We start from the raw sequence: 65,213 nt of genomic DNA, 5'->3' as shown, positions 1-65,213 counted from the left end.
TGAAAACTGATCTTTTCCAGTCCTGTGGCCACTCCCGAGTTTTCCATATTTGCTGGCATATTGAGTGCAGCACTTTCACAGCATCATCTTTTAGGATTTGAAATAGCTCAACTGGCATTCCATCACTTCCACTAGCTTTGTTCGTAGTGATGTTTCCTAAGGCCCATTAGACTTTACATTCCAGGATGTCTGGCTCTAGGTGAGTGATCACACCATCGTGATTATCTGGGTCATGAAGATCTTTTTTGTACAGTTCTTCTATGTATTCTTGCCACGTCTTCTTAATATCTTCTGCTTCTCTTAGGTCCCTACCATTTCTGCCCTTTATTGAGCCCATCTCTGCATGAAATGTTCCCTTGGTATCTCTAATTTTCTTGAAGAGATCTCTAGTCTTTCCCATTCTGCTGTTTTCCTCTATTTCTTTGCATTGATCACTGAGGAAGGCTTTCTTATCTCTCCTTGCTATTCTTTGGAACTCTGCATTCAAATGGGTATATCTTTCCTTTTCTCCTCTGCCTTTCGCTTCTCTTCTTTTCTCAGCAATTTGTAAGGCTTTCTCAGACAGCTGTTTTGCCATTTTGCATTTCGTTTTCTTTTTTAAGTGCTACCAGTTTATTGCTTCCAACTCATCTCCCTCCACCCTCATGCATGCATGCTCAGTCATGTAACCCCATGAACTGTAGCCCACCAGGCTCCTCTGTCCATGGGATTCTCCAGGCAAGAATACTGGAGTGGGTTGCCATTTTCTTCTCCATGCATTTCTTTCTCCTGGGGATGGTTTTGATCACTGCCTCCTGTATAATGTCGCAAACCTCCGTCCATAGCTCTTCAGGCACTCTATCAGATCTAATCCCTTGAATCCATTTGTCACTTCCCCTGTATAATCATAAGGGATTTGATTTAGGTTTACCTGAATGGTCTAGTGGTTTTCCCTATTTTCTTCAATTTAATTCTGAATTTTGCAATAAGGAGCTCATGATTTGAGCCATAGTCATATTCAGGTCCTGTTTTTGCTGACTGCATAGAGCTTCTCCATCTTTGGCTGCAAAGAATATAATCAATCTGATTTTGGTATTGACCATCTGGTGATGCCCATGTGTAGAGTCGTCTCTTGTGTTGTAGGAAGAAGGTGTTTTCTATGACCAGTACATTCTCTTAGCAAAACTCTGTTAACTTTTGCCCTGCTTCATTTTGTACTCCAAGGCCAAACTTGCCTGTTACTCCAGGGATCTCTTAACTTCCTACTTTTGCATTCTAACCCCCTGTGATGGAAAGGACATCTCTTTTTTGGTGTGTGTTCTAGAAGGTCTTGTAGGTCTTCACAGAACTGTTCAACTTCAGCTTCTTTGGCATTAGTGGTTGGGGCATAGACTTGGATTACTGTGATATTGAATGGTTAGCGTGGAAACGAACAGATATTATTCTGTCGTTTTTGAGACTGCACCCAAGTACTGCATTTTGGACTCTTTTGTTGACTGTGAGGGCTACTCCATTTCTTCTAAGGGATTCTTGCCCACAGTAGTAGATATGGTCATCTGAATTAAATTCACCCATTCCTGTCCATTTTAGGTCACCGACTCCTAAACTGTCGACCATCACTCTTGCCATCTCCTGTTTGACCTTTTCCAATTTACCTTGATTCATGGACCTAACATTTACAGGTTCCTATGCAACATTTTCCTTTATAGCATCAGACTTTACTTCCATCATCAATCACATCCACAACTGGGTGTTGTTTTTGCTTTGGCTCCATCTCTTTATTCTTTCTGGAGTTATTTCTCCACTCTTCTCCAGGAGCATATTGGGCACCTACCGACCTGGGGAGTTCATCTTTCAGTGTCCTATCTTTTTGCCTTTTCATAATGTTCATGGGGTTCTCAAGGCAAGAATGCTGAAGTGGTTTGCCATTCCCTTCTCCAGTGGACCACGTTTTGTTAGAAGTCTGCATGACCCGTCCATCTTGGGTGGCCCTACTCGGCACTGGCTCATAGTTTCTTTGAGTTGGACAAGGCTGTGAGCCATGTGGTCAGTTTGATTAGTTTTCTGCGATTATGGTTTTCGTTCTGTCTGCCCTCTGATGGATGAGTTTAAGAGGCTTGTGGAAGCTTTCTGGTGGGAGGGACTGGCTGTGGGGGAATCTGGGTCTTGCTCTGATGGGTGGGGCCATGCTCAGCACATCTTTAATCTAATTTTCTGCTGATGGGTGGGGCTGTGTTCTCTTCCTGTAGTTTGGCCTGAGGCCAGACTATGGTAGGGCTAATGGCAGTAATGACCACCTCCCTCAAAAGGACTTATGCCAGAATGCGGGGCCTCCCAGGACTGTTGTAGTTAGTGCCCCTGACGCTTGGCAGGCCACCGTCGACCCACACCTCCACCAGAGACTCCTGGACACTCACAGGCAAGTCTGGCTCAGTCTCCTGTGGGGTCGCTGCTCCTTTCTCCTGGGTCCTGGTGCACATAAGGTTTTGTTGTGCCCTCCAAGAGTCTTGTTTCCCTGTGGGTTCTCAGCCCTTTGGCTGGATCCCCAGTTTGGGAAATCTGTTGCGGGCCTTAGAACTTTTGCAACAGTGTGAGAACTTCTTTGGTGTAATTGTCCTCCAGTTTGTGGGTCATCTGCTCGGTGGCTCTACGGTGGGGCTAATGGTGACTTCCTCCAAGAGGACTTAGGCCACATGCCACGACGCCCGGGTCTGCTACAGCCAGAGCCCCTGTCCTTGTGGCAGACCACTGCTGACACTTGCCTCCGCAGGAGACACTCAAACACTCAAAGGCAGGTCTGGCCCAGTCTCCTGTGGGGGTCACTGCTCCTTTCCCTGGGTCCTGGTGTGCACAAGGTTTTATTTGCGCCCTCTGAGCGTCTCTGGTGGGTCTGAGATTTGATTTGAAATGCGATTGCACCTCTCCTACCATCTTGTTGGGGCTTCTCCTTTGCCCTTGGACACTGTATCTTTTTTTGGTGGGATCCAACATACTCTTGTCAATAGCTGTTCAGCAGCTAGCTGTAATTTTGGTGTTCATGCCGAAGATGAACTTTTGTTCCTGACACCCTGCTTTTGCTCCCCGGTCTTCAGAAGTGGCTGTTGGGTTTTTTTGGGTTTTTTTTTTTTTTTGGTCTTTTTGTACCTTGTTGTCCACAGTTTGCAGTTTTTGTTTTTAATATTTATTTTTGTTTATCTATTTGGCTGTGCCAGGTCCTAGCTGTGGCATGCCGGATCTTTAATTGTGGCTTGTGGGATCTAGTTCCTTGATCAGGGATTGAACCCAGGCCCCCTGCCTTGGGAGTGCGGACCACCAGGACACCTTGGGAGTGTGGACCACCACAGAAGACCCATATGCATTAATGTTTAGTCCCTGATCTCCCTATGAGGGAGCTCAGTTGTTAAAGAATCCGCCTGTAATGAAGGAGAGCTGGGTTAGATCCCTGAGTTGGGAAGATCCCTTGGAGAAGGAAATGGCAACCCACTCCAGTATTCTTGCCTGGAGAATCCCATGGACAGAGGAGCCTGGTGGGCTACAGTCCACAGGGTTGCAAGAGTCGGACGCAACTTAGTGACTAAACCACCATGAAAGCAAAAGTTGCTCAGTCGTGTCTCACTCTTTGCGACCCCATGGACTAGATAGTCCGTGGAATTCTCTAGGCCAGAATACTGAGTGGGTAGCCTTTCCTTCTCCCAGACCACCATAGTTTCTTTGTATTTTGCTCCTCAAGGAGACATCTGTCCAGGTACAAGCGCTGCAGCAAAGGGTTCCAGGTCACAGGTCCCAGTCTCAGAGACAGCTCATGGGACCCTGAGAAATAGTTGATTACCCTTGTATGAAAGCACTCAGTAGAACACCAGACCTTGAGGACATTTTCTCGATCTGGGGAAACATGAGAGACTCTGAAAGAAACTCAGTACTGGTTTTAAATAGTACAAAAGAAAACCCACAAGATCCCCATTCTCAAGAGTCTACTTTGCCTTGTCAAGACCTTTGTCACCTGGCCCATACCTGATGGGACCCCATTAGGCTTTGCTGGTGGCTCTGTGGTTAAGAATCTGCCTGCCAATCCAGGAGGCGTGCCAATCCCTGTGTCAGGAGGACCCCCTGGAGAAGGAAGTGGCAACCCAGTCCATTATTCTTGCCTGGAAAAATCCCATGGACAGAGGAGCCTGGTGGGCTATGGTCCATGGGGTCGAAGAAGAATCGGATACGACTTCATTCTGATAGGGATAGAGTAAGATAGTTACACGGTTAGAAATCCCACTTGGGGATGATAGGTAGAGAAGGACTTCAGGAGATCATTATAAACTAGACACTGATCAGGAAATGCCCAGACCTTCTGGTGACTAAGCAACAATTGGAACATTTTGAAATTAAACAAACTTACTTAGGCCAGTATCACAGAAAAAGATACAAGACCCACTCTTGGCCTTGAGAGGTCTGTAAGATAAAGAACCCTGAAAAACTGCATTCCTGCACGTAGCGTGCACAAGAATATGGGGGAAAGGTGAAAGAAACTGGGGGAAAGGTGAAAGAAACTGGGGGAAAGGTGAAAGAAACTAGGGGAAAGGTGATGTCATACTGAAACCTGAGATGAATTACCATATTTTCGTCTATGTTACAGACTTTTTGCTAATATCCATATGATTCTAGGTAGCTCATAAGAGTCCCAGTTAGACCATATAGAGTTAAAAGAGGAGCTAATGATGTAAGTCTTGACATCTACCCAAGAATGAGGAAGAAAGTGGCATTCTTTCCTCCCCACTTTTTCTTCTTAAAGATGTATCTGTTTGCTCCTTTATTTTTGGTTGTGCTGGGTCTCCGCTGCTGCTTGTGGGATGTCTCGCATTGCGGGGAGAGGGCACTGCCTTTCGTTGTGATGTACGGGCTTCTCATTGTGGTGACTTCTCTTGCTGCAGAGCACAGGCTCTGGGAGCTCATGCTTCGGTCGCTGTGGCGCCCGGGCTTAGCTGCTCCAAGTCCTGTGGGTTCTTCCTGGACTAGGGAGCGAACCTGTGTGCCTTGTTTTGGCAGGTGTATCCTTAACCACTGGCCCGCCAGGGAAGGGCTTCCCTTGTGGCTCAGATGGTAAAGAATCCACCTGCAATGCAGGAGACCTGGGTTCAACCCCCCTGCTTTGTTCTCAGTGTGGCAGAGTGCTCGTGCCTGCCTGCTTTTATCCTTCACAAGCATCCTATACTATTAAATCCACTTCTTACCTATCACTTTGCCTCTTGTTGAATTCTTTCTGCACCAAGACAAAAGCATCTGAGCTTCAGTAAGCTCTGTGATCAGGTGTGATGTTTCAGCTGGGAGATTGTGGGTTTGAGTCCCATCTGAGGCATGTGGTTTCAATTCCGTTCAGAAACAATTTCCTGGTCAAATTTTCCTCAGTCTGCCAGAACCGTGGGAAGTCCCAACTTGTTGTGAATTCAAGATGTTACTGAGAGCAAAATGATCTCAACGATGGAGAATTTTTCTATGATGTTTATGAGGTGTGAAGGAAAATAAAAGCAAACCTCAGGAAAATGGTGTTGGGAGGCCAGAAGGGGGAGCTCTCACGTAGTACACTCAAGATCAATAATAGGAAGACCTGTCCTTTACAGCGGAGACGGCGATGGCACCCCACTCCAGTACTCTTGCCTGAAAAATCCCGTGGACCGAGGAGCCCAGTAGGCTGCAGTCCATGGGGTCGCAAAGAGTCGGACACGACTGAGTGACTGAACTGAACTGATTTATTTTGGCTGCACTGGGTGCTTGTTGCATCATGGGCTTAGTTGTGTGTGGAATCTTAGTTCCCCAACCAGGGACTGAACCCAGCCCCTGGGTGTGTGTATTGAGAGTACAGAGTCTTATCCACAGGACCACCAAGAAGTCCCCTTGTCTGGTGTTGTTTTTTTTTCTTTTTTAATCATTGGACTTGCCTATGGTTTATGCTGTAGCTTGCGTGTCCTGAATTGCAATTCCACGCTATTCCCCTATAAGCCCATCTTTGCTGGTAAAATAACGGTTTTATTTTTAAGGTCAACAGAGGTGCTGGGCTTGTGTTCTCAGAACAGCCCTATGAGGCCTGCGTGGTTTACTCCATTTTACAGTGAAGCATAGAACCTGGGAGCAGTCACTCAGCCAATGATATCTGTCAGACCGCACAGCCCATCCCAGCTTGACCGAACCATTCAGCTATCTGAGAATTTCCAAACTGTAGCACCTTGAACATCACAGGACATTTGGCAGACTCCCTGGCCTGGACTCACTAGATATCATAAGACCCTCCACTCCCACCACACGATTCATTGTAACAATTAGCAATGCCTCCAGGGACTTCCCTGGCTGTCCGTGGCTGAGACTCTGAGCTCCCAGTTCAGGGAGCCCTCGTTTACCCCTGGTCAGAGAACTAGATCTCACATGCCACAACTAAGACCCAGCACAGCCATATAAATAAATAAATACATAAATAAATATTTTTTAAAATGTCTCTAGGTGTCAACAAATGTCCGGGGTGGGCAGGATGACCTCCTAGTTGAGAATCACTGGTCTAATGTGTTACCCTGCTGTTACTGGGCTGACTGGTTGCCCTTACAGAGACATGTGCAAGTCCTAACCCCCTAGAACCTGTGACTGTGACTTTTTTTTGGAAAAAGGGTCTTTGAAGATGCAATTAAATTAAAATTTCATGATGCGATCATCCTGGATTATCTAGGTAGGTCCTAAATCCAACAAGTGTCCTTGTAAGAGGCACAAGAGATACAGACACAGGGAAGCAATGTGAAGATGGAGGCAGAGATTGGACGAAGGTGGCCACAAGCCAAGGAATGCCTGGAACTGGAGGCAGGAGGGAGACGCCCCCCTACACCCAGAGTAAAGGGATCAGAGATTCATTCCCCATGGACTGAAACTCCAAGAAAAAAACAGCAGGACAATTAAAGGAGGAGGCTGGGCCCTGCCCAGACCACATATTTCTCATTCTTGAAGTCAGGAGAACTTCCCGACCACACATGTGCAGAAAGACTCTTTAGGAGTCAAAGGTGATGTGAAAGGATGCTCTATGCCTTTTCAGTAAATCCATCTTGGCTAAGAGATGCATAAGCACACATGGGAGGATCCTGAGATATACCAAACATGGACTGTGAACCAGGAAATCAAAGTGACTGGCCAAAGGAAACCCGGAAGAAATGCCCCCTAAAACTAATTCAACTACCACAAGGGCGCAACTTGGCGGCTCTTTCTCTGAGTCTGCCCATGTGCCTATCCACGTCGGTCAGATCAATCGCCCCATCGTGTCCGACTCTTTGTGACCCCGTGGACTGCAGCACGCCAGGCTTCCCTGTCCATCACCAACTCCCAGAGCTTGCTCAAACTCATGTCTATCGAGTTGGTGATGCCATCCAACCAGCTCATCCTCTGTCATCCCCTTCTCCTCCTGCCTTCAATCTTTCCCAGCATCAGGGTCTTCTCTAAGGAGTCAGTTCCTCACATCAGGTGACCAAAGTATTGGAGCTTCAGCTGCAGCATCAGTCCTTCCAATGAATACCCACATGTACTGTACTCTTTTTCCTCTTAATACTTTGTTTGACTACCTTCCATCTTTGCGGGAATTCTTTTCTGCAAAGCCAAAGGGCCAGGGCCTTGTCACTGACCACCAGTCCACTGGCTAAGATTTGGTGGTCTCCCACCAACCTGGCCTCAGTCTCCAGCTGGGAACCCAAGCCCTGCTTCAGGCTGTTCCTCGCTGAGGACGCCTGAGGTCAGAACCACCAGAAATGGAAAGAGGCAAGAAAGGACCTCTAGAAATTCCAGATGGAGGGAAGTTGCTGACACTTTGATTTCTGAGCCCGGCTTCAGGAAAAACTGTGAGACAATACACCCCTGTTATTTTAAGCTACTCAGTTTGTAGGATGTTGTTATGGCATCCCCACTCAACTAATACTTCTACTGTGGTGGGCACTTGAACTTGCCTGAGAGAAACCACCCCCTCCCCCACAGCGCTCATGTTCTATTTATAGCGCAATTCCCGAGCTGTGATGGTCCATTTATTTTAGTTCAACCTATGCTTCACTTCTCTCGTTCTTCCAGAAAGTTCTGATAATTCCCTCTGCTGAGGCCTGTGGTTACCTGGGGAAAGGAGACACCTGTCTTTCTGTGTCCCCCGCCTGTTCATTCCCCAGATGAGAAGCCTCCACAAAACTTTGTGCATGGTGCCCTGGGAGGTGATCAGCCAGAGGACAACCAATGTGCAGAGGTGAGAGGTGCCCCACCCAGGATCACCCCACTGGAGAGGCTCAGAGCCTGCTTGACCCTGAAGCTTGAGTTCTGCTCCCCTTGTCCAGGTCTCAGTTGCCCCTTCTGTGAAATGGGGACAGGACTGTTCCTTCACTGGTCATCTGGAACCCTGGAGAATTGCTATGTTTTTGGAACTGGGAATTATTCAGATCTTAGGACGGGAATGCTGCCCTGTGTTGTGTGATGTCCCTGGGGGTGTGTGGAAGCCCTTATGTAAAGAGACAACCAAAGGGCTTCCCAGGTGGCGCTAGTGGTAAAGAACCTGCTTGCCAATGCTGGAGACCTAAGAGAGGCGCAGGAAATGTAAGAGACGTGGGTTCGTTCCCTGGGTCCGATGCCTGGGTCGGGAAGATCCCCTGGAGGACAGCACAGCAATTCAGTCCAGTATTCTTGCCTGGACTATCCCATGGACAGAGGAGCCTGGCAGGCTACAGTCTGTAGTGTTGCAAAGAGTTGGACACAACTGAAGCGACTTAGCAGCAGCAGCAGGGGTAAAAAAAGAACACTGCTCACTGAAAACAGCTTGGGTCAGTGCTAGGGAAAGGGTCCCTCCACTGGAGGAGTACTGGCACCATCTCAAGAAAAAGGTGGGTCTCCAGAGCCGTTAGGACTTGGGGATTGCTGACTGAAGACCCAGAAGAGTGTCTCCAGTAGCCACGGGAGGAGTTAGAAGAGATTGTTATGTGGCATATGGGATCTTAAGTTGCTCCACCAGGGATGAACCCTGTGGAAGCACAGAATCTTAATAACCACTGGACCACCAGGGAAGTCCCATGTGTACTACTGGTATTTAGCCAGGGCTCAGTAAACTTGGAAAGATGGGGGGAGGAGGAGAGAGAAGGTGGAAGAAGTCGGGAGGAGGGAAGGCCACAGGATGGGAGGAGAAAGGGAAGAGGAGTGGGTGGAGGAGGAGAAGGTGCACAAAGCGGGAAGTGGAGGAAGGCTAAGGGAGGGGGCAGAAAACTTGAAGAAGGAAAGGAGAATGGGGGAGGGGGGTGGGGGGGGAATCAGGGCAAGATGGAGAAGAGGGAGAAGTTTAAGGAAGACTGAAAGGGGAGGAAGGGCAGCAAGCTCTCTGCCCACATTTGTGAAAGAATGAATCTCAACTCCAGCTAGTGCGACAGTGTCAAGCCTCAGTTTCTTTACCTGTAAAATGGGGTGATCACAATAGCGCTATCTGGAAGGAAAAGAGTAGCTGCTATAGTTTCTGGGCATTCCTGATCCCTAGCTGAGAAAGTCGGGGACCAGTGGCTGGCTCTGGGCCTGTGCTCCGGATCTGCCTCCTCGTCCCCATTTCACCCACCCTAGGCAGCCCGCAGGGCCCAATGGCAGCATGTGTGGGGGAGTGCCTGCCCAGTCCTGTCCTCTAAATGGTGTTGGAAGCAGACGCTGGCTGCCTCCCAAGGAGAGAGCTGAGAAGGTCGGCCAAGCAGGAAAGAAACAAGCAGGGGTGGGATAGGCAGGAGGGCAGAGGTAGGGGGAGCTTGGAGAGAGGGTTCCAAGGGAGAAGCCCACATGGGCATAATGCAATCACAGCAGGCCCCATGAGACGGCAGAACCAGAAGCCCCAAGGGGAGGTCCTCTGTCTTGGCCTCACTGTCGGTGTCCGCCTCCTGCCTGAGCTTCTGGGAGCCCACGACCGAGCAGCCAAAGCCTGAGGATCCGTGAGCGGCTCCAGGTCAGCCAGGGAACAAGGTGGTGAGCGGTGAGGACAGCACTAGCCCTCACCTGATCAGCTGGAGGGCTTCAGGGTCTCTAGGTGAGCATTTAGGGTTAGGGTTGCAAATAAAGGACTCTGTGGAGCTTCCTGTGGAAGGATGGGGACCTGGTGTGTGGATTTTTTCATCCTCCCTGGGCAGCTGGGGTGTTATTGAGACTAAACTCACAAGATTTGGAGATTCGGATTTGGGATTAGTCGGGTCCCTGGAATATACCTTTAAGACTGAGACGGGGGTTGGATTCCCTCACAGGTCAGTCCCAGTCGGTGAAGAATCTTTCTGCAGTGCAGGAGGCCTGGGTTCCATTCCTAGGTCGAGAAGATCCCCTGGAGAAGGAAATGGCAACCCACTCCAGTGTTCTTGCCTGGAGAATCCCATGGACAGAGGAGCTTGGTAGGCTACAGTCCATGGGGTCGCAAAGAGTCGGACACGACTGAGCGACTAAACCACCACCCAGGGGTTGGATATTCTGGGGCCCCTAGGCTGTGAGTTTAGGGCTCCTCAGGTTCCTGGAACGTGTGTTTAAAACCGAAGAGGCGTTAGGGATTGGATTTAGAACAAGCTGGGTCAAAACCCAGTACAGGTAGGCCCTGAGTATAAACTGGGACTTTTTAGTCCCCGGGCGGTTAGAATTCAGTTTGCCATCTAAGGCTTGGGCCGGGAGCGCCGGGGAGCCACGCCTCTTGGCTGAGTGACGCACAGTTTTCTAATTACCAGGCTGGGAGGGGAGCTGGGAGCCTAGCGAAATTTGGTCTTGGAGACAACAGCCGTCCTTGCCAGGGCGTTCTAGCCCCCGGGTCTCGTTGGCAGTGGTCTCTCTGGCCAGAAACCCCTCTCTATGGTCCTGGTCTCCGGTACGGGGTGGGCCTCGGCTGTGCCGCAGGGGTCTCTAAGTCAGGTCCGAAGAGAGCTTGTCTGGGAGGGCAGGTGGGGCGGGGCCTAGGGTGCTAGGTGAGCCCGGGGGGTGGTGACTGCCAAAGCCTGAGGGCGGGGTCGGTAGCCGGGGTGGAACTCAAGCCTGGGAACACCGGCTAAGCCCAGGATCGGGGGCGGGGCTTGAGCCCAAGGGCGGGGCCTGATTCAGAGTGGGGCGGGGCCATGGGACTAACCTAGGGGCCGAACCTGGTCTAGAGCGGGCGGGGCTCTGGAACAGTGCCTGGCGCTTACGGGCTGGGCCAGAGGCCCAACCTGGGGGCGGGGCCAAGTGAGTGGCGGAGGCAGGTGGAGGCGGGACCTAGGGGAAAGCCCGGGACCAGGGTGGTGGGGCCAAGGTGGAGCCTAGGCTTGTGGGTAAGTCGTTAAGGTGGAGCTTGGATTCTGGGTACCGCCGCTCAAACGAGGCATAGGGCGGGGCTCGCCAGTGACTGACGGAACAGAGACTGTGTCGGGGGCGTGGATATACACTAATGATTGGCAGAAAAGCCTGGGCCGGGCTTGAAGCAGGGAGGTCTGGGACGGGGCGGAGCCTGTCCGAGACACGTCCAATCCCAGACATCGGGGTGGGGCCTGGCTCGAAGCGGGAGCCGAGCTCGACCTGGGGGCGGGGTTGGGTCGGTCTTGAGGCGGGGCCCGGGCTGCCCGCGGCCTCAGAGCTCTCCGCCTCCCCAGGATGCGAGCTCCGGGTGCAGGTTCGGCTTCCGTGGCCTCTCTGGTGCTGTTATGGTTGCTCGGACTGCCGTGGACCTGGAGCACAGCGGCGGCGCTCGGCGTGTACGTGGGCGGCGGCGGCTGGCGTTTCCTGCGCATCGTCTGCAAAACCGCAAGGCGGGACCTCTTGTGAGTGCAGTCTGGGCCTGATCCAGGGGCTGGGGTCGGGGGCGGGCTGAGTGTCCATGGGGGGCGAAGAGAGGGGGTCTGCAAGGGCGGCGTGAAGACTTAGGGGAGAGAGAGAGGTTTTGGAGCCTCGGAGGCGGGGTTTGGGTGAGGGCGGGGCTAGGGCGGTGCTGGGACGGAAAATAGTGGACTGGGGACTCTGAGGGCACCTGCAGGGGACAACTTGAGGGTCTTTGGAGGGAGATGAGTAGGTTTCAATGCCCTTGAGACTGAGTGGGTGACTTCAGGGAGCTGGACGACAGCTTGGGGGTATTAGGAGTGCGAGTAGGACTTCCAGAGAGCTGAGACTGATGGAGGGGAAGCTGTGCGTTTTAGGGGGGCGAGGGTCTCTATGCGGCTTTGGTGACTGGAGGACTGGGGACTCTTCAGGGACTCTGGTAGGTTCCTAGGGGGCTGTCAGGGGAACTTTCTCGGGAAAGATGAAAGGGCTTCCTGGGGAATGTGTAAAGGGTTTTTAGGGTCTTTGGAGGGTGTTTGTCTCTTTAGGGCCATTTACAGGTTTCTCTGTAGTTAGAATGCTGTTTGAGAGTTTGAGATCTGTGCGTGATTTTGGGGGTTGTTCAAGGCCTGCCGAGAGGTTGCTTAGAGGTCTCTGGTGACTGACTATCTCTAGGGAGAGTTCGCAGGCATCCTTGGAAGGTCTCTGGGCTGTCTCTGAGGGCCTTGCTCAGAGAAGCTGTTGGGAGTCCTTCTGGGGTGACATAAATGTTTCTGGGCATTCCACCGGAGCAAGTCTTAGGAACAGCCTCGATGTGGAAGTCCGTGAACACTTGCTATGGGTCTGCCAGTCTTGGTGCCCATGAGAAGATGGGAGGACTAACCCACTGTAAAGATAAACTGAGTTTCTGTGAGCAACAGGGGTAGTGTGGAGTTGGGAAAAGTTCCTCTGCTAACTGACTGGTTCTGAACCTTTTAGAACCCACCCTTTCCTTTCTATACCCTGGTCCCTGCCCCTGGTTTTCTGACATGCAGCTCAGACTGTGCTCTCTGCTCACACATTTCCCACGACCTCTACCTGCTGCAGTAGAAAAGACTCAGTCCCCAGCTGTGTCCTTGGGGTTCTGCCATTCTGTTGCCTGCCCACTTGCCACTCCCCATGTCTCCATAGGGCCCCCAGATCAACTTGCCTTGTCAGGCTCAGGCTGCTTCCTCTGCCTGGAACATGTATGTGTGCGTGCTCTGTTGCTCGGTGGTGTCTGACTCTTTGCGACCCCCTGGGCTGTGGCCCACCAGGCTCCTCTGTCCATGGGAGTCTCCAGGCAAGAATACTGGAGTGGGTTGCCATTTCCTTCTCCAGGGAATCTTCCTGACCCAGGGATCAAGCCTGAGTCTCCTGTGTCTGGAGGATTCTTTAGCACTGAGCCACCTGGGAAGCCCATGGGCCCTCTTTTTTTTTTTGCCACCTGCTGATGCGTTATGATGTTGCCTCCCTCAGATGAACCTTTGCTGAATTTTCCTGGGCAGCACTCTCCCATGACTCCTTGTTGCTCTAAGAATCTAGACCACATGAGCTTTCTGACTTTGTCCCCAACCTCCTGTCCTTTTCTTTGTCGCTCTTCCCACTGTACTGGCCTCTATGCCATTCCTAAACACGCTCCTATTTCTTCAAGCCCCAAGGCCTTTGCACTTGCTGTTCCCTTTGCCCAGATCACGGTTCCCTTGCTCTTTATTTTCATCATGGGTTAAATGTCACCTCCTCAGACAGCCCTCCCTGACCCTGTGTCTCTGTAGACCCTCCTACGTTCTTGTTTTCTAGAATAGCAAAGATTGCCGCAGGGCTCCCTCTGTGTGAGGCACCCTGGGAATCATGACTTCTTCAAGTCCTCCCAGCCACCCTGGGAGGTCTGTACTGTCTTGTCCCATCTTACAGATGAGCAGATTGAGGCACAGCATGGTTTGGTCACTTGCCCAAGGTCACACAGCTGGCCGATACCAGGGGCAAGATTTGAACCCCGACAGTGTGGCTCCAGAACTTGACTTGTAACCACGAGCAGCATCAGTCACTTATAATTATCTTGTGTGTCTGCTTTCTTGCCTTTTAATTTTGGGGTCTCTTTTCCCCCTCGGACTAAACTGTGGGCCTGGTGGGGGCAGGTGGCACAGACTGTGCCACTGTGGCCCTGGCCTCTTCCCATCAGGGTGGCACCCAGGAAGTGCACAGGATATATTTTTTGGCTGATGGACCTTTCCCTGCCTCCTTCCTTGGACTTGCCTAGGCCCCAGCTCTGCTCCATGGGGCAGGGGCTATCCATGCCCAGGCCTTTCTTCCCTGGCACAGGGTAGGAGCTGAGTCCACTCTGAATCCCCGACACAGAGCTTGGCAAACTTTCTGTAAGGAGGCAGCCTGGAAGATGGCCTCACCTTCTGGTCTTCATACCTTTGTATGATCCCTTTGCTTTGAGTGTGGGCTGGACCTAGTGATTCACTTCTTTTTTTTTTTAGTTCACAAATGTTTATTACCAAATTGCTGAAAGCTTGTAAGAGAAAAGATAAGAGGATTTCCTTAAACCTGGAAAAACAAAACATAAAAGAACCAGCAATATTTTAAACAAAAAATCATAAAAAATTATAATCTTCATCAGTTCATTCAGTCCTATGCGATTAGTTTTTGATCTTCATCTTTTGTTAGCAGTTTTACGAATCTAGTTTTTCTTTAGAGTTCTATAAATCCTTACCCAGTAGATGTTATGATCTGAAAATTACCGTAAACTTGTATCCTAGAGTACTTGTCAGAATCCTTTTTAGAAATTTCTCTGAAGAAGGAACACTCTTGTAGTAACTCTTTAGGAAAAGCCTCAGAGTAAAGCAGTAACTGTCTGTAAATGTCAAAAGACTTAAAATGCCATGGCTAAAGATCTGATTAGAGTTCAATACAGTGTAGTTGACAGGGAAATTTGGTTATTTCTATGATACATAGCACTGTAAGACAATGACTGGAATTATGACTGATAATATTATCTATTATATTATTATTATAAATAGAATATCATTATATGTATTATAATGTTTTATCTCAACATTACCAGATACTAACGTATGTTATATTTCTAGGAACATCATATAATTTTAAAAATACTTACATACCTATATAAATACAATATAAAGAAAGCTTAGTATTTTTACTTCTTAATGCTTCTTCACATGTAATTTAACATATCAAGTAAGTCTAATTAGTTTAACATCTATATTTTTATGAGAAGAGAGAACAAATCTTTTGTAATATGCTGCTGCTGCTGCTGCTAAGTCGCTTCAGTCGTGTCCGACTCTGTGCGACCCCATAGACGGCAGCCCACCAGGTTCCCCGTCCCTGGGATTCTCCAGGCAAGAACACTGGAGTGGGTTGCCATTTCCTTCTCCAATACATGAAAGTGAAAAGTGAAAGTGAAGTCGCTCAGTCGTGTCCAACTCTTAGCTACCCCATGGACTGCGTGCAGCCTACAGGCTCCTCCATCCATGGGATTTTCCAGGCAAGAGTACTGGAGTGGGGTGCCATTGCCTTCTCCTTGTAATATGCTAGGGGCCCTCTAAAAAAATCCCAAAGTTAGTTTGAAGTCAAAAAGACTTCTTTGAGAATTTCATTTTGGGGAAGTTTGTAAAAAAATATTAAAAGGTTTAAAAACACTTGGTCACAGAGGGTCATAGGACACTGTGAAACAATACTTATGTATTTAACCAAAGTGGCAAAGACTTTACAGGCAAATATAGATTGCATGGCTAGTGATTCACTTCTGATGAACAGAATATAGCAGAAGCAATAGGATATTATTTCTGAGATTAGGTCATCAAAGACTGTGGCTTCCACCTGGGGTGCTCCTTCGTGGGTCCCTTACATGGCAGTCAGTAAGACAGCTCTCTGGAGAGTGAACTTGGAAGTGAATTCTTCCCCAGTGAAACCTTGAGATGACCACAGGCCCAGCCAACACCTTGATTTACAAGAGAGCCAGAGCCAGACCACCCAGCTAAGATGCTTCTGAGTTCCTGAAACTGTGAGATGATGAGTGTTTGTTATTTCCAGTTGGTAACTTTGGGTGTAATTTGTTACACAGCCATAGCTAACTAGTGCAGCTTGTCATAATACCCACCTCCCACGCCACACCAGTGTTCCAGTGTTCTCACAGCCTTGTAAGGAAGGAATGCTTACTAATCCCATTTGATTGTTGATGAACCAAAGCACAAATAGGGCAGGTCATTTGCCTAAAAATGCATAGCCAGGGAGGAGCAGGGCTCTAGAGTCTGTTCTTTGCTGTGTTGTGCTGGAGTAGTGGTGGAGGCTGGCTGCCTTTAGATCTGACGTTCAAAAATATTTCAGCACCCTGCCCCAGTTCTTCCAGCTCTCCTCTGTTTTCATCATGAAATCTGATCACATTCATCCTTGTTTATTTCTTCCTGCCCTGGTGCCCTGGAGCTCAGGGTGGAAAACAGGAGGGGGCAAAAGGAACAGAGGGACAAGAAGAAGTCTCAGGAAGGGTCCAAAGGCAGACAGTGGCCTCTTTGTCCCCAGAGTGGGGGTGGCTTGTGCTGCTGCCAGGCAGGGCGGCCCAGGCATGTGGCTGGAGCCCAGCGCTGAAGTTCACTGCCCATCCGTGGGTGTGCTCCAGAGAGGGCTGCGGATGTTCGGGTAACGTGAGCACGAGCCCCTGTGGCCTCAGTTCACATTTCTTCGCTGTGTTGTCTGTGGACAGGAAGCATCCTTGTGGGGGCTGTTTCCTATGGTTCCGACCCTTAGTGCTAACCCTCTCCCCATGGCTGTAACACTAGTATCCCTTCATGGGGTTTTTGGGGTACCCTATTGAATTCATCCATGGGAAGCTCTTAGAGGAGAGCTGGGCACAAAGTAGGTGCTCAGACTTGTTGGTACTGATTGCCTTCAGGCAGCAGTGGGTACCTCAGGGGTTAGGAGCTTGGTGGCTGGAGCCAGAGTAGCTAGCCCATGAAATATCACCCTCTGGGTCTCCGTTCCTTCGTCTGTAAGAGTACACTTTGTACAGCACCTCTCCTTCAAGAAAACGTGAGTTGAGCACCTGCTGTGTGCAGCACGGGCACTCGGCCTGCCACGTGGTACACTTGAATGTTGCCCTCAAGCTTCGGGGCAAGCTTGAGCAGGAGCAGAGGGACCGTGCCAGGGAGCCTGGGTCTGGGTTGTTCTGTCCTCTACTTGTTGTGTGACCTTGGGTATGTTAATTCACCTCCCTGAGCCCCCACCTCATCCACCATCTGACATGGGGATTTTAGAACCCTACTTTGAAGGGTGGCTGTAAGGTCAGCTCAATAAACATTGAAGACGCTCATCGGAGCAACTCTATTTATTAGTTGAATGGTCAAGATATCAGGATTTGACCGGGGAGTTGAGTGTATAAACAGCTAACTTTTGGCATTTTACATTTTCAGTTATTTTTTTGTAGCAATTAATACATAACAGGTACAAAATTCAGATGTTAGAGAGAGGTTTGCAGTGAATGTTGCCCTCTCTGGACTGCCTGCAGCTCTGCAGTTCCCCTCCTCAGAGGTGTCTTATGTCTCTTTGCCAAAATATAATTATATAGGGGCTTCCCTGGTGGTCAAGTGGCTAAGACTCCATGCTCCCAATGCAGGGGGCCTGGATTTGATCCGTGGTCAGGGAACTAGATCCTACATGCTTCAACTAAGAGTTCATAGGCCACAACTGAAGAACCTGCTTGCTGCAAACAAAATCTGGCGCAGCCAAATAAATACATACATATTTTGAAAAAGAAATATATGCAGACCTTTTGTTCTTTTTTAAAAATACTTGGCCATACCCCTCGACTTGTGGGACCTTTGTTCCTCAACCCAGGGTCAAACCCATGCCCCCTGCCTTGGAAGGCAGAGTCTTAATCACTGAACTGCTGGGGAAGTCTCAGACCTCTTGTTCTTGGTGCTTACGAGTGGCCACACATTCATCATCATTTTCTTCACCTCATGCTTTCTTTCTTCTCTCCACTTACACTTGAAATTTTTACGTTTATTAAAGTCATGCAGGGTTCAAGATGAAAGATTCTAAGCCGTCTACCTCAAGTGGCAGCTGCCCGCTCAACCTTGACCCACATTTTCTCTTCTCTATCAGGAGTGATTCTTACCTCTTGTTTGAATCTCCAAATGGCTTGCTGCTGCTGCTAAGTCGCTTCAGTCGTGTCCGACTCTGTGCGACCCCATAGATGGAAGCCCACCAGGCTCCGCCGTCCCTGGGATTCTCCAGGCAAGAATACTGGAGTGGGTTGCCACTTCCTTCTCCAGTGCATGAAAGAGAAAAGTGAAAGTGAAGCCGCTCAGTCGTGTCCAACTCTTAGCGACCCCATGGACTACAGCCTACCAGGCTCCTCTGTCCATGGATTTTCCAGGCAAGAGTACTGGAGTGGGGTGCCATTGCCTTCTCCGCCAAATGGCTTATGTGACAGTATGTGCATTTTTTCACTTTGAGAGCTCGTCTGTCCTCTCCCTCTATGGAAGATGAGGATTCAGCATCCCTTTATCCCCCGTCCTCATTTTCTTTCTGTTCCTGTGCATGTTGTACGCATATCCACCCCCCGTACATACCCAGACACACATGTTTTTCCATTCCTTCATTGTCCCAGTATTATCACAGTAGATTCTCATCATCTGTTCTACAGAATTGCTGCACACATTGAATTAGCAAATACTGAACCATTGTTCCTAGGGAAAATACAGGGTTAGGTTCCTGAGAGCCTCTGATCATGACATTTCCATCAACCAATCAGTATGTAATCTTGTTTTATGCGTGTTCTATTTAAAGACACCTCCTATATATTATTTATTACAACTTAACTCACTGCCAACAACATTATAACTCATGCCTGAATAAAACTTTTCTAATATGCACGTCTTCTCCAAAAGGCACATCACAGCCTTCTTGTGCTTAGGAACCCTAGACATCATTTCAGCATTATGTGTAGGACCCATTTTAAACAGAAAAATCACCAACAAAAAGCAAAAAGCTTACAAAAACTGTGGTGTATGTGGTGTTTCAGTTCAGTTCAGTCGCTCAGTCGTGTCCAACTCTTTGCGACCCCGTGAACCACCATACGCCAGGCCTCCCTGTCCATCACCAACTGCCAGAGTCCACCCAAACTCATGTCCATAGGGTTGGTGATGCCATCCAACCATCTCATCCTCTGTCGTCCCCTTCTCCTCCTGCCCTCAATCTTCCCCAGCATCAGGGTCTTTTCAAATGAGTCAGCTCTTTGCATCAGGTGGCCAAAGTATTGGGAGTTTCAGCTTCAACATCAGTCCCTCCATTGAACACCCAGCACTGATCTCCTTTAGGATGGACTGGTTGGATCTCCTTGCAGTCCAAGGGACTCTCAAGAGTCTTCTCCAACACCACAGTTCAAAAGCATCAGTTCTTATGCACTCAGCTTTCTTTATAGTCCAACTCTCACATCCATACATGACTACTGGAAAAACCATAGCCTTGACTAGATGGACTTTTGTTGGCAAAGTAATGTCTCTGCTTTTTAATATGCTTTCTAGGTTGGTCATAACTTTCCTTCCAAGGAGTAAGCGTCTTTTAATTTCATGGCTGCAGTCACCATATGCAGTGATTTTGGAGCCCAGAAAAATAAAGTCAGCCACTGTTTCCACTGTTTCCCCATCTATTTGCCATGAAGTGATGGGACCAGATGCCATGATCTTCGTTTTCTGAATGTTGGGCTTTAAGCCAACTTTTTCACTCTTCTCTTGCACTCTCATCAAGAGGCTTTTTAGTTCCTCTTCACTTTCTGCCATTAGAGTGGTGTCATCTGCGTATCTGAGGTTATTGATATTTCTCCCGGCAATCTTGATTTCAGCTTGGGCTTCCTCCAGCCCAGCGTTTCTCATGATGTACTCTGCATACAAGTTAAATTAGTAGACTGCCAAAAGGATGTTTGTTTTTAATATAAGCTAAACAATTTTATGTATTTTCTCTGGAGTTATTGATTGCCTTTGTATTTGTTAGTTTTCTATGTATCTATCTCTACTTCGGGCTCAAACTCCACACATTTGTCTCTCTCTCTTCTTATGTTTATAGTATCAGATGGGCTTTCAATTTCACCTTTTTGGAGAAATCTCTGTTCTAGCCTTCAATCTGTCCAAACTGTGCAAATTTCCCTTTCCACCTGGGGTGTAACCATCACCCCAGCCTTGCGCCTAGCCATCTTCCTGAGGATTAGCATCACTTTGTCTTGGGCTGGATGCCCTGTTTTCTGAGTTCCTGGTAGTCCTCCTCTTTGGTTTACTCTCTTAATTAGTGGGAGCACATCTTTATTAGTTTTGGGAGAAATGATGCATGGGAATTTAAGTTTTTGAGACCCTCCATATATGAACATATCTTTATTTCCACCCTCACACTTGATTGATGGTCTGGGTATAGGCTTCTAGTTTGGATATTATTTTCCTTCAAAATTGAAGGCATTTCTTATTTTCTTCTCATATCATGGTTATTACTGAGAAGTCTAAAACCCTCTGGTTCCTGATCCTTCGTAGTGGCCTGTTTTTTTGTTTTGCTTTCTGGAAGCTTGTGGGATCTTTTCAAAATAGTGGGCTATTTCCATCCATCATACAATCTGTTGGTGGGGTTTCAGGTCAAGGAAGTTTTTTTAATCTTGTGATTGGTGATTTCCTCACCTTTCCTTCCTTTGTTCTTCTTGGAACTCCTGTTATTGAGTTACTGGAACAATGTCTAGCTTGATACCTATTTGTTGAATATGATTTTGGATCTTCTGGACTGATGCTATAATTTTCTTATCTTTTCTCTTTTATTTTCCATCTCTGTCTTTTTATTCTACTTTCTATGATATTTCTTCAAATTACTTATAACCCTTCTATTAATGTTTAATTTATGCTCTCACATTTAAAATTTTTATTATGTTATCATTTGTTAAAATTAATAAACTTTTTATTGATTTTTTAATTATGTTTTTTCTTTTTTACAAAGACTTCATTTTTTATTGTGAGTTATAGGTTTACAGAAATTGAGCAGAAAGTATTATATACTCCCTCCCTATCCCCTGCAGTTTTCTCTATTTTTAAGACCTTGTATTAGTATAGTACACTTGTCACAATTGATAAGTCATTATTGATACATTATTGTTCAGTTCAGTTCAGTCGCTCAGTTGTATCCGACTCTTTGCGACCCCATGAATCGCAGCACGCCAGGCCTCCCTGTCTATCACCATCTCCCAGAGTTCACGCAGACTCATGTCCATCGAGTCTGTGATGCCATCCAGCCATCTCATCCTCTGTCAGCCCCTTCTCCTCCTGCCCCCAATCCCTCCCAGCATCAGAGTCTTTTCCAATGAGTCACCTCTTTGCATGAGGTGGCCAAAGTACTGGAGTTTCAGCTTTAGCATCAGTCCTTCCAAAGAACACCCAGGGCTGATCTCCTTTAGAATGGACTGGTTGGATCTCCTTGCAGTCCCAGGGACTCTCAAGAGTCTTCTCCAACACCACAGTTCAAAAGCATCAATTCTTCAGCGCTCAGCCTTCTTCACAGTCCAACTCTCACATCCATACATGACCACAGGAAAAACCATAGCCTTGACTAGATGGACCTTTGTTGGCAAAGTAATGTCTCTGCTTTTGAATATGCTATCTAGGTTGGTCATAACTTTCCTTCCAAGGAGTAAGCGTCTTTTAATTTCATGGCCGCAATCACCATCTGCAGTGATTTTGGAGCTCAAAAAAAAATAAAGTCTGACACTGTTTCCACTGTTTCCCCATCTATTTCCCATGAAGTGATGGGACCAGATGCCATGATCTTTGTTTTCTGAATGTTGAGCTTTAAGCCAACTTTTTCACTTTCCTCTTTCACTTTCATCAAGAGGCTTTTTAGTTCCTCTTCACTTTCTGCCATAAGGGTGGTGTCATCTGCATATCTGAGGTTATTGATATTTCTCCTGGCAATCTTGATTCCAGCTTGTGCTTCATCCAGCCCAGCGTTTCTCATGATGTACTCTGCATATAAGTTAAATAAGCAGAGTGACAGTATACAGCCTTGACGTACTCCTTTTCCTATTTGGAACCAGTCTGTTGTTCCATGTCCAGTTCTAACTGTTGCTTCCTGACCTGCATATAGGTTTCTCAAGAGGCAGGTCAGGTGATCTGGTATTCCCATCTCTTTCAGAATTTTCCACAGTTTATTGTGATCCACACAGTCAAAGGCTTTGGCATAGTCAATAAAGCAGAAATAGATGTTTTTCTGGAACTCTCTTGCTTTTTCGATGATCCAGCAGATGTTGGCAATTTGATCTCTGGTTCCTCTGCCTTTTCTAAAACCAGCTTGAACATCTGGAAGTTCACGGTTCGCGTATTGCTGAAGACTAAATCCATATTTTTCACTAGGGTCATGTTGTATGTTGTATATTCTATGGTGCCCTCACATTTAAATTTTCCAGGATCTTTTTTTTTCTTCATTCCCTGAAAGCTTTTTTTAATAGCATTCTATTCTTATTTCATGGATGCAGTAAATCTTCTTACATCTTCAGGAATATTAATGACTTTATTAGTTTTCTTTTCCTCTTTGCACAATCTTTTTTTCCTCAGAGATTTTCTTCTTTGTTTAGTTTAGTCTCCATCATCCCTGTTAGAGGAGCTCCCCAAGAGTCTGGTAGTCTTTGGTCATAATGTCAATCAGAAGCTCTCAGCATGAGTGTGTGTAAGGGGCGAGGGGTCTTGTCAACTGAGCTTCATGATGAGGGCCACCTGGCTGGGTGGTGCTTTGGGGAAACCGCAGTGCAGTGTCTTCGGGTCTTTCCTCTGGGCCTGGTCACGTTTCCCCATAGGAAGCTCTTCTGGTCTTCTGCCTGGGGTAGAGACCCCACCAGCAGCGTCCCAGGAATGCAGAGGGGGAAGCGGGCTGGAAGCTCAGTATCTGGCAGGTGAATGTTAACACCCATTTGCAGGAAAGTGTCCCACCCAGAAACCATCCCGTGGTTGGATGTTCAGCCTCCTCCTGGGTGGCAAAGGGGCCACTTTCTTTTAAAATTTTATTTATTATTTTTGGCTGTGCTGGGTCTTCCCTGCTGTGCAGGCTTTTCTCTAGTTGTAGCAAGTAGGGGCTACTCTCTAGCTGCAGTGTGCGGGCTTCTCGTTGCAGTGGCTCCTCTTGTTGCAGAGCACAGGCTCTAGGGCACGGGCTTCAGTAGTTGCAGCACATGGGCCCAGTAGTTGTGGCTCCCGGGCTCTAGAGCACAAGCTCAGGAGTTGCAGCACAGGGACTTAGTTGTTCCATGGCACACGGGAATCTTCCTGGACCAGGGATCGAACCCCTGTCTCCTGCACTGGCAGGCAGATTCTTTACCACTGAGCCACCAGGGAAGCCCTGATTGAGATACTGACGTATAATACTCTTGGTTTCAGATGGGCAACATAATGGTTTGCTATTTGCATAAAGGTTTCCCCTGCTATACAAAAATAGAGCATTCCTGTGAAACTGTTCATTAGCCAAAATGATGTAATGCAAAGAAGCAATTACCTTAGGATGCATCTTGCTAATGGATGCACAAAAGAAACTGAGGTAAAAGTCAGGTGCTCACAGAGTTCAAAGCTATAGTGGCTTGATACTGGGATGCCGAGTGTATTCAGTTCCAGCGTAAGGGGCTTGGCGGTGCCTGTCTTGCTCCTTTGGGTTCATGCTGCCCCTGTAACAGCTCCCTGTAAAACAAACACTGAAGGCTGTTTTCACATTTTGCCTTTTACCGTGAAAGTGAAAGTCCTCTTTGGATTTCTTTTGGTTAGCAAAAACAGGTACTCATTTAGGTCTTTCACATAAGTGAAGAGGCATTAAAGTGAATTTTTGAGAAGTAAAGTGCATTATGTATATTATGAAATGATTACATTATATATATTGTATCTTGTATATTATGAAATGATTAACCACAGTAAATCTAGTTAACACCTATTACCATACAAAGTGACAAAATTTTTTTTTCTTATGATAAGAACTTCTAAGATCTACTCTCTTCGCAACTTTCAAATATGCAGTGAGGTATTATTAACTATAGTTGTTATGTTGTACGTGGATCCTCATGACATTTATTTCACAGAGGGAGATTCTTACTTTAATTTTATTTTTTGGTCATGCCATGTGGTATGTGGGGTCTTAGTTCCCTGACCTGGAATGGAACCCACACCCGCTGCATTGGAAGCACAGAGTCTTAACCATTGAACCTCCAAGGAAGTCCCAGAAGGGGCTTCTTAAACAGATCTCTACCAATCCTGCAGCCCAGGATTCTGCTTTCTCCCATCTCCTAGAGCCCGCACCTCTTATCTGCTGTTTCCCAGCTTTTCAAAGTGAGGTGATTTGGTCTCTACGCCCATCTTACCAGTCCTTTGAGTACACACTTAAAAAAAAAAAAATCCTTTTAAGGACTTTCCTGGTGGTCCAGTGGTTAAGACCTCAAACTTCCACTGCAGCGGGCACGAGTTCAACCCCTGATCAGGGAACTAAGCGCCTCCATGCTGTGTAGAGCAGCCACAAATAAAACAAAAAACTTAAAAAAATAAACCCTTTACTAGCTGTTTGGGGGGATTCAGGGAGGTGTGATGATCAGTCAGTGTTGGGTGCTCAATCAGCTGCCTTTGCTAGGAGGTCAGCACTGACTTTTCCCATTTACCTTCAGGGTCCTTCCTCATTCCTCGCAGTGGGGGTGCCGTTCTCCTGTGCAGCTTTCTGTTGTAACTTCGAGCTGATGTTCATCTAATCCCTCACCTACTGCAGGGTGTTTGGATTCCTTCCTATCTTCTACTCAGAGCTTCCCAGGTGGCTCAGTAGTAAAGAATCCACCTGCCATTGCAGGAGCCGCAGGAGACCCAGGTTCCATCCTTGGGCCAGGGAGATCCCGTGGAACAAGGAATGGCTACGCATTCCGGTTCCTGTCAGGATAATCCCATGGACAGAGGCCCCTGGTGGGCTATAGTCCAGTGGGTCACAAAGAGTCGGACATGAACTGAGCACACATATCCATCTTCTGCTTGTTGGAAGCTGCAAATGAATAATGTGCTGTCATTTCCCCCATGTGACTTTAATGTGCCAAAATCAGTCCATGAGTTAGTGGAGTGATTCAGAGCCATGAGAGATATTCCTGACCCCGTGCCTCTCTACCCAGTCTCTGCTTCACTCTCTTTTCTCCCCTGTGGGCCTTTGCTCTCTTTTAAATCTGCCAATCTCCTTTTTGCCTCCAGGTCTTTGCACTCATGGAGCCCTCCATCTGGAATGCTTTCCCTCAAGCTTAACCTATGGCTGATTTCTTCTTATCCTTCAGAGTTCAGTGCAAATGTTGCTTCTTCAGGCAAGGCTCCCCGGTCCCCGTGGGTGAAATCTGGTCCTGGTTGTGCCTGATCACATCATCTTGTTTGCTTTTTTCTTAGGAAACATATAAAACTGTAATGGTTTTTGTTTGCTTTCTCCTTGATTATTAACTGTAGACCCATGGTGGCAGGGGTCACACTGCCTTGGTCCCCTGTGTGTCCCCGTTCCTGTCATGATGTCCAGCATGTTGTCATCCTTCATGGAGGTGCGCTGCACATGTGGATCAACTCCTCTGGGGAGGCGTTCTCTGTGAGGAGGCTTCAGCTGCAAATAGTGGGAATCCCAATTAGAAGTGGCATCAGTAGTAAAGCACATTTATAGCCACATGCAGTGGGGTATTGGGACATTAGATGGCTTCAGATGGTTGATCAGTTTGTGTTCAGCATGTTCTGTTGACCCAGGTTCCTTCTGCCTTTCTGCTCTGGCATCCTTGCTGCAAAGGCGTGGTGTCTCCAGTTGATTACCCTCATGGTCTCAGATTGGCTGCTGTGGCTCCAGCCATCACATGCTGACAACTTCTTTGGACAGAAGAAAGGGAATACAGGATTACTGTGTCCCATGTTGCAGGGGGTGTGAAAGGAGCTATTGTGATGGCAGGGGGTCTGTGAGTTGGGCACTTATGGAGTCAGAGCCAGATTTCCAGAGCTTTAAACACTGAGCAGAAGAGTCTTATGTTCCCAGGGAATGGTTCTGAGTAGGGAAGCAGCACAGCCAGGCTGACCTGCAAAGAGGAGGATGGTGGCTTGGTGAGGAGGATTTGGGGCAGCCAGACAGGAAGTGCTCTTGTTCCCAGATAGTGGGAATGGAGACACACACCCCTCTCTCCCCTTCAGTGGGGCACAGGGGTGAGAACAGTAAGGAAGACAACCAAAGGCTGGAGATGAAGCAGTGTGTGTTAGTTTCCTGTGGCTCTCAGAACAAAGTAGCACAAACTGGGTGACTTATAACAACAGAAATTCATTTGTGGAGGCCTGCAGTCTGAGTCTTCCCAGGTGGCACAAGCAGTAAAGAACCCACCTGCCAATGTGGGAGACATAAGAGACGGGGATTCGATTTCTGGGATGGGAAGATCCCCTGGAGAAGGAAATAGCAAACCAATCCAGTATTCTTGCCTGGGAAATCCCACGGACGGGGGAGACTGGTGGGCTACAGTCCACGGGGTCACAGAGAGTCAGACACAACTGAAGCAACTTAGCACGCACCCACAAAGTCTGAAGTCAAGGTGTGGGTAGGGCCTTCTGGAAGCCCCAGGGAGAATCTGTTCCATGCCTCTCTCCTAGCCTCTAGTGGCTTCCAACAATCCTTGGCAGTTCCTTGGCTTGTGGTTGCATCACTCAGTCCAATCTCTGCCTCCGCCTTCACACGGCCTATTTCTCTGTGGTTGTGTCTCCTCTTCTGTCTCTTAGGACACCTGTCACTGGATTTAGCTGTGCTTAGTCGCTCAGTCATGTCTGACTCTTTGCAACTCCATGGACTATAGCTTGCCAGGCTCCTCTGTCCATGGGGATTCTCCAGGCAAAAATACTGGAGTGGGTTGCCACGCCCTCCTCCAGGAGATCTGCCCAACCCAGGGATTAAACCGAGGTCTCCTGTATTGCAGGTGGATTCTATACCATCTGAGCCACCAGAGAAACCCATTGGATTTAGGGCCTACCCTAAATCCAGGAGGATCTCATCTGAAGATCCTCAACTTCGTTACATCTGCAGAGACCCTTTTTCCACATAAGGGCTCATTCACAAGTTTGGAGGGTCAGGACTTGCATGTGTCTTTGGGGGGCCACCATTCACCACCACCACCCCCCCACATGCAGGGTGGGGCCTGGCCCAGGGTGGAGGTGGGAGACTCGGAGGAGAGGACTGCACTGTTCCAGGTGTGTGATGTGGGGCCTTGGCCGTGCTGGTGAGATTGTCAGGCTCCAGCTAGTCTTCAACGGAGAAAGTAATTTGTTGTACCCAGCCTTGAGGACCTCCTGAGCACCACACCCCATCTGGGCTTTGGGATGCCGGGGTCACTGTGACGTGCTGTGAACACATCAGGCACTTTTTGTGTCCTCCAGAGCCCACAGCATAGAGAAGGACACTTGAGAAGGAATTAAGGAAATAATTTAAACATCAGAAAGTGACAGGAAGGGGACTTCTCTGGTGGCTCAGTGGTGGAAGAGCCAAGCTGCCAGTGCAGGAGACACAGGTTCAGTCCCTGAACTGGGAAGATCCCACGTGCTGTGGAGTGACTAAGCCCGTGCACCACAGCGACTGAGCCTGTGCTCCAGAGCCCACGAGCAGCGGCTACTGAGCCCACCCGCTGCAACTGCTGAAGCCCTGCCCCTACAGCCTGTGTCTACAAGAGAAGCCACCGCAATGAGAAGCCTGTGCACCGCCACTGGAGTAGCCCCTGCTCACCACGGCTAGAGAAAAGCCCGAGCAGCAGTGAAGACCCAACACAGCCCAAAATAAAAATAAACAGATAAAATTTATTTTTTTGAAAAGAGAGCAAGTGACATGAAGAATACAGCATGAAGGGGGTGTCAGGGTTCATGCTTGACTACTTCAGCCAGGGCGGTTGGTATGGGGCACCCTGCACAGGTGGTCAAAGAAGGGACCAAGCTTGCAAAGCCGAAGAAGGAAGACTTGCTCCAGGCAGAGGGAACACCAGGTGCAAAGTCTGGGGGCAGGACTGGGCCGAGTAATGATGAATCCCTCTTACTCAGTCCTTTTACTTGGTCGGGCACTTAATAAACTTGACAGGTATTAGGCCAAGAATCCTATTGTTTCCCCATGTACAGAGGCATTGCCACTCTGGGCCTTGCTTCCTGTTTGTAAATGGGACGATGGCAGTACCTATACTTTGCTGAGCTGAAGAATACTTTAGAGGTTGTGATGTTTAGCCTTCTGATTCAAAGTAGGGAAACTGAGGCCCAGAGAGGGCAGGATCTGCCCAGGTGCCACAGTGGGTAGGTGGTACCAAAGCTGTCAACTCCAGGCCACTTCTTCTTTCCTCTGGGTTCTGCTGGAGCTCAGAGCTCTGGGACAGACACTTGAGGAATCAGTGTTTGCACAAGGCTCTCAGGTGATGTCTTGCCCCATCTCCTAGACTCCTTGGGGATTTTCTGTGCTGGCCCCCACTCTTGGAACTTGTTTGTTCCTCTTTCTTCCTTGCAGTGATAGTGAAGTTGCTCAGTTGTGTCTGACTCTTTGCAACCCCGTGAACTATAGCCTACCAGGCTCCTCCATGGGATTCTCCAGGCAAGCATACTGGAGTGGGTTGCTATTTCCTTCTCCAGGGGATCTTCCTGACCCAGGGATCGAACCCAGGTCTCCCGCATTGTGGGCAGACGCTTTACCCTCTGAGCCACCAGGGAAGTCCAGTGCTGGGCTGGAGGAAGCACAAGCTGGAATCAAGATTACCAGGAGAAATATCAATAACCTCAGGTATGCAGATGACACCACCCTTATGGCAGAAAGTGAAGAAGAACTAAAGAGCCTCTTGATGAAAGTGAAAGAGGAGAGTGAGAAAGTTGGCTTAAAGCTCAACATTCAGAAAACGAAGATCATGGCATCTGGTCCCATCACTTCATGGCAAATAGATGGGGAAACAGTGGCTGACTTTATTTTGGGGGCTCCAAAATCACTGCAGATGGTGACTGCAGCCATGAAATTAAATGACGCTTACTCCTTTGAAGGAAAGTTATGACCAACCTACATAGCATATTAAAAAGCAGGTACGTTACTTTGCCAACAAAGGTCCGTCTAGTCAAGGCTATGGTTTTTCCAGTAGTCATGTATGGATGTGAGAGTTGGACTATGAAGAAAGCTGAGCGCTGAATTGATGCTTTTGAACTGTGGTGTTGGAGAAGACTCTTGAGAGTCCCTTGGACTGCAAGGAGATCCAGCCAGTCCATCCTAAAGATCAATCCTGGGTGTTCTTTGGAAGGACTGATGTTGAAGCTGAAACTCCAATACTTCGGCCACCTGATGCAAAGATCTAACTCATTTGAAAAGATCCTGATGCTGGAAAAGATTGAGGGCAGGAGGAGAAGGGGACGACAGAGGATGAGATGGTTGGATGGCATCACTGATTCAATGGACATGGGTTTGGGTGGATGCTGGGAGTTGGTGATGGACAGGGAGGTCTGGTGTGCTGTAGTTCATGGGGTTGCAAAGCGTCAGACACAACTGAGCGACTGAACTGAACTTCCTTGCAGGGTGGGTATGAGTCAAGTTTGGGAGCTTCCCTGGTGGCTCAGATGGTAAAGAATCTGCCTACAATGCAGGAGACCCGGATTTGAATGTTGGGTTGGGAAGATCCCCTGGTGAAGGAAATGGCAACCCACTCCAGTATTCTTGCCTGGAGAATTCCATGGACAGAGGAGCCTTGAGGGCTACAGCCCATAGGGTCATAAAGAGTCGGACACGACTAAAGTGACTGAGCATGAGACAAGTTGCTGGGCAGATAAAATGCTAATTCAATTCTGATTTCTTATTGATAGTGCATACCTCCCTGAGGACAGGACAGCAGCAGAATTTATTGAGAATGTAAGACATGTCAGGCCCTGTCCTTAGAAGTCTCCATCCATCTCTTTTATCCCCCAGTGACCTGGAAGGCATAGAATCTTATTGTCTCCATTAACCAAGAGGCCCAGTGCAGGATGTACCCACCAGGGTCCCATGAGTGTCCTGGGGCTGCTGTAACAAAGTGCCACAATCCTGGTAGCTTAAAACAAAAGGAACTTGTCTCAAAGTCCTGGAGACCAGAAGCCAAAATCAGCTTCTGGGGACTCCAGGTGCCTTTGGCTTGTGGCTGAATCACTCCAGTCTCTGCCTCTGTCTCCACAGGGTTTTCTCCCTTGTGTCTCTGTGTTCTCTCTTCTTCTTTTTTAAGATCAATACTTCTTGGCCACGCACATCACTAGCATGCAAGATCTTAGTTCCCCAACCAGGGATCGAGCCCACATCCCCTGCAGTGGAGGTGCACTGTCTTCACCACTGGACTGCCAGGGACGTCCCTCTCTCTTCTTATAAAGACACCTGTCAGTGGATTTAGGGCCCACCTAGGCAATCAGAAAGACCTCCTCTCATATTTACCTTAATTATATCTACAAAGAGCCTGTTTCAAAAGAAGGTCACAGTCTGAGGTTCCAGGTATACATGAATTTGGGGGACACTCTTCCACAACTATAGTCACATAGACAGAAGAGACTGGGTTGCATTCAGGTCAGCCTGTGGGACACCAGCATTATCCTTACATTCCAAGCCCTATCTCTAGTGCTGGAATTACAGCTCTGGACACAATAGACAGACAGACAGACAGACGGGGTGCCTGCTGTCATGGAAACAGACAAAGAACTTAGGAAACCCACAAAGGAAGAACTGAAACCCACAGCTTCAGATTGTGATGATTGCTTTGAAGGAATAAAACCATATAGGGGTGGGAACTGGGAGTGTATTTACCCACTGTTACCCTCTGCTGTGCAGCAAATTACCCTTGAGCCTCAATGAGGGGCCTAGGGCAGAGTACTCCAGGCAGTGGGAGCTGTGCAAAGGCCCTAGGGCAGGAACCTTTGACTTGCTGAAGATCAGGGAAGGAGGCAAGAGCAAGCTGGGGGAATGAAGGGTGAAGAGGTGGTCAGATGCATGGGGCCAGTCCATGCTGGGCTTCCCAGGACACAGGGAAGGCATATGATTAACAAAACAATGGGAGCCTTTGGAGAGTTAAAGTATTATTTTTTTAATTGATTTTTAATTTTTTTTTTAATTTTTAAAAATTTAGGGAATTCCCTGGGCAGTCAAGTGGTTAGGACTCCATGCTTCCATTGCAGGGCACCCAGGTTTGATCCCTAGTCAGGGATCTAAGATCCTGCAAGCCTCATGGTGTGGACAAAAAAATAAAAATTAAAAAATTTTAATTTTTAAAATGGAAACATTTTAAACTAAAATTTATTTTATTTAATTTTAAAAATTTATTTATTTTTTAAAATTCTGTATTAAAAATTTTACTCTGGAAAATTCAAGGCTGCAAAAGTAGAAGGAATAATGTAATAAGCCCACGTGACCAACCCCCCAGCCTTCATGATCTTCATATGATTGTTTCCTCATCTCCACCCACTTCCTCCTCTGTCTGAATCTCAGCGGCACATACTTTCATCTGTTAGTTTTTCCAGAGTATATCTCTGGAAGGCAAGGGCTCCCTTTTTTAACCTTATCACAGATAGGCTTCACGAGTTTCAGTAATTTTTGTTGTAGTAAAATGCATATAATTTACCATCCGCAACATTGAGTACATTCACAATGTGGTGCAACTGTTAGCTCTAATTCCAGAACATTTCCATCACCCCAAAAGGAAACCCTGTCCCCATTAGCAGTCATTCCACATTCCCCTTTCCACAGCTCCTAGGAACCACTAATCTGCTCTGTCTTCATGGATTGTTTATGAGGTGTAACTTACCTATAATAAAATGTACCCATTCTAAGTGTTCAAGTGGGGCTTGGGGTATCACACCCAGGTTACCACCACTATGAAGATATAGAACATTCCTGGACTTCTCTGGTGGTCCAGTGGTTAAAAATCTGCCTTGCAATGCAAAGGATGCCGGTTCAATCCCTGGTCAAGGAAGATCCCACATGCCGAGGGGTCACATGCACAGCTACTGAGCCTGCACTCTAGAGCCCTTGAGCTGCAACTCCTGAAGCCCACCTGCCCTAGAGCCAGTGCTCCACAACCAGAGAAGCGACTGCAATGAGAAGCCTGTATGCCACAAATAGGGAGTAGCCCCCACTAGCCCCAACCGGAGATATCCCATGCACAGCAACAAGGCCCGGTACAGCCACAAGTAAATAAATAAGTATTTGTAAAAGCTGCATTAATCATTTCAGAAAGACATGGGACATTCCCGTCTCCCCGAGGACCTCTCCTGCCTCTTTGCTGTTGGTGTCCCTGCCCTCCGCCCCAGGCCCCCACTCATCTGCCTTCTTCCACTGAATCAGGTCACCTATCCACAATAGGTGCTCACTGCTTCCGGGATGAATGATGGAAACTCTGCCTTTGTCCTGGCTGCCAGGAGGGGACAGGATTCTGGGCTTCATGTTCAGGGATGTGAATACAACCATCCAACCTCTGTTTACAGAGCACCCACTATGTGCCAGGCTCCTAGTCAGATGCAGAGGGAGTTGCTTCCTCTGGGCCCCCTCAGCAGGCTGCTGCAAACAGCGACTTTGATGAGGGGAACCCTCCAATTGGAGATGTTCACTTACAAGGATCCATTCAGCCACCAAGAGTAACAGGGCAGGCACCCAAAGGGACCCGGTGGGCAGGAAGCTGCCCAGGACTCCTTGTCCTCACTCTTCACATCGGTCTCCATTGCTGGTCCCTATTCAGAGAGGCCTTGCCCCGAGACCCTGTTCATGTGTGGCTGCCCCTGCCTTTGCCAAGGATCTGACCAGGGCCTGGCCAGCTGCTCCCTTTGGTTGCAAGGTTCAGGCCTGGCCTGGGAGCCCCAGACACTCCTCCCTTCCTCCCAGTGTCCCATGAGATTATTTATGGCAGGCTCACTCTACTCCAAGAGGGTGAACCTTGGTCTGTCTCCTCCACTGCTGTTTCTCTTGGGCCGAGAATGAAAAAGACAGAAGTCCTGTCTACCAGGAGCAGGGAGAGACAACTCAGAGGCAAATGGTGAACGAGTAAACTGCATTTGGCATTTGTGTATATGTGTGTGTGTGTTTTAGTTGCTCAGTCATGTCTGACTCTGCGACCCCACGGACTGTAGCCTGCCAGGCTTCTCTATCCATGGAATTCTCCAGGCAAGAATACTGGAGTGGGTTCCCATTCCCTTCTGCAGGGGATCTTCCTGACCCAGGGATTGAACCCAGGTCTTCTGCACTGCAGGCAGTTTCTTTGTCATCTGAGCCACCAGGGAAGCCCTTTAAAGACTGTAAGTCCATGTTAAAAAAACAAAGCAGGGAGGGGACTTTTCTGGCAGCCCAGTGGTTAAGACTTCACACTTTTACTACAGAGGCTGTGAGTTTGATCCCTGGTGGGGAACTAAGATCCCACATGGTTTGAGGCATAGCCAAAGAATAATAATAATTAAAAAAAAAACGTAGGAGGGAGTTCCCTGGTGGCCTAGTGATTAGGAGTCCATGCTTCCACTGCCATGGCCCATGTTCAGTTCCTGCTTGGGAAAGTGACATTCCCAGAAACCATGCAACGCAGCCAGAAAACAGAACAAGAAAGCAGAGACCCGAGAGGGAAGAGGAGGGGGTGGTGCAGTAACAGATGGGGGTCCAGGAATGGCCACCTGAGTGGGTGGCATCTGAGCCAAGACCTCACAGAGGTGGGGGAGGAGCCATTTGGATGTTGGGAGGAGTGGTCCAGGCAGAGGGCAGAGCCTGTGCAAAGGCCCTGAGGCGGAAGCATGCCAGGTGTGCTCAAGCAACAGCAAGGAGGCTGGAGTGAGTGAGTGAGGGGGAAATCTGTGGGGAGGACAGAGGGGGAGGAGGGTTGGGTCTCCCTAGGCCTGGCACACAGCAGGTGCTCATCATTTGGGGATGAATGGAATAGTCTGTGCTCCTGTGCTGGCTGCTAGAGAGGGCAGGCACACCAGGTTCTGAGTTCAGGCAAGAACAGCCATTCAGTTTCTGTTTACTGAGCATCTACTACATCCTTGGCTGGAGCAGATGTAACTTCTCTGGCTGCTCAGAACCCTGGGGAAAACGGACTCAACAGGGTGGCTTCACACAGGGGTTTTGATGGGGGCAGGGGGCGGGTAAAGGGAATTAGGGAGGGCTCTTGGGGTGGACAAGAGAACATTCCCCGAGCCCAGCCAGCACCCAATCCAGACTGGCCCCCTTTGGGGATGTGATGGGGGAGCAGTGGGCACAGCACAGGGCCCGAGCCCTGGAAGGCCCCTGGGGGAGGTGGTGAAAGGAGTCACCAGAGAGTGAGCAGGTGTGTGGGGCTGTGTGTAGCTCAGTGTGCTGGCAGGTGGCGTGTGTGCAGGTGCTCTGGTTGAGCCAAGTCACAAGGGCCACAGGATCCTGGTCCCTTCACAGGGGCAGCTAGAGGGGCCCTCCAGGGACTCTCGGGATGTGCAGCTTGACCCCAACAGGAAGTCTCATAAATCTCTCAGAACCCTGACCTCTTGTTTTTAAAAACTGCAGATGCAGGTGGCTGTGTGGATCCATCCCCTCCTCTAACAGACCTTCCTGGCCCACCCAGGACCCTGTCTTCCTCCATTCCCCAGGTCCAGTCCTACCCCAGGGCCTTTGCACTGGCTGTGAACCTGGCTTTACATTCACACCCTGCTTTTCACTTCCGAGGCCCTGCACAGGCCTGACCTACCTGGCTTTCTCCGGGGCCACCACTGCCTGCATTCTGACCCATGTCACTCTGACAGCCTTGTCATCATCTAGCGCTTTCCTCATGCTCATTCATTTATGTAGAGGGGGTTTCTCTCCTGGGAAAACTATGAGCCTCGAAGGGTTGGATCTAGTCATCTCTGAGCCAAGAATGCCCAGCGTGCAGTAGGTGCTGGTACCAAGAAAAAAAGAAATTCTGAAACAAACAAAAATAAAGCCAATTAGATCTTCAAACTGAAAAAAACAAAACACAGTAGGCCCTGATACACATCAGCTGCCTTCATGAATTAAGGACAGAGGGAATGAATGAGTGAATGAAAACGCTGAGGTCTGTTGTGGACCTGTTGAGTCTGAGGAAGCCATTGCAGGGAATTAAGGAAGCAGCACAGCGGAAGCAGTAGGGCCACAAAGGATGGTTCTGATAACCAATTTGACACTAACACTGGTGGGACACGATAGCCAGATGAAGCCTAAAGCGGGAGCAGAGTCAAGACCACTTGTATTGGTCAGGGCAGAGGAAGCTGCTCTAACAAACAGGTCCTCACTCACCAGAGGCTTATCCCAGCACCAAGCTGCCTCTCAGAGCCAGGGGCTCTGGATGGTGGGGCAGGGAGCCAGATAAAGCCAGGAGACCACTTGTTTCTTGAGCTCCTGCACTAGGAAATTCTGGCTTTCTTGGTTCTGTGATCTAAAAGCCGCCACTTTTGCTTTACACAATACAAACAAGTTCAAGTCTCACTCATCTCACGGCCTGGCGTCAGTGATGGCTGCTCATCCCAACAGGGTCATTCAGGAGGCTGGCTCCTTCTCCTGGAGTTCTCCTTTCCCCTGGGACCTCTGATCGCCTTGTATCCGCTGTCAGGTGGGGACAGAGGAACAAGTCACCTGCCGTTAGGGCCTCTCACTAGCCTGTCTCCTGGCCCCACCTGGGGCAGAGGCAGCTCCCCACCTTAGGTGGGGGCACCCGAGCTGGATGACTCAGCCAACTCAGCCTAGTGCCATTCAGTGACTTGGGAGTGGGGCAGCCACCCAGCTCAGGGATGGACAGTTGAGGCAGGCAGGTCATGAGGAGTCCAGGCTGGAGGCGGTGTGGAGTCAGCATGGGGTACTCTGGATCCCCCAGTAAGGAGAAAGAAGGACTGGGCCCTGGCTTCTGAGGGTCACCAGGCAGGCTGTGATGGGGGAGGACAGGGTGACTCTAACACTGCATGGCCAGCTTTGAGAATCCGCCTCCTTCTAGGCTGGTTGGTAAATAGCCCTTTGCCCTTCATCCTCCGAGAGACCCGGCACCCCAAACATCCTCTTTGAACCCTCGTCGCCCTTAGGGAACTGGGGTCTCTTCCTCTGCTCTCTCCGTGTGGGATGCCGAGGCTGGGGGAGGTATCCTGGGGTGGGTGGGGCACCCAGTGACACCGTCTCTTCATCCCCTCTCCCAGCGGCCTTTCCGTGCTGATACGCGTGCGCCTGGAGCTGCGGCGGCACCAGCGCGCGCGCCACACCATCCCACAGATCTTCCAGGCGGTGGTTCAGCGGCAGCCCGAGCGCCTGGCGCTAGTGGACGCGGGCAGCGGTGCGTGCTGGACCTTCGCGCAGCTGGATGCCTACTCCAACGCTGTGGCCAACTTGTTCCGCCGGCTGGGCTTCGCGCCGGGCGACGTGGTGGCCATCTTCATGGAGGGCCGGCCTGAGTTTGTGGGGCTTTGGCTGGGCCTGGCCAAGGCAGGCGTGGAGGCCGCGCTGCTCAACGTGAACCTGCGGCGGGAGCCCCTGGCCTTCTGCCTGGGCACCTCGGGCGCCAAAGCCCTGGTCTTCGGAGGGGAGCTGGCGGCGGGTGAGGCCGGGTGTGGGTAGCATTTCTCGGTGGGGGCCTGGGGCTGCTCAGGGCAGGGAGACGGTGCTTCCCCCGCCCTGGGAGGGGCACCTGTCCATCTTCAACCACGACGTGTTTCGCGCCGCAGCGGTGGCGGAGATGAGCGGGGAGTTGGGCAAGAGCCTGGTCAAGTTCTGTTCTGGAGATGTGGGGCCTGATGGCGTCTTCCCGGACACCCAACTCCTGGACCCACTGCTGAAGGAGACCTCCACAGCCCCCCTGGCGCAGCCCCCTGGCAAGGGCATGGATGGTGAGTCCAGGTGGGATCCCCGTGCCTATCCTGTCCCCTCGTCCCACCCAGCCCAGCCTCTGGTCCCCAACACCCGTGTCTCTCTCAGATCGACTCTTCTACATCTACACGTCGGGGACCACGGGGCTGCCCAAGGCTGCCATCATCGTGCACAGCAGGTGAGGGGCCCGTGGGTGTTGCCTGCCACCCCCACCCCCCCTACCCGCGCCCCAGCTCTTGTTGAGGATCCTGTGGGCATCTTGATCTCAACTGGGTAAAACCCACAGCCCATCTCAGGACCCAGTGCTGTCCTCTGCCCCTCTTCAGCCTCCTCCTGCCCCCATTCCTGCCCCCAACAGCCCTCCTCTCCTCCACGGCCATAGGATATCCCAACTTATGCCAAACTGCCCTGTCCTTACCTTGGCCCTTGGATAAGAAGCCTCATAAGTGTTGTGCCCCACCTGCCACTTCTCTGATGTCATTTTCCCCTTCTGCCTCTTTGCTCACTCTCTCCTTGATTCCTCCAACCTGCCAGGTTGCTTCTGACCTCAGGACCTTTGCATATGCTCTGCCCTTCACCTGTGTGCCCTTTCCTAGCTCTCCCCACAGCTCCTTCTTACCAGGTCTCAGTCACTTCGCCAGAGAGGATACCCCAGCCTCCCTGGTTTTGTCCCCTTCAGCCTCTCTCTGTTGCTCTGTTATATTCCTCATGGCACCAAGCATCATTTCCTTTCTTTGTTGCATGTTCTTCACCCTCCAGCCTCTAAGGCCGGTAAGAGCTGGGCTGGCTCTGCCTGGGTCCCTGCTGTGTCCCCAGTATCCAGCACGCTCCCCCACCCCCACCCCCCCCAACTCCCACGCTTTTCTCGGGGACGTGGGCCCCAGCCCCTGCACTCCCTGCCCCGCAGGTACTACCGCATCGCGGCATTTGGGCACTACTCCTACAGCATGCAGGCAGCAGATGTGCTCTACGACTGTCTGCCCCTGTACCACTCGGCAGGTACCACGGGGCGGCTCGGGCGGGGAAGGGGGCGGGGAACCGGGGACCCCTCATCGAGTCCACTCTCTGCAGGGAACATCATGGGCGTGGGTCAGTGTCTCATCTATGGGCTGACGGTGGTCCTGCGCAAGAAGTTTTCAGCCAGCCGCTTCTGGGATGATTGCGTCAAGTACAACTGCACGGTCAGGCCCCGCCCCTCTTTCACCCCTACCCTCCTCCCACCCGTCCACTTTACTTCTCTGAATGGCTTTCTTGCAGGGACGTGAGGGGGCTCGGAGGGGGTCATCAGTGCTTTATGCTCTCTGTCCGGCCAGAGACTAAACCTTCAACATGTAAGCTCCTTGTATCCTCATAGCTGCTTGGGAGCGGGCAAAGGCATCACACCCATTTTGCAGGTAGGGAAACTGAGGCTTCTAATGCAGTTAGGATTGGACGCGGACTGCCTGAGCTCCTTAAGATGCTGCCTTCCCCACACCCTGTGCCGGAAAGGTTTTCCCTGCTGGTAGCTGCAGGCAAATGGATGGGTCATGCTTCCTGGTGGGGTAAGCATGAGGCAGAGGTGGAGGGCATCACTGTCCTGCAGAGCAGGTAGGGGTTAAGACAAGTCCTTTCCTCTCTCTGCCCTCCTCAGTGAGAGGAGACAGCCGGAAGGTTTCAGTGCCATGGTGGGGGTGGAAATCCAGGTGCTAGTACCTTCCTCCAGGTGGAAGAAGGAGTGAGAAGGGGGTGTGTCCAGAGACTGACAAATTGGGAGGTGCTGCCGAAGGCAATGACACCCCACTCCAGTACTCTTGCCTGGAAAATCCCATGGACAGAGGAGCCTGGTGGGCTGTAGTCCATGGGGTCGCTAAGAGTCTGACACAACTGAGCGACTTCCCTTTCACTTTTCACTTTCATGCATTGGAGAAGGAAATGGCAACCCACTCCAGTGTTCTTGCCTGCAGAATCCCAGGGACGGGGAGCCTGGTGGGCTGCCGTCTATGGGGTCGCACAGAGTCGGACACGACTGATGCGACTTAGCAGCAGCAGCAGCAGCCCTCACCTTGAACAGGCGGGGCTGGGAGGGGTTCAGCTGGTTGCCTGAATCACACAGTAGGGCAGGGTAGGGGCTCTGGGCTGGCATCCTGGGGGACCCCTCAGGGTGAGGGCGGTGCCCTGCTCTGCTTCTGAGGATTTTATGTTCTACTTGGAGGTGGGGGGTCTTGGGAAAAATTGCTAATCTGAATCTTGACACATTAAACAGTCCATTTGATTAACTCAATTATTGAGAGTTGCAAATACAAACGCGGACAGAAACGTTTAGGGGCTTCCCAGGCACCCATCGCTCAGCTCCAGAAGAGATCAGATGCCCTGTCCTGCCCCCTTCGCCTGCCCACCCATGTCCCTCCTCCAGTCTTGTTGTGAAGCAGCTCCAGACAGCAGCCCGTTTGCTTTAGAGATAACCTCAGTGAAACCGCCAAAAGATGATGGGTTTTTTTTCTAATTGAGGTGAAATTTACATAAGATTAGCCATTTTGAAGTGGGCACTTTAGTGGTATTTAGTCCATTTATAGTGTTGTACAAGTAGCCCCTCTATGCAGTTCCAAAAACTTTCCATCACCTCAAAAGGAAATCCTGTCCCCCTTGGCAGCCACTCCCCATTCCCCCCTCCCACCAGGAATCTTTCTGTCTCTATGGGCTGGCCTGTTCTGGACATTTCTTGTAAATGGGACTTCTGTGTAGGCTTTTGTGTCTGGTGAGGGCTGTCCTTAAAACAAAAGATCTGAAAGCAGGGTCTCAAAGAGATATTTGTCCATCCATGTTCATAGCAGATTATTCACAATAGATAAAACATGAAAGCAACCCAAGTGTCCATCCACAGATGAATGGATAAGCAAAATGGGTCCATCCCTACAATGGAATATTATTCAGCCTAGAAAAGGAAGGAAACTCTGACACAGGCTACAATGTGGATGAACGTTGCAGATATTATGCTAAATGAAATACGCCCATCAAAAAAAGACAAATACCGCCTGATTTCATTTACATTAGGTACTCACAGTAGCTAGAATCATAAACAGAAAATAGAGTGGTGGTTGCCAGGGGCTGGGAGGAGGGAAGAATGGGGAATTAGCATTTAATGGGGATACAGTTTTAGATTTACAAGATGAAAAGAGTTCTGGGATGGATGGTGGTGATGGCTGCTCAATAATGTAAATGTGTTTAATACCCCTTTAAAATGGCTACCCAGGTGGCGCAGTGGTAAAGAATCTGCCTGCCAGTCGGGACACAGACTCAATCCTTGGATTGTGAAGATCCCCTGGAGAAGGAAATGGCAATCCACTCCAGTATTCTTGCCTGGGAAATCCCAAGAACAGAGGAGCCTGGCGGGCTACAGTCCATAGAGTTGTTAAGAGTTGAACATGACTGAGGGACTGAGCATGCACACACAAAAAAATGCCAAGATGGAAAAAGAAAATGCTAAGGTGGTGAATTTTATGTTATGTGTATTTTACCACGATAAAAGAGGAAAAACAAGAAGGAGAAAAACCCCACAAACACATAACTGCAGTATCATTATCACAGCCCCAAAGGATTTCTCAACGTCAAATCCTGTCCCCAAAGCGACAGGATTTCTCAATCATCAGAAACCTGGACACTGATCCCCAGTGTCTTACCATGTCGAAAATATGTTGTTTTTTTTTTCTTGTTTCTATATATTTTTTAAAAATTTAAATTAGATAAGACCCACACACGGCAACTAATTGAGGTTTCTTGTAAGATTCCTTGTCTCTCTCTCATTCTTTCTCCTTTTCCTCCCTCCCTTCCCTTATAATTTATTTATTGAAGAAAGGGAGTTTGCCCTGTGGTGTGTTCCCAGCCTGGGGATTGCTGTGAGGTCCCTTGACATACTCCTGTCACTCTGGTATTTCCTGTGCCTTGGGAGTAGGGTTAAGCCCAGCAATTTTTTTTTTAATCTATTTTTAAAAATTGAAGTATAGTTAATTGACCATGTTGTCTTGGTTTCAGGTGTGCAGCAAAGTGATTCAGTTATATCTATTTTTTTCCAATTCTTTTCCATTATCGGTTATTACAAGGTATTGAGTACCGTTCCATGTGCCCCACAGTATGTCCCGTTGCTTATTTTATATATAGTCGTGTGTATCTGCTAATCCCAAAGTCCTAATTTATCCCTTCCCACCCCTGACCCCCTTTTATAACTATTAGTTTTCTATGTCCGTGAGTTGTTTCTGTTTTGCAAATAAGTTCATTTGTATCGGTTTTTTAGACACCACATGTAAGTGATATGTGGTATTTGCCTTTCTCTGCCTGACTTCATTGTATATGGTACTCTCTAGGTCCATCCACGGCGCTGCAAATGGTATCATTTCGTTCTTTTGTTATGGCTGAGTAGTGTGTATATTCCATTGTGTATACGTACCACATCCTCTTTATCCGTTCATCTGTCAGTGGACATTTAGGTTGCTTCCATGTGGACACTGAGATGCATGTATCTTTTCAGATTAGAGTTTTGTCCAGATACGTGCCTGGAAGTGGGATTGCTGGGTGTTTAGTTTCTTAAGGACTGTCTGTACTGTTCTCCATAGTGGAAGCACAGCATCTCTCAACTACAGCGCTGTGGACACGTGGCTCTGCCTCGTTCTCTGTGGTGGGGGCCATCCTGCACACAGTAGGATATTTAACAGCATTTCTGGCCTAAAATCACTGGATGCCGCCAGGACCCCACCGCCCACCCGTGATAATTAAAAATGTGTCCAGACATTGTCAAGTTCATGGCCATGGTTCAAAACCACTGCTTTAGATATTTGATTGATTCAGCGTCTACTCTTTTGTCTGGGGTTCCCTGTGGGTGGTGTCATGGCCTCCTACTGGGAGGCCCAGAGTGTCTGGTGGTCCCTCTCTTTGTCCTTAACACGCACATGTTGCTTCCATTCTGTTTCCTTAGAGAGTTATTTCTGTGACCAAGAGAAAGCATTGAGGAGCTCTATAAGAATTAGATAGGGTGGAATCCTCAAGTGAAAGTCACTCAATCGTGTCCAACTCTCTGTGACCCCATGGACTGTAGCCCGCCAGGCTCCTCTGTCCATGGAGTTCTCCAGGCAAGAATACTGGAATGGGTAGTCGTTCCCTTCTCCAGGGATCTTTCCTACCCAGGGGTCGAACCCAGGTCTCCCGCACTGCAGGCGGATTCTTTACCGTCCTAGCCACCAGGGATGCCACCAGGACTTAAGAAATGCTGCTGGGTTCAGAAATCCCATCTCATGGCTGTTGGATGGGAGAAACTGCATGGCTGTTTTTTTTTTTTTTTTTTTGCAGCAGTGGGTGCTAGCCCAGATCAACTGGCCAACTGTCCTTATCAGAGGCAGCAGGCTATAATCTGCTTTCTTGGCTGCGTAAAGCAGGTGGGCAGGCAATAGACAAGTCAACCCATCATCCATCCATGGGTATTCGGTTCCTGTGTCTCCCTGTCCATTTGGCTGTGTACATTTGGAGTTGTAGCGGGGGTCCCAGGTTGACAGTTCACTCCTAGCTTCTGCTCAGATGCTGCCCTGCAGGCTGGAGGTCACAGCATGGGGCGCCTGGTGTCTCCCTCTCTGAGCTGACCTGAGTTGTTTTCCCTTTAGCCCTGGGTCTGTCCGAAGGTCCAGGCCAGAGTAAAGATCAGCTGTTTGACTCTCAGTATGTAGAGCTGGCCTCAGAGCCGCGGGCATGTCATTGTCACCTTCAGCTGCCTCAGTTGTGGTTCCGTTATCCCTTCCCCAGCCTAATTTCTGAAGAGGACAGTGGAAAGCTGCCTGGGAGTACTTGTGACCGTCTGGAGGGCAGCTCTGTTCTTAGGCAGGACTTTGTCAGCTGACAGGTAAAACCGAAACCCTAACCCTAGCCCTAACCTAAACTCTAGCTTTCTTGAGGAAAGGCATATTATCAACTTGTGGAACTGAGGAAGCCAAATAGTGGACAGCTCCAGGCACATCTTGATGGGGGTGGGGGTGTCTCTTGTTTTTCTCTTCCTCTTGATCTCTTCTTTCCTTAGTGGGTGGCTTCCTCCCTACCCTTGCTTCCCCAAGAGGGTTCCCAGCAGCCCCAGTTGACAAAGAGCCTGTGTTCCCACCAGTCCATTAAAAGTCTCAGGGATGATGCTCATTGGCTGAGCTGTGGTCACATGCTTATCCTTGAACCAATCAGTGTCTGAGGATGGACTGGACTGATTGGCCAGGCTGTATGACTTGCTCTGCCCTGGAAATGGGGTGGACTGGGCCACCAAGACAGGTGAAGGAGCCTGAGGGCAGACAGAGATAAACCATCAGGGGTCTCTGATCTTGCCTTGCCCAGGCTTGCCTCCTGGTGATCTTCGCCCAACCTTATCTCCTCTCTGGGTCTTGGTGCCTTCACCTTCAATAGGGAGTGTTGGGAAGATTAAACAGGTGAGCTCTGTGTTCAACAGGCTTGTATTCATCAGATCCGCACCAAGTCCTGCTCAGCCATGGTGGCATTTGAACTGAGACCTGACTCTCAGTGCATCAGAGGGAAGAGTGTTCTAGGCAAAGGGCACGGTATGTTCAAAGGCCCTGAGGAGGAGACCCATGTGACAAGAGCACAGGGGTGAGCACAGGAGTTGGAGGGAGACAAGGTAGTGAGGAAGGCAGGGCCAGACGGAGTTGATCACAGGTCAAATTTTATAATGCATTTTGGTATGAGTACTTTGAAGCTATGACTGCCATGGTGGTTCATTCTGAACATGTAACTGTTTCATTGAGACTCTGGAGCCAGGATGTCAGATTGCAATCAGATTTTACCACGTTATCAGCCTTGGTGGGCACTTAGTGTCTATGAGCATCTGTAAAGTGGGGAAGGTACATTCAGAAGCTCACCTGAAGATGAGGACTCAAGGGCAACTGAGTATCTGGGAGACAACCCCAGAGGTGGAGCCACAGGAAAGAGAGGGAAGGAGCTGGCGGAGAGGGGTGGTCAGTAGCCCCTGAGCCACTGGGGCTAGGTCTGTGCTGTGACTTCAGGGAAGCCACAAAGAACATGACCTGACAAGTTATCCCAGCCCTAGGTCAGGCGGGCAGCCTGAGCTCAGACAGGGCTCTGAGCGAGTGCATAAGTATAAATGGTCTGGACTGTTCTCCTGCTGTCATAATCTTTAAGGCCATTTTGCACCAAGTGCCCAGATGGGAGGAAGGAGGTTGTTGGGTCTGGGGGGCCTCCAGCCCGCGGCAGCCTCCGCCCCCAGTGGGCTCCTCTCTGCCCCAGCGCAGGCGCTCACTGCTCACTTCCCACCCCACCCCCAGGTGGTCCAGTACATCGGGGAGATCTGCCGCTACCTGCTGAAGCAGCCGGTGCGCGAGGCGGAAGGACGGCATCGTGTGCGCCTGGCAGTGGGCAACGGGCTGCGGCCGTCCATCTGGGAGGAGTTCACGGAGCGCTTCGGCGTCCGCCAGATCGGCGAGTTCTACGGGGCCACCGAGTGCAACTGCAGCATCGCCAACATGGACGGGAAGGTGGGCGCGGGTGGGGCGGCCCGGGCAGGGCTAGGGGTTCGGGGAGCACTGCTCCCTCTGCCTCGCCGGCCTGGGTTCCCATAGAACAACCTGGTTTGTGGTGGGCAGCCTTCCTGACAGCTTGCTCAGTCACCTGACTGTCACCCCTGAGTTCTGATTCACAGCATGGCTCTGTGCCTCAGCCTTTCAGAGCCTCAATTTGTAGCAATAGAGGTGGCAAGGGGGAGCAGGGCTCTGGGGGACCCAGGGCCAGGAATGGGGTGCTGATCTACTAGGCACGTCACTCAGAGGGCTTCTTGGGCCTCTGTTTCCTCATCAGTAAATGGGATTAACAACTTAGGTTTGTTCTGATCATGGAACATCCCAAACTCAGTATAGCACCCTTTCCCCCTGCAGAAAGCTCTCTGAAAACATGCAGACGTTTATGATTAGCAAATATTATCTCTGCTATATCCTTGCAGGACCCTCCTTCTCCCTTATCAAGCGTTTCCCACCCAATGTCAGGGACAGAAAAGGAGAAGAATAATAAAGCAAGCGCCCCGGAGGCAGGCATTCTTTTCTGTCTCTTGCTGCTGGGTCCCCAGCGTTGGACGACAAGGCCTGGTCCCCACCATGCACATGAGTTGAATATGCAGCCCCAGAGTACACTCTTGTCAAACCAGCAGAGGTTGCTGCTGGAACAAACATGCCCAACCACGTGCAGCAGTGCAAACCCACTAGATGGGCATTTCTGCTCCTAGAACTGAGCCAGGCAGTATGCCATGCACTGGGCAGAAGCTCTGCCAGGGTCCCTTCATGGCTTCAGAGTCACTCAGGGCATCCACTTCCTGCCAGCCTGGAGGGTTTTAAGGACCAAGAAGTGGTGGCCTACTGGCAGGTCTCCTCACGTGACTGCAAGGGAGGCTGGGAACGGGGAGAGAAGGGGATGATTCCTGGTGGGAGCCTGCACTTCATAACCCCCTCATTCAGATCATCGAAGGTCACAGAGTTAGTGCTAATTCTAGGCCCTGAGGCAGGAGAGGCAAGGTGTCGGGGGTGGGGGTGGGGGGAGGCCACACCATGTCACTGCAGGGCTCCTCGCTGACTGGGTTGGCCCCATCCCAGGTTGGTTCCTGTGGCTTCAACAGCCGCATCCTGCCCCACGTGTACCCCATCAGGCTGGTGAAGGTCAACGAGGACACCATGGAACTACTGCGGGATGCCCAGGGCCTCTGCATCCCGTGCCAGACCGGTGAGCAGGGTCCTGTCCAGTGCCCCCCGGGGAGCTGGGGGCCCCACCTCCTGCCCGCCCAGCACAGCCTGAGTGCTGCCTCCTCCCCAGGGGAGCCTGGCCTTCTCGTGGGTCAGATCAACCAGCAGGACCCACTGCGTCGCTTCGACGGCTACATCAGTGAGAGCGCCACGAGCAAGAAGATCGCCCACAGCGTCTTCCGCAAGGGTGACAGCGCCTACCTGTCAGGTGTGCAGATCCCAGGGGCCGGCTGGGGGGGTGCTGGGCCACCGTCTCACCTCCCGCTCTCCCCTCTGCCAGGTGACGTGCTGGTGATGGATGAGCTGGGCTACATGTACTTCCGGGACCGCAGCGGGGACACCTTCCGCTGGCGTGGGGAGAACGTCTCCACCACTGAGGTGGAAGGCGTGCTAAGTCGCCTTCTGGGCCAGACAGATGTGGCTGTGTATGGAGTGGCTGTGCCAGGCAAGCTGGGGCTCTGGGGGTGGTCCCAGGGTCCTGGGGGCAGCCCCAGCGGAGCCCAGCCAGGAGGAACTTGGAGGTACAGGTGCCCTGGTAGGCAAGACCTAAAGCAGTGCACAGCCTGGACAACCACTCAACAGGGTGGTGTCCTGGATCTGGAATTATTCTTCATGCCTGATGTTGCGCTTCAGTTTCCTCATCCAGGAAATGGGCTCATGAGATCAGCTGTGGCTCAAGGTTGCAGGGAGTGCAGCAGGAGCTCAATAAAGGGTTCACTGCTTCGGCGAGCATTATCCCAGGTGGATAGGGCTGGAGGTCAGAGGCCAGGGGCTGCCACTGGAGGATGGATCTAGTCTCATGGTGGGGCCAGGGTGGTGGTCTCAGCCAGGTCTCTGTCTCTAGGAGTAGAGGGCAAAGCAGGCATGGCAGCCATCGCAGACCCCCACGGCCGGCTGAGCCCCAACGCACTGTACGAGGAACTGCAGAAGGTGCTGGCGCCCTATGCCCGGCCCATCTTCCTGCGCCTCCTGCCCCAGGTGGACACTACAGGTGAGGCCCCCTGCCTCTCCATCCACCCGTTTGTCAGTTTCTCAACCATTTACTTACCCGTTCTGGTTCAGCCCCTGCGCCTGGTCTAACCTGCTGTCCACGGCCAGCTGGCACTATGAGCTAAGCTCTCCTCTTGTCATATTTGTGCGCTTCCTCCTTCCCGTTCCTCACTCCTACCCCACTGGCCATCCTGCAACGTTTGCTGCATCTCTTCATTTTCGGCATTTTTCCGAGGACTAGGGAATTTGAGCGAATCATCTCACACCTTTGAGGTTTCCTATTCTGTAAATCACCTGCTCGTATCTAGTATTGTCTCATTCTTTCCTTGTGATTTACGGGAGTTCCTCCTAATAGTGTAGATGTTAATTCCTTAGCAATTTCAGACATTTTAAATCTCCTCTATTTTGGAATCTGTTAACTTTGTCCGTGGTGCCCATTATTGAAAAGAAGCTTTAATTTTGATACAAAGGTGAACACCACCATCATCACCTCTGCCTCTGCTTATTTAATCTTGAGGTTTGTACTTTTCAAGTTTCTTTCTTTTTTTTTTTAATGGCCAAGCAGCATAACTTGCAGGATTTTAGGATCAAACCGGTATCCCCTGCAGTGAAAGTGCAGAGTCCCAAATACCAGGGAAGTCCCTGAAGTTTATTAAAAAGAAAAAAAAAAACCAACCTTCCTAATTCTTGAGCACACAGGGATTCTCCCTCGATTTTCTACAAACCCAGATCTTTCACAAAACCCCTCTTTAATTGTCTACTGCAGGGAGTGCAAACTTTTTCTTTAAGGCCCAGATAGTAAATATTTTCAGTTTTGCGGGCCACAGCCTCTGCAGCAATGATTCATCTCCTCAGCCGTAGGGCAGAAATAGCAGTGAGTAGTGTGTATGTGTCTGGGGGTGGCTTCCTCAGATAGGGGGTTGAATTTGGTCCGTGGCTGGATCATGGACCTATAAGTTGCTGACCCCTGACCTCCTGTGTGACCGACCCAGCCCTTTCACCTTCTTGGTCTTGTGTGCGGTGGACATGTGACAGGCAGGGAGTATACATGGAGTTTCGGGTCATGTGGGAGGTGGTCAGGGAGGCCTCCCTGGCGGAGGGAGCATGAAGCTGAGATCCAAAGGCCAAGGGGGAATCAGGAGGGCAAAATGGGGAAGAATGCTTCTGGCAGAGGGGACAGCCTATTCAGAGGCCTGGAGGTGCCAGAGAGAGTAGTTAGCTGGGGCAGGGGGTTCCTGGCAGCCCCCTGCCAAGTTCCCACCCCACCCCCACCCCTACTTCCACCCCCGTCCCCACAGGCACCTTCAAAATTCAGAAGACCCGGCTGCAGCACGAGGGCTTCGACCCACGCCAGACCTCGGACCGGCTCTTCTTCCTGGACCTGAAGCAGGGCCACTACCTGCCTCTGGATCAGGGTGTCTACACCCGCATCTGCTCAGGCGCCTTCGCCCTCTGACACTCCTCTGTTGGCCCAAGACTCTGCACCAGGCCCAGCGAGCAGGGTGGGCTGGAGCCAGACAGACAGCCCTGCCCTGTCCTGGGGCAGAGAAGCCGGATCGCAGGAGGAGCCCTTGTTTCCCACCTTCATCCTCCTCCTCTCCACCAGCTGGCTGCCCCTGCCTGTCTTCCACTCTCGTGTGTGTGTGTCTGTCTGTGCTCCCTGCTTCTGGGCCTCCCCGCTGTCCCTGACTGCCCTCCCCTCTTCCTCCATCTCTCCTCCCCTGCTCACTTCCTGCCAAAAGTAGAACAGATGTTTCTGGGAGCTGCAGTCTGTTCGGGGGCCCACAGCTGTCCTGGGGGCCTCTTTGGGTCCTCCCGCAGAGGGTGGTAAACCCAGAGTGGGGCCGCTCCACCTCCCTCTCAGCTGTGCCTTATTAACAAACCCCACCCAGCCCAGCCCTCCCTAGGCTGCTGGATTCCAGGACATTGTAGCCCTGTAGGAGCTCCAGGCAGCCCCTCTGCCTTCCTTGCTGAATGAGGAGCTAGGGATAGTCTGTCTGGACAACCTGGGGGTGCCTCGGCCCAGGGCCCTCCAGGTCAGCAGGGATTTTCTGCCCAGCTGGGCCAATTGCCTTTTGCACTTCCTGTCCCTGGTGGCTCTCCCTTGTCTTGCCTGCCTTTCCTGATGCCCCAGAAACTTCTGGAACTGACTGTGACCACTTGGATGTTACTCCTGCCCAGTTGTCACCATGGAGCTCCTGCTGGAGGGGACCTGAAGATGGCCCTGGGAGGCTGCTTGGCCCACTGCTCAGATGCTTACCCTGGAGGAGGCCTCTTGGGGACCCCACCTGCCATGGCTGCTGGCAGGACCCAGGGGAACGGCAGCAGTGGCTTTGGGGGAGCTGCCAGGTCAGGGGTGGCCTCTGAGATGCCCTCAGGGGTTCCTGCCTATTGACTGTTCCCCTGACCTTGCTAGTGACAACTTGGACCCTTGATTGGTGACATCCCGAGACCACCCCGCCAGGACAGCCCGGACCTTTCCATCAGCTTCGTCGGTGGCTCATCCCAGACACCCATCGGTGGGGCTGGCCACCCAGACTGCCCCCCGTCCCTCCCTTTGGCAGCACCGCCCGGCAGCTAGAACAGCAAGGCCAGTAGCAAATGACCCTGTGCTGTTTCGCATGGGCCTTTTCAAGCACTGAGGTTTTGTTTCCTCGTTGAGTTTAAGAAATAAACCTGCAGAGCGTCTGGTGCCTGATAGGAGCTCAGCCACTCACCTTTTGTCTCCATGTGGCCCAGAACCCTGTGAGTCTCAGAGAGCAGAGAGCAGGCCCCTCCCAGGGAACACATGGTTGGTCGCCAGACACAGGCAAAACACACTCGGCCTTTACTGATAGCTCCTGTTGCCTCTTCTCCCACCTGCAAGGTCCAGGGTCTGGGGACTGGATAGGGGGTGGCGGGGCCACGGGTTAGCATTCTTACCACCTCCCTACAGCCTCTGGGTTCTGGCAGGTGCACAGGATGGCCTGGGACAAACAGTATGTCTCGGCAGGTCTGGCTTCCCCTCTCTGGGGGGCCAGCATGTGTGGCTGTAGCTCTGAGTGAGAGCCACCAGGCCTGCGAGGGTAACTGTCTGAGCTGGGATTTGAACCCAGGACATTGAGCTCCAGAGTTCATCTTCTCAGCTTCCTCCTCCAGAATTACAATGTCTGTCTTATCTTGTCTCCAAAGGAGAGAGGAAGAAAATCGTATGAAAATTGCTAGGTGCTAGGTGGGGGCACCCAGGGGGTTACTCTGGGGATGCATGGGGGTTGGATGAGTCCTGGACCAGCCTAAGAGTGGATGAACTATTGTTGTGGGGTGCTGGTCCTTCACTGCTCACGGTGCAAGGAAGGTGATGCAAGGTAGAGCCTTTGAGATGCCCAGTGAAGGTGAGAAAGATACGTCGTGGTGGGGATGGAGGCCCCTGGTGTGCTGATAAGCAAGTGCATTCTGGGTAACATCCCATCAGACATCCGACCACTTCCAAAGGTGTCATCATGGTCCCTGTTGAACAAATGAGGAAACTGAAGACACAGGGAGGGGAATGAAGTCCCTGTCAGGGGCTCTAGTGAGGAAGTGGTCTAGTGGGGACCTTTCTCAGCGCGAAGTCAGCCACTCTAGCTGCAACAATGTAAGAAGTTCTCTCCGACCAGCAAGAAAATAATCCTGATGACTGTTCGGTTCCGGCTCTGTGTGTGTTTGCTCTTAAAAACTAATAGATTTTATTTATTACGACAGTCTGAGGTTTACAGAAAAACGAGCAGAAAGGACAGAGTTCTCATATGCCCTTTGACCGCTGTTTCCACTAGAATCAACATCTGACATTCGTGGGCTACATTTGTTACACCAGATGAGTTAATGTTGATACATTATTATTAAGCGAAGTCCACAGTTTACATTAGGGTTCCACTCTGTTGTACATTCCATGGGTTTCAACAATACATAATGGCTTGCAACCACCCTTAAGAGTATCACAAAGAATAGTTTCTCTTGCTCTAAAAATCCTATGTTCCACCTCTCATCACTCCTATCCCAACCTGTGGCAACCACTGTTCTTTTTACTGTCTCCCTAGTTTTGTTTTTTCCAGACTGTCATGGATGGATTTGGAATCAGACTGGGTGTCATCTTTTCAGAGTGACTTCTTTCATTTGGGGTTCCTCTATACCTTCTTCTGGCTTGATAGATCTGTATTTTTTTTCCCCATGCCAAATTAGGAGCTCCGTTGCCCCTGGGGACCCTCAGTAAATCATGAAGAGAGATGGGAGCTGATAGTGCTCTGCCCCGAGCTGCTCCTTTCTGGATGGGCCTTGGAAGAATGTGCACAGAGAGGACGCCTGTACTTGTGGGAAGGGAAACGCCCCAGCCTGGTGTTGGCAAGTGTGCTGTGAGAGGCAGGGGCTGGGCCGTGCACAAGGGACCAGGAAGTAGCAGCAGCTGCCCGAGCGGGCACATGGAAGACGAGAGTTAGCGCCAAGAGCTTCAGGGATAGGGGGCTGCAGGCTGGGTCCCTGCCCCACACTCTTCTGGCGTCCCCATCACTTTGGGGAAGAGTCCAGGCTCTTTGGGTAGCACTGCTGTCCTGCAGGCTGCTTCCCTTGTACCATGGATAATTGTTTCCAGCCTGTGTCTTGTTTCAACGCCTTCATTCCGATTATTCCTTGTGCCTGAATCACTATTTTTAATTGAGCTAATTATGCAGACCATAAATTCGCCCTTTTAAATAGTGCAACATAGTGGCTTTTAGTATATTCACAGGGTTATGCAACCACCCCCTATGTCTAATCCCAGAACATTTTCATCACCCCAAAAAACCCTCATATCCATTAGAAGTCACTGCCCATCCTCTGTCTTCAACCTCTGGCAACTACTACTTCCTGTCTCTATGGATTTATCTATTCTGGATATTTCATAGAAATGGAATCACACAATCTGTGGCCTATGGTGTCTGACTTATTTCTCTCAGCATGCTTTTAGATTCATCCAAGTTGCAGCTCATTCCTTTTTATGGCCAAACAATATACCATTGTATGGGTAGACCACATTTTTTTTTTTAGCCACCAATTGATGGATGTTTTTTTATTTCTTTTTTTTTTTTTTTGGCTATTGTGAGTAATGCTGCTGAGATCTTTTGTGTAAAAGTTTTTGTGTGAACGTATGTCCTGAATTCTCTTGGGTATAAACCTAGGTGTGGAAATGCTAGGTCACATGGTAACTATGTTTAACCTTTTGAGGAACTGCCAGACTGTTTTCCACAGTGACTGTATCACTTTATATTCCCCGCAACAGCAGTGTGTGAGTTCCAGTTTCCCACATCCTCCTCAGCACTTATTTTCTGTTTTTTGTTTGTTTGTTTTTTTTTTGGCCGCACAGCTAGGCATGCAGGATCTTAGTTTCCCAACAAGTGGTCGAAATTGTGCCCCCTGCAGTGCAATCTTGGAGTCTTAACCACTGGACTGCCAGGGAAGTTCTGTCTTTTTTATTGTGATCATTTTAGTGGGTATTCAGCGGTATCTCCTTATAGTTTTGGTTTGCATTTCTTGAGGGCTAATAAGTAGAACATCTTTTCATGTGTTTGTTGTTGCCTAGTTGCTAAGTCCTGTCTGACTCTTTGCCATCCCATGGACTGTAGCCCACCAGGCTCCATGGAATTCTCCAAGCAAGAATACTGGAGTGGGTTACCATTTCCTTCTCCAGGGGGATCTTCCCAATCCAGGGATCGAACCTGCATCTCCTGCATTGGTAAGCAGTTTCTTTACCACTGAGCCACCTGGGAAGCCATCTGTATACCTCCTTTGAAAAGAAATGTCATTCAGATCCTTTGCCCAGTTTTTAACTGGGTCGTCTATTTAGAGTTGGAAGACTTCTTAATGTAATTCTGTATACTAAATCCTTATAAGATATGGTTTGCAAATTTCTCCTATCCTGTGGATTGTCTTTTCACTCTTTTGGTAGTATCCTTTGAAACATATTTTTCATTTTGATGAAACTCAGTTTATCTGTCTTTTTTCTGGCCACACTATGCAGCATTTGGGAACTTAGTTCTCCAACCAGGGATTGAACCTGTGGCCCCTGCATTGGGAGCATGGAGTCTTAACTGCTGGACTGCCATGGAAGCCCCACTCTTGCTTTTGGAATCATTTTCTAACCCAAGGTCGTAAAGATTGATGCATCTGCTTTCTAAGAATGTTTTCGTTTTAGCCCTGACATTTAAATTTTTGTGCACGGTTTGAGGTGGGGATCTCTATTAGTTTTCTAGTGCTGAGGTGACAAATACCGCTAACTTGGTGGCTTAACACCAGTCATTTTACAGTTCTGAACGTGAGAAGTCAGAACTGGACCTTACTTGGCTAAAATCAAGGTTTGACAGGGCTGCTTTCCTTCTGGAGTTTCTGAGACAATCCACTTCCTTGCCTCTTCCAGCATTTAGAAACTGCCCACATTCCTTGACTCGTGGCCTCTTCCTCCCATCTTCAAAGCCATCAGCAGTGGGCTGAGTCTTTTTTATGCTGTCATTTCTCTGGTCCTCCTCCTCCTGCCTCCTCCTCCCATTTTCAGTGACCCTTGTGATGATATTGTGCTCATTCATGCAATCTCTTCTAAGGACAGGTGATTAGCAACCTAATTCAATCTGCAACCTTCATTTCCCCCTGCCAAGTAACCTAACAAATTCATAGATTTAGGGAACATAGATTTTGGAGAAGGCAATGGCACCCCACTCCAGTCTTGCCTGGAAAATCCCATGGATGGAGGAGCCTGGTGGGCTGCAGTCCATGGGGTTTCGAAGAGTTGGACATGACTGAGTGACTTCACTTTCACTTTTCACTTTCCTGCATTGGAGAAGAAAATGGCAACCCACTCCAGTGTTCTTGCCTGGAGAATCCCAGGGATGGGGGAGCCTGGTGGGCTGCCGTCTATGGGGTCGCACAGAGTCAGACACGACTGAAGTGACTTAGCAGGGTGTGGACACCATTGGGGGACTATTTTTCTGCCTACTACAGGGTTCAATTTCATTCTTTTGCATGTGACTAATTTTCCCAGCACCAGTTGTTGAAAAGACTATTCTTTTCGTATTGAATGCTTCTGGCACCCTTGTTGAAGAGTCACTGATCACAGACATATGGCTTGTTGTTCTAGCTCAGCTCTATTCCATTGATATATCTGTGTATTGTATGTCAATACCACAGTTTGATTACTATAGCTTTGTAGTAAGTTTGAAATCAAGAAGTGTGAATCCTCCAATTTAGTTCTTCAAGACTGGTTAGCTATTTGGGGCCCCCTGCAATTCCTCATGAATTTTAGGATCAGTTTGTTGCTATCTCAAAAAAGGCTCTCAGAATTTTGATAGGGATTACATCATGTTTATAGACCAGTTTGGGGATTGTTGCTATCTTAACAGCTTTCCCATGTGGCTCAGAGGTAAAGAATCTGCCTGCCCATGCAGAAGATGCAGGAGTCACGGCTTTGATCCCTGGCTTGGTAAGATTTCCTGAAGGAGGAAATGGTAACCCACTCCAGTATTCCTGCTTGGAAAACCCCACGGACAGAGGAGCCTGGCGGGCTACATACAGTCCACAGGGTCGGACACAACTGAGCACAAGCACACAGGCTATCTTAACAATATGAAGTTTTCCAATCCATGAATGTGGGATGTTTTTCCATTTATTAAGATCATATCTTAAGTTACTTTTTGGCAAAGTTTTATAGTTTTCAGCGTATAAGTCTTGCACCTCTTTTGCTAAAATTATTAAGTATTTTATTCTCTTTGCTGCTATTATAAATGGAACTGTTTTCTTAATTTGCTACTTCTTTGAAAGATGCAGTACCTAGGCAAATCTCACTGCACTTATTACACTATCCTAAACTCTGAGGTTCTGAGGTGGTCCAGCTGCCCTGACCCACCAGACCTGCCCCTTCCAATCCTCCCTGCTCATGTTATTCCCTGAATATTCTATCTTATCGGGCTTCCCTCCTGGCTCAGTCGGTAAAGAATCTGCTTGCCTGCAATGCAGGGGACCCCGGTTCAATTCCTGGGTCAGGAAGATCCCCTGGAGAAGAAAATAACAACCCACTCCCTAAGAGTCAGACACGACTGAGTGACTTCACTTTCACTTTCATGCATTGGAGAAGGAAATGGCAACCCACTCCAGTGTTCTTGCCTGCAGAATCCCAGGGACGGGGGAGCCTGGTGGGCTGCCGTCTATGGGGTCGCACAGAGTCGGACACGACTGATGCGACTTAGCAGCAGCAGCAGCCAGTATTCTTGCCTAGAGAATCGCATGGACAGAGGAGCCTGGCAGGCTACAGTCCATGGGGTCACAAGAGTCGGACACGACTTAGCGACTAAACCACCACCATTCTATCTTATCAGCCAAGGCCCACTTGTCTCTGTCTCGGAGCTTCTCCAGGCAAGACCCAGAGGGGAGGAGATCTCCACAGAAACATGCAGGAGAAATTCAACACAGCTCCTACACCGTGCCACAATTCAGGAGGGTTGAGAGGACTCTGTGAACAAACCAAATACACCCGTCCTTATCAAGTATATACTTTAAAATACATAATTATACTTTAATTAAAGAGAGAAACAACAAATACCAACAAGATAAACGTGCTAGTTCAGAAATTTCAAAGTCCACCAAAATCCCCGCCCTCGAAGAAATCGGCTCCCTCTAACCCCACCGCAGGGCCCCCTCATTGCGAGCCTCGAAGCTCTGAGCTCCGCTCTCTAGCCCCGCCCTGACATCGGGAAGTAGAGCTCAGCTGCACCTACTCTGCCTGCTCCAGCCCAGGAAAAAGCTCCATGATCAGGCAAAAAAATCGGTGAGCGCATCAGGACCCACTGCCCGGCCTCTCCGGGACGTCATTCGTGGGTCTGCGCATGTGCTACAGGCACCTGGGTAGCGGGACCGGCGTTCACGCAGGCGCACTCGTGGCCGCCGGGAGGGCTTCCTCCTCCCTGCCACCGCCATCGCCATGGCCGCGCCGGCCCCCCGCCTCATCTCTGTCTTCTCTAGCCCGCAGGAGCTGGGTGCGTCTTTGGCGCAACTGGTAGTGCAGCAGGCAGCATGCTGCCTGGCGGATGCCGGCGCCCGCTTCACGCTCGGCTTGTCCGGCGGCAGCCTTGTCTCCATGTTAGCCCGCGAGCTGCCCGCTGCCGCCGCCCCCGCTGGACCCGCTAGCCTCGCGCGCTGGACGCTGGGCTTCTGCGACGAGCGCCTTGTGCCCTTCGAGCACGCCGAGAGCACGTACGGCCTGTACCGGGTGAGAGCTACGGGGGCCGCCGGGGGTCACGCCGAGAGGGCCGTGCACATCGCCTGGACCCGGCTACGGAGGCCACCGGGGGTCATGTCGAAAAGGCCGCGCCCACCGCCTGGACCAGGCGACGAGAGTTATGCAGGGTAGCACCGTGCCCTCTGCCTGGACTGGAGCTGGGAATGGTCTGCTGGGTGCCCTGAGGTTCCATCTGGGGTGCACCTCCACTGCCACCCGGGTGGACCGGTGATGCATTTTGTGTGTGTGTGTGCTCTGTCGCTAAGTCGTGTGCGATTCAGGTGGCCAAGTAGAGGGCATGAGCAAAGGCATAGAGGCGAAACTTGGTGGTCCATTCCAGGACTTCGAGACGCTCAGGCGCTGCAGGCTAGTAAGTGCAGAGGCCGAGTTAGGGAAGAGCCAGGTAGGCGGGATCTGGTGTGGAAACTGGGCCTCGGTTTCCCCATCTCTAACCTGGCAAGTTCTCTTTGATCTCCACTCTGCTTGTGGCGCTGTCAACTCCGTGGCTGGTTATCTTTGGCCTGGGGCCCCAGACTCCTATAGAATCAGGGAAACCCCCCACCCCCATTTTATAAGAAGGGAAACTGAGGCCTGGAAGAGCTATGATCTGAGCTGCCCTCCACTCCCCCACCCCCTCCCGCGCATCTGAGTCAACTCTTCCTGCTGTGGATGGAGAAGGAAAACCCACCCAGGGAGGTGTGGGAAGGGTGGGTTTGGCCAGAAGCCTCAGATTGCTCAGGTCCTGGGTGTGTTGAGTTCTCTTCGAAAAGAAGCTTGAGCTGTTTTGTTTGTTTGTTTGGTAATAAGGAAGGTTTACTGATTACCATGGCTTTATCCACATCATCTCATGAAACCCTACAAGTGACTATGAGGCGGGGACTGTTAGTACCTGCATTTCATAGATGGAGAAACTGAAGCCAGACAAGGAGAGTCACCTAGTGACCAGTGAGGGAGCTGGGGTATGAACCTGCCTGGCGGAACCCCCCAGAGACCACCCGGGACACATTTCAGGGGCAGGGGTCACTCTCAAGTCTGCTTTCCTGCGTGTCTTCCCCTAGAGCTTAATTTAAAAGTGACCCCGTGCTTCTTTTTTACTTTGCCAGACTTTGAAAGACTTTTTAAAATTTTTTTATTTTTAAAGATTTTTTTTTTTTTTGATGTGGACCATTTTTAAAGTCTTCATTGAATTTGTTGAATATTGCTTCTCTTTTATGTTTTGGTTTTTTGATGGTAAGGCGTTTGTGATCTTAGTTCCCTGACCAGGGACGGAACCCATATCCCCTGTGTCAGAAGAGGAAGGTCCCTGAAAGACTTTTAATTAGGAAAGCCATACTTGCTCAAGTAACAGAATCCTAACAAAACAATAGAGAGAAAGTTGCAAGGATGTTCAGTGTGTGTGTGTGTGTGTGTCCTTGTATCCAGAACTAGGGACAGTTCCCTCGTAGGGCTCATAGTGGGGTGGGGCACCAACACACAGGGCAGTAAGAGTGGAAATCCATTCATAGCCGCCGTGCAATGCAGTTTGGACAGAAGATAATAGTGTGAGATGATGGGGACTTCCCTGGTGGCTCAGAAGGTAAAGCTCCTGCCTATAATGCAGGAGACCCGGCGATCCCTGGGTCGGGAAGATCTCCTGGAGAAGGAAATGGCAATCCACTCCAGTATTCTTGCTTGGAAAATCCCATGGACGGAGGAGCCTGGTAGGCTACAGTCCATGGGGTCGCAAAGAGTCGGACACGACCGAGCGACTTCACTCCCTGGTAGTCCAGTGGCTAGGACTCCACGCTCCCAATGCAGGGGGGCCTGGGTTTGATCCCTGGTCAGAGAACTTAGTGGAGAAGGCAATGGCCCCTCACTCCAGTACTCTTGCCTGGAAAATTGCATGGATGGAGGAGCCTGGTAGGCTGCAGTCCATGGGGTCGCTAAGAGTCTGACATGACTGAGTGACTTCACTTTCCCTTTTCACTTTCATGCATTGGAGAAGGAAATGGCAACCCACTCCAGTGTTCTTGCCTGGAGAATCCCAGGGTTGGGGGAGCCTGGTGGGCTGCCATCTATGGAGTCGCACAGAGTCGGACACGACTGAAGCGACTTAGCAGCAGCAGCAGCAGGGAACTTAGATCCTGCATGCTACAGTGAAGATCAAAGATCGCAAGTGCTGCAATTAAGACCCAGTCCAGCCAAATAAATATTTTTTAAAAACTGTGAGATGATAAGAAGTGCCAGGGGAGAAGGGAGAGCATCCTTCAGCCAGGGCAGTGGGGCGCTCTGAGGAGGTGACATTTGGGCAGTGACCAGGAGGATATGAGGAGCTGGCCACAGGTGAGCTGGGGCAGAGGGTACAGCAGAGGCAAATACTATGCGGTGGGAACAGATGTGGGGCGAGGATTTGCTCCTGCCAGTTTCCCCCGGAAGGGAATCATATTAGTTTCCTGGGGCTGTGGTAGCAAAGTACTAACCAATGGGTAGCTTAAAACAACAGTCATCAATTCACAGTCCTGGAGGACAGAAGTTCAAAATCAAGGTGTCAGCAGTCCCATGCTCCCTCCAAAGGCTGTCAGGGAGGAGGCTTCCTTGCCTCTTCCAGCTTCTGGGGGTTCCAGGCTTGTGGCCACATCACTCCAATCTCTGCCTCTGTTTCTCCATCACTTGTTCGTCTGATTCTCTCTTTGTGTCCTCCTCTTGTAAGGACACAAGTCTTTGAATTTAGGGCCTTTCCAAATGCCCTGTGACCTCATCTACGCTAATGACAACTGCAAGGCCCTCTTTCTAAATAAGGCCACATTGTTTTTTTTAAATTAATTAATTATTTTTGGCGGTGCTAGGTCTCTGTTGCCAAATGGGCTTTTCTCTAGTTGTGGCGAGCGGGGACTGCTCTAGTTGCAGTGCCGGGGCTTCTCACTGTGGTGGCTTCTCTTGTTGCGGAGTTCGGGCTTCCGTAGTTGTGGCTCCTAGGCTCTAAAGCACAGGCTCAGTAGTTGCGCACAGGCTCAGTGGCCCTGCAGCACGTGGGATCACCCCAGATTAGAGATCAAAGCCGTGTCTCCTGCATTGGCAAGTGGATTCTTTATCACTGAGCCCTCAGGGAAGTCCATATTCTGAGATTCCAGGTGGATGTCAATTTGGGGGCGGGATCACTAAGCAACATGGTACAGGGACGCAGAGGGGTTCCTCTCCTGGAGGATGGGCCCCAGGCAGTTGGGGTTCTCCGAGTATGAATGGTTCACCCTGTACCATGGGCCTTCTGCTGTCCAGGCTGGGAGGAAGAGCTGGGCCCACCTTCCTGGGGATGGTTCCTCAGCACCTGCAAAGTGTTTAGAGAGAACCCACCCAATCAACCAGCCGTTCCAGTTCTAGGAACCTGCCAAACCGATGTCCAACCTGAGGAGGAGGAAATGGCTCTGAGCCTCTAGGGGGAGGGCAGCTACGAAGGGGACTCAGGTGACAGAAATAGGGCGCCCGTACTCCCCCCTGACTTCACTCATACGATCCCCAAGGGTGTGTGTAGATAGGGACCTTGGGCAAAGCTGGTCTTTCCAACGGTGCATATGTCTGATCGTGCTCCTCCCCAGCTCACACACCCTCCTTGGCTCCCTGTTACGCTCAACACAGAGCCTGCACTCCTCTGGCCAGCACTGGTGGGGAGTCAGCACCCTAAGTTCTGGCTGGCTCATCCCATGTCCTTGCTGCCTTCCCCCTCTGCTCCAAACACTATATTTTTGTTGTTTACCTACTTTTACTTTGTGGGTCAGCCCGGCGTTGCCTTGGCTGAGCTAGGCCCTGCGCAAAAGGAGGCACCGAGGTGGGGGTTGCCAGCATCCATCCCAGGGCAGATCAAAGACCATGGGGCTCATCTCTGCGGGAAAGGGCTGGAGCCTTCTGCCTTGCAGGATGCCTGACTCTGGGTTCTTCTGCATTAAATCCACTGATCATAGGCTGGGGTGCTTGCTATGGACCGGGCATGCTCATCCTGTAGGGCAACCCAGAAGAGATCAGTGCTTACCACGGTTACATGTCATACCCCGGGAAAGGGCTGGAGCCTTCTATCTTGCAGGACGCCTGACTCCAGGTACTTCTGCATTAAATCCACTGATCATAGGCTGGGGTGTTTGCTGTGGGCCGGGCATGCTCACCCTGTAGTGCAACCCAGAAAAGAAATCAGTGCTTACCACAGTTACATGTCACACCCCCAAGCAGCAGTTGGGGAAGGTGCAAGCAGAGGTGGCTGCTCAGAAGAGGCAGCTTGAGGAATGTGTAAGAATTTCCCAGGCAGGATCAAGAGCTGGTGTACCTGCTGAGGCCTGGAGGTCAGCAGGACCTCCTGGAGGGCTGAGAGGAGCTAGGTTTTATCCTGAAGCCCAAAGGACCCTGGGCGTTTAGAAACAGGATCCTGATGTGGCTAGACAGGTGCAGGCCAGAGCCAGGAGACCTCCAATCACCAGGGACTTGAAAGACCTCTGGCTGAATGCCACTGGGATCCTTACTCACACAGGAAGTGGGTATAATGACAGTCATGTCCTAACCTGGAGGATCCAGGTAGTCCCAGGTGTAAGCCCCATGCCCCCACTGACTGTATGTTGCTGTTGGTGACACTGTGCCTCTGTCCGCTGCAGACCCACCTGCTCTCCAAGCTCCCTATCTTCGACAGCCAGGTGATCACCATCAACCCCGCGTTGCCTGTGGAGGAGGCGGCTGAGGACTACGCCAAGAAGCTGAGACAGGTGAGCGCGTTGGAGCCGCTGCAGGGAGACGTCATCCACCCAGTGGGCTCTCCCAGAGTGATGGAGTAAGCCTACTGGTGACACTGAGTGGTCATCACAGCAGAAGCTCTCCCTGGGGGTGGTCAGTAGACCCAGTCTCACCCTGGGCAGACCGCTTTGAGGGTCCCCCTCTCAGAAGCCACAGCCCTGCTCTGGGGGAACCCCCAAAGGCGGCCTTACTTCTGACACCCTGGCAGTAGGCCTGGGTATTCACATCTTGGGCACAGCTGCATCCCCAGATTGTCAGGCCATTGAGACAGTGAAGTGTGAGGCCTTGCAGATTAATAGAGTTCCTTTTTTTTGCAGATAAGGCTGAGCCTGGCTTACTGTGTTACAGCAACTTGTTTTTCTGACAACTCTTTCTTTGTGTCCTCTGAGCTCTTCCCTCACAACTTCTCGGGACTGTCTTCTTTCCCCATCCAGGCCTTCCAAGGGGACTCCATCCCGGTTTTTGACCTGCTGATTCTGGGTGTGGGTCCTGATGGCCACACCTGCTCACTCTTCCCAGACCACCCCCTCCTGCAGGTGAGCACACCCCTGAAGGCCCTGCTCACGTCTGAGCCCCGACCTCTGCCATCTGGGGCTTCCAGAGGGTTGGGAGGTGCCTGCAGAATGGTGTGAGTCAGCCTCAGCCAACAGGCGTGCCCACTGGGGCTTGACCCTTCTGAGCTTCAGTTCACCCATCAAAATGGGCCTTCAGTCTAGTACCACAGAATTAGCAGGGTGGGATGGAATGGTGGCTGGATGGTGCCTGGCCTGTGTGAGTACTCAGGAAGTCAAGTGGTGTTTTCCTGTTTCCACCTTGGGCTTCCCTGCCCCCAGGAGCGGGAGAAAATTGTGGCCCCCATCAGTGACTCTCCGAAACCACCTCCGCAGCGCGTGACCCTCACTCTTCCCGTGCTGAACGCAGCTCGAACGGTCATCTTTGTGGCGACAGGAGAAGGCAAGGCAGCTATTCTGAAGGTAACAGTGAGGGCCCCCTTCCCCAGAAGGTTGTAGGCGGAGAATGTGATCCTAGACATTGCTGTGCTGAAAGCACCAGATCCCAAGGCATTTCGGTAATTCTTGGGTTGAAGGAGGGATGAAAACTGCAAATACAGGCTAGTTAGGGGTTAACTATTATGAATTGAAATTGACGAGATATGGCCAAGATGGCTCAGAGGTAAATTCATAGCACTTAATGTGAATACATATATATTTCATTATTAACTAGAAAACAATTGAAATAAACCAGTCAAGCACTTTAGAATGAGAACAAAGGAAAATAACATAAATCTAAGAAAAGTCAGAGGAAGGAATAAGTGAGATTGAAATCACTGAATTGGCTCATATTCTTAAAAACTTAACGGTAAATAGATCCATAACATAGACAGAACCATGCATAGACAGAGCCATAACACAGACATAGATCCACAGCATAACAACTACCCCTGGTGAAACTGGAGAAAAATCATATGTAGTAGGAATAAGTTTTAAAAAAAAAAGTAGGAATAAGAAGGTATATACATAATATATTAGGAAAGTATAAAATTAATAAATTTATATTGGGCTACCCTGGTGGCTCAGTGGTAAAGAATCCTCCTGCCAATGCAGGACACATGGGGTTAGATCCCTGATCCAGGAAGATCCCACATGCCATGGGGCAGCTAAGCCCATGCACCACAACTGCTGAGCCTGTGATCTAGAGCCCACCAGCTGCAACTCCTGAGCCCACGTACTGCAGCTGTTGAGGCCCACATGCCCTAGAGCCCACGCTCCACAGCAAGAGAAGCCACCGCAATGGAAGTGGATGTCCCACAGCTAGAGAGTAGCCCCCACTCGCCACAACTCGAGAAAAAGCCCACGCAGGAGTGTAGACCCACCACAGCCAAAAATAAATAAACAAAACCACATTTTAAAAAATCATAAAGTGGATATTAAAAATAAACAAAAAAACACTTTAATCACCATCACTGAAAAGACCAACCACTATGGGAGAAACTAGACATATTTTTAAAGATAAATAAGTAATGATTCTTCCACCAACTGTGGGCCCAGATGTCTCCATGAGGGTGGCTAATGTTAGGGTTCAGGGTGTAGACTCCAGCAGACCCAGTGTCCCTGCCAGTGACACCCAGCATGGCCTTAGATGGCCACTGAACGCCCCCGCCCCACCAAGCCTCAACTTTCACATCTGCAAGGTGCGCTAGGAGGGTTCCTCCCCATGGACCTCCTGAGGGTCAGTGAAGGCAGCTGCAACTCACAGTCCACTCACAGGAGGCTTCCCTCAGCCTCAGCTTCCCTGACTGTAAAAAGAGGGGTGAGAACAGAGGCAACCCTGCAGGGCTGTGGTCAGAAGTGAACAAGTTAATGATTCAGAGTGCTTGCGGCAGACCCAGCTGGCAGAGAGTACTATTTCCCATGCCCACTGATCATGAAATCACATTAGAGGGTCAGCCCACCACAGCTGGAGGGACTGAATCCTCCTGACAGCTAAGAAGGCTTTTGACCTTTTTAAGCGGTTGGGAGAAAAAGCAAAAGAGGAGGAGTATTCTTTGGTGTGTGAAAATGTTACAGAATTCAGATTTCAATGTCCACGAATAAAGATTTGTTGGAACCTGGCCATACCCACTTGGCGACGAGTCATCTGCTGGTACTTTTGCCCTGTAACAGCAGAGCCGAGTAGTTGCAACAGAGTTGGGGTGTGATCTGCAGAGCTGAAATAGTGACTCTCTGGTCTTGGCAGCAAAGGTGTTCTGGAGACTTCCCTGGTGGTCTAGTGGCTAAGACTCCATGCTCCCGATGAAGGGGGCATGAGTTTGATCCATGGTCAGGGAACTACATCCCACATGCCACAATTAAAGATGCCCAGTGCTGTGGCTAAGACCTGTTGCAGTCAAATAAATATATTTTTTAAACGTGTTAGAAAAAAAAAAAAGTGTGCTGACCCCACTGTTAAATGGTCACAGATGATAAAAAGGAAGAGACCCCCATCTCTGCTGGTTGCTTGAAGCCAGGACATCTGGGAAGGGTGATCTCAACTTCTGAGGGTTGGAGAGGTCTGAGGGGTGCCGGGGTGCAGGTGGGGCCCCACGCTCCTGCCCTCTCCACACAGCGCATTTTGGAGGACAAGGAGGAGAACCCGCTCCCCGCCGCACTGGTTCAGCCCAGCACTGGGAAACTTTGCTGGTTTCTGGACGAGGCAGCAGCCCGACTCCTGACCGTGCCCTTCGAGAAGCATTCCACTTTGTAACCCGTGCCGAGAGATGCCACAGCTGCTACTATGTGCAGCCCCAATGGCCTGGGACATTCTGGGGCTGGGCCCCACTGCCAGCCCACTCCAGGCTTTATTTTAGAAAAGCCGAGTGGTGCCACTGGAAGCTGTAGGGTCTGGCCACCAGGCCCACCCAGGGGCTTAGCCCATGGGCCGTGGCTCTGGGTGAGTCATATTAAAAGGAGCATCTGTTTGAAGTTTCCACTGTCTCGTGGTCCTTGGTGGGTGGTGGTCCATTGGTCTCTAGGTGGCACGCCTGACTTGTAACACTCATCCCAGCCTGTGGAGGGCAGGGATGGGCATCTGGCATGAGTGTCCTGGGCCTGCCATAGCAAAGTACCACACATCAGGTGTCTTAAAATAAATGCAGGTCACTGTCTCACAGTTCACAAGGCCAGAAGCCTGAAACCTCCATGTCAGGAAGGTTGGACCCTTCCAGAAGCTCTGCAGGAGTCTGTCTCCAGGTCTCTCTCATGGCTTCTGGTTGCTGCTGGCAGTTCTTGGCCTTTCCTGGCTTGGAGATGCCTCACTCCAGTGTCTGCCTCTCTTGTCTGGCAGACTGTCCGTGTCTGGCCTTCTCTTCGTGTGTCTTTCCGTATCTTGTCCTTTTCTTTTTTTCTTTTGGTTTGTCTTGTTTTTTTTCTTTGGCCATGCCCTTAGGTTTATGAGATCTCAGGTCCCAGACCAAGGATTGAACTTGGGCCACAACAGGGAAAGTCCAGAATCCTAACCACTAGGCCACCAGGGAACTCACTCCCATCCTCTTCTGATATGGACCCCTGTCCTTGGACGTAAGTCCACCCTAAGTCCTAAATCTTGAGAGTTTGTCTCAAGATCCTTAATTCATTATGTCTATAAAAATGCTTATTCCAAATAAGATCGCATTCTGAAGTTTCAAGCGTTAGGACATGGACTTAACTGTTTTTTTTTTAACTGTATTAAAATAACACATAACATCAAATTTACCATCTTAACCATTTTTATACAATTCAGTGTTTTCAAATACATTTACCTGCCATCCATCCCCATAACTCTTTTCACCTTGTAAGTCTAAAACTCTGTATTTGGGACTTCCCTGCCGGTCCTGTGGCTAAGACGCTGTGCTCCCAGTGCAGGGCGCCCAGGTTCAATCGCTGGTCAGGGAACTAGAGCCCCCATGTCGCAACTAAGACCCAGTGCAGCCAAATAATTAAAAATAATATATATGTATAAATATGTGTAGATATTTGCTTATTTTAAAACCGCATACTTATTAAATGCTCACTTTCTATTCTCTCCTCTCCCCAGCCCTGGCAACCACCATTCTGTTTTCCGTCTTTATGAATTTTCTTTTTGGAAGTATAGTTGATTTACAATGCTGTGTTAATTTCTGCTGTACAGTACATTATTCAGTCACATACATATACATTTTCTAAATTCTTTTCCATCCATGATTTATCATAGAGTATTGAATGTTGTTCTCTGTGCTATATGGTAGGACCTTACTGCTTATCCTCTTATCTTTATGATTTTGGCTACTCTTAAGTGCATCATACAATTAAAATCATACAGTATTTGTATTAATGTGATGGGCTTATTTCACTCTGCACAGTGTCCTCAGGATTCATCCATGTTGT

General features: G+C 50.1%; 2 protein-coding genes and 1 long non-coding RNA gene across 6 annotated transcripts; 2 read left to right on the top strand and 1 right to left on the bottom strand.

Annotated features, from left to right (window-relative positions):
- Positions 1-9,705: 9,705 nt before the first annotated feature.
- On the top strand, positions 9,706-49,032 carry SLC27A1 (solute carrier family 27 member 1). 3 transcript variants are annotated; one of them, XM_061421633.1, is made up of 13 exons: positions 9,710-9,940; positions 11,589-11,756; positions 35,925-36,319; positions 36,447-36,608; positions 36,697-36,766; positions 37,496-37,587; positions 37,660-37,769; positions 43,884-44,093; positions 45,198-45,324; positions 45,415-45,552; positions 45,625-45,789; positions 46,189-46,335; positions 47,633-49,032. In XM_061421633.1, exons 2-13 carry the CDS (start codon positions 11,590-11,592, stop codon positions 47,788-47,790), a joined length of 1,941 nt encoding a protein of 646 aa, XP_061277617.1. In that variant the 5' UTR covers positions 9,710-9,940; position 11,589; the 3' UTR covers positions 47,791-49,032. The 3 variants fall into 3 exon arrangements, with proteins under 3 accessions (XP_061277618.1, XP_061277617.1, XP_061277616.1); XM_061421632.1 differs by having other exon boundaries at positions 9,710-10,021; XM_061421634.1 differs by lacking the exon at positions 46,189-46,335 and having other exon boundaries at positions 9,706-10,021.
- Positions 49,033-51,348: 2,316 nt separating this feature from the next.
- Positions 51,349-55,170, bottom strand: LOC133250422 (uncharacterized). Its single transcript, XR_009737327.1, has 2 exons — positions 55,085-55,170; positions 51,349-54,819 (listed from the first exon to the last, which is right to left on the bottom strand). It is a non-coding gene; the product is annotated as an uncharacterized LOC133250422 (long non-coding RNA).
- A 6-nt stretch (positions 55,171-55,176) lies between these two features.
- PGLS (6-phosphogluconolactonase) lies at positions 55,177-63,794 on the top strand. 2 transcript variants are annotated; one of them, XM_061421636.1, is made up of 5 exons: positions 55,177-55,575; positions 60,198-60,305; positions 60,768-60,869; positions 61,167-61,307; positions 63,439-63,794. In XM_061421636.1, exons 1-5 carry the CDS (start codon positions 55,288-55,290, stop codon positions 63,574-63,576), a joined length of 777 nt encoding a protein of 258 aa, XP_061277620.1. In that variant the 5' UTR covers positions 55,177-55,287; the 3' UTR covers positions 63,577-63,794. The 2 variants fall into 2 exon arrangements, with proteins under 2 accessions (XP_061277620.1, XP_061277621.1); XM_061421637.1 differs by lacking the exon at positions 60,768-60,869 and having other exon boundaries at positions 55,200-55,575.
- Positions 63,795-65,213: the final 1,419 nt, after the last annotated feature.

Source organism: Bos javanicus, chromosome 7, assembly GCF_032452875.1.
Source record: "Bos javanicus breed banteng chromosome 7, ARS-OSU_banteng_1.0, whole genome shotgun sequence".
In the NCBI taxonomy this organism is placed as follows: domain Eukaryota; kingdom Metazoa; phylum Chordata; class Mammalia; order Artiodactyla; family Bovidae; genus Bos; species Bos javanicus.
Note: the sequence above shows the minus strand (reverse complement) of the source record. Positions and strands in the feature narration are given on the sequence as shown.

Bases quoted from the DNA above. Each gene is read 5' to 3' on its own strand.
- SLC27A1 (XM_061421633.1), top strand. From the start codon at position 11,590: ATGCGAGCTCCGGGTGCAGGTTCGGCTTCCGTGGCCTCTCTGGTGCTG. The intron at 37,770-43,883 runs GTCAGGCCCCGC...CCCCACCCCCAG, and splicing joins GCGTCAAGTACAACTGCACG to GTGGTCCAGTACATCGGGGA. The intron at 45,790-46,188 runs GCAAGCTGGGGC...CTCTGTCTCTAG, and splicing joins GTATGGAGTGGCTGTGCCAG to GAGTAGAGGGCAAAGCAGGC.
- PGLS (XM_061421636.1), top strand. From the start codon at position 55,288: ATGGCCGCGCCGGCCCCCCGCCTCATCTCTGTCTTCTCTAGCCCGCAG. The intron at 55,576-60,197 runs GTGAGAGCTACG...TGTCCGCTGCAG, and splicing joins GCACGTACGGCCTGTACCGG to ACCCACCTGCTCTCCAAGCT. The intron at 61,308-63,438 runs GTAACAGTGAGG...CTCTCCACACAG, and splicing joins GCAAGGCAGCTATTCTGAAG to CGCATTTTGGAGGACAAGGA.